The sequence below is a fragment of the Bos indicus genome, chromosome 5, assembly GCF_029378745.1.
Source record: "Bos indicus isolate NIAB-ARS_2022 breed Sahiwal x Tharparkar chromosome 5, NIAB-ARS_B.indTharparkar_mat_pri_1.0, whole genome shotgun sequence".
Taxonomy (NCBI): Eukaryota; Metazoa; Chordata; class Mammalia; order Artiodactyla; family Bovidae; genus Bos; species Bos indicus.
Genome location: NC_091764.1, coordinates 55,838,554 through 55,910,642, shown reverse-complemented (window position 1 = coordinate 55,910,642; position 72,089 = coordinate 55,838,554). Strand labels below are relative to the sequence as shown.

Sequence of the window (72,089 nt, the reverse complement as noted above, 5' to 3'; positions counted from 1 at the left end):
ATGAAATTAAAAGACGCTTGCTCTTTGGAAGAAAAGCTATAACCAATCTAGATAGCATATTAAAAAGCAGAGACATTACTTTGCCAACAAAGGTCCATCTAGTCAAAGCTATGATTTTTCCAGTAATCATATATGGATGTGGGGGTTGGATCATAAAGAAAGCTGATCGCTAAAGAATTGATGCTTTTGAACTGTGGTGTTGGAGAAGACTCTTTAGAGTTCCTTGGACTGCAAGGAGATCAAAACAATCCATCCTAAAGGAAATCAACCTTGAATATTCATTGGAAGGACTGATGTTGAAGCTGAAACTCCAATACTTTGGCCACCTGATGCGAAGAACCAACTCATCGGAAAAGACCCTGATGGTGGGAAAGATTGAAGGCAGGAGGAGAAGGGGACGACAGAGGATGAGATGATTGGATGACATCACTGATGCAATGGACATGAGTTTGACTGGCTCTGGGGGTTGATGATGGACAGGGAAGCCTGGCATGCTGCAGTCCATGGGGTCGCAGAGTTGAACATGACTGAGCGACTGAATTGAACTGATTATTAACTATAGTCACCATACTGCACATTATATCCCCATGATTTATTTATTTTATAACTGGAAGTTTATATCTTTTGACCCCCTTCACCTATTCTGCTATCTCTCATCTCCCACCTCTGGTAACCACCTATCTGTTCTCTGTATCTATGAACTCAGTTGTTGTGTTTAGTTTTTAGATTCCAGGTATGAGTGAGTATTTGTATGAGTATTTGTCTTTCTCTGTCTGACTTATTTTGGGCTCCCCTGTTGGCTCAGAAAGTAAAGAATCTGTCTGCCAATGCAGGAAACCCAGTTTTATCCCTGGATTGGAAAGATCCCCTGGAGAAGGGAATGGCTACTCACTCCAGTATTCTTGCCTGGAAAATCCCACAGACAGAGGAGCCTGGTGGGCTACAGTCCATGGGGTCACAAAGAGTCAGACATGACTTAACACTTTCACTTTTCACAATGCATTCAAGTTCCATCTATGTTGTCACAAGTGGCAAGATTTCATTCTCTTTTATAGCTGAATGATATTCTATTGTGTATATATATATACACACACACACATACATATATGTGTGTATATATATACCACATTTTCTTTATCCATTCATCCATTGATGAACAACTTAGGTTGTTTCCATCCCTCACTGTTGTAAATAATACTGCAATGAACATTAGGATGAATATACTTTTGAGTTAATGCTTTCATTTTCTTCTGATAGATAACCAGAAGTGAAATTGATAGATCATATTGTTTCTGTTCAGTCACTCAGTCGTGTCCGACTCTTTGCCACCCCATGGACTGCAGCATGCCAGGCTTCCTTGCCTTTCATCATCCTGGATGGACCATATTCTAGTTCTATTTTTAGATTTTTGAGAATCTTCCATATTGTTTTCCATAGTGACTGCAAACTTTATGGTTCTGCCAATAGTGCAGAAGAGTTCCCTTTTCTCCACATCCTCTTCTTCCTGTTCAACATTTGTTATTTCTTGGCTGCAAGGCATGTAGAATCTTAGTTCCCCAACCAGGGATGAACCTGTGCCTCCTGCAATGAAAGTCCAGAGCCTTAACCACTGGACTGCCAGGGAAGTCCCATTGTCTTTTTGATAATAACCATTCTAGAGGTGTGACACGACTGAGCGACTTCACTTTCAATTTTCACTTTCATGCATTGGATAAGGAAATGGCAACCCACTCCAGTGTTCTTGCCTGGAGAATCCCAGGGATGGGGGAGCCTGGTGGGCTGCCGACTCTGGGGTCGCACAGAGTCAGACACGACTGAAGTGACTTAGCAGCAGCAGAGGTGTGAGGTGACATCTGTCTGTGGTTTAGATTGCATTTCCCTGAAGATTTTGATGCTGCGCACCTGATTTTCATGTGCCTGCTCGTCCTGTCTTCTTTGTAAATATATGTATTCAGATCTTCTGCATATTTTAAAATCAGACTGTATGTTTTTTTTCTATTGAGTTATATAAGTTCTTTATAGATATTGACTATTAACCCTTTATCAGATATTGTTTGCAAATATCTTCTCCCATTCAGTAGGTTGCATTTTCATTTTGTTGATGTGAAACTCCCTTTGCTGCGTGGGAGTTTTTTAGTTTGATGTAGTCCGACTTGTTTATTTTACTTTTATTGCCTTGGTTTGGTGTCAAATCCAAAAACTCATCCCCAGGACCAATGGCAAGGAGCCTACCACCTATGTTTTCTAGTTTGTTAATTGTTTAACACACTGATCCTGAGACATAATGATTTGGGGTTTTTCCTCCTAGTTCTTTTCCTGTCTTTCTCATGTTTTGGTAACAAGGGTATACTAGCCTCAAAAAATAAGTTCAAAATGTTCTCTCTTTTTCTTCCTACTCAAAGGAGTATGTAAGATTGTAATAGTCTTTTATTCAATTTTTTCTTAATAGAATTCACTCATAAAACCATCTTGGCCTAAGTTTTTTTTGTAGAAAGATTTTAGACTAGGATTCATTTTCTTTAGTAGTTTTAGGACTATTTAAAGCTTTCAATTTCTGGTTGGATCAGTTTTAGCAAGTTATATTTTTTAGAAATTTATCTAGTTTATGTGATTTTTCATATTTATCATCATCAAGGTGTTCATGATATCCTTCTATTGTCTTTCTAATCTCTGTAGCATCTGTAATTTGGCTCCTCTTTTCATTTTTCATGGATTATTTTTTCCTCATTCTTGTTATTGGTCAGTCTCTCCAGAGGTTGTTTGGTTTTGTTAGTTTTTTAAAAGAACCCATTTTTGGCTCTGTTGAGCTTCTGTATTATATTTATTCTCTATTTTATTAATTTCTACTCACTTTATTTTCCTTCTGCTTAGGAGGGCTTAATTTGCTGTTCATTTTTTCAACTGCTTTTTTAAAATATTGAGATAATTTTGTCTTACAACATTATATTATTTTCAAGTGTCCAACATAATGATTTGTATACATTGCTATTTGTATACATTGCAAAATGATAAGCCTGGTTAACATCCATAACCACACATAGTTATAATGTTTTTTCTTGTGACTAGAACTTGTAGGATCCAATCTCTTCATAACTTTCAAATATATAGTGCAGCATTATTAACTATGTTCATCGTGCATATCCCCAGCACTTGAACTGTGTTCATGGATCAGAAGATTCAATATAGTGAAAATGAGTATATTACCCAAAGCAATCTATAGATTCAGTGCAATCCCTATCAAGCTAGAACTGGACATGGAACAACAGACTGGTTCCAAATAGGAAAAGGAGTACGTCAAGGCTGTATATTGTCACCCTGCTTATTTAACTTCTATGCAGAGTACATCATGAGAAATGCTGGGCTGGAAGAAGCACAAGCTGGAATCAAGATTGCCGGGAGAAATATCAATCACCTCAGATATGCAGATGACACCACCCTTATGGCAGAAAGTGAGGAGGAACTAAAAAGCCTCTTGATGAGAGTGAAAGAGGAGAGTGAAAAAGTTGGCTTAAAGCTCAACATTCAGAAAACAAAGATCATGGCATGTGGTCCCATCACTTCATTGGAAATAGATGGGGAAACAGTGGAAACAGTGTCAGACTCTATTTTTTGGGGCTCCAAAATCACTGCAGATGGTGACTGCAGCCATGAAATTAAAAGATGCTTATTCCTTGGAAGGAAAGTTATGACCAGTATAGATAGCATATTCAAAAGCAGAAACATTACTTTGCCAACAAAGTTCCATCTAGTCAAGGCTATAGTTTTTCCAGTAGTCATGTATGGATGTGAGAGTTGGACTGTGAAGAAGGCTGAGTGCCGAAGAATTGATGATTTTGAACTGTGGTGTTGGAGAAGATTCTTGAGAGTCCCTTGGACTGCAAGGAGATCCAACCAGTCCATTCTAAAGGAGATCAGTCCTGGGTGTTCTTTGGAAGGACTGATGCTAAAGCTGAAACTCCAGTACTTTGGCCACCTCATGCGAAGAGTTGACTCATTGGAAAAGACTCTGATGCTGGGAGGGATTGGGGGCAGGAGGAGAAGGGGACGACAGAGGATGAGATGGCTGGATGGCATCACCGACTCGATGGACGTGAGTCTGAGTGAACTCTGGGAGTTGGTGATGGACAGGGATGCCTGGCATACTGTAACTCATGGGGTCACAAAGAGTCAGACATGACTGAGCAACTGAACTGAACTGAACTGAACTGAACTGAACTGAATGACAGATCCCTAGGAGGAAGGGTGTCTGGCACTCAGAGAATGATGTTCATACAGAAAGAGAACTGGGTCTGAACTGAACTGAACTATCAAGCTACCAATGGTATTTTTCACAGAGCTAGAACAAATAATTTCACAATTTGTATGGAAATACAAAAAAACCTCGAATAGCTAAAGCAATCTTGAGAAAGAAGAATGGAACTGGAGGAATCAACCTGCCTGACTTCAGGCTCTACTACAAAGCCACAGTCATCAAGATAGTATGGTACTGGCACAAAGACAGAAATGTAGATCAATGGAACAAAATAGAAAGCCCAGAGATAAATCCACACACCTTATCTTTGACAAAGGAGGCAAGAATATACAATGGATTAAAGACAATCTCTTTAACAAGTGGTGCTGGGAAAACTGGTCAACTGCTTGTAAAAGAATGAAACTAGAACACTTTCTAACACCATACACAAACATAAACTCAAAATGGATTAAAGATCTAAATGTAAGACGAGAAACTATAAAACTCCTAGAGGAGAACAAACACTAGGCAAAACACTCTCCGACATAAATCACAGCAGGATCCTCTATGACCCAACTCCCAGAATATTGGCAAAAAAAGCAAAAATAAACAAATGGGACCTAATTAAAATTAAAGGCTTCTGCACAACAAAGGAAACTATAAGCAAGGTGAAAAGACAGCCTTCAGAATGGGAGAAAATAATAGCAAATGAAGAAACTGGCAAAGAATTAATCTCAAAAATATACAAGCAACTCCTGCAGCTCAATTCCAGAAAAATAAATGACCCAATCAAAAAATGGGCCAAAGAACTAAACAGACATTTCTCCAAAGAAGACATACAGATGGCTAACAAACATGAAAAGATGCTCAGCATCACTCATTATCAGAGAAGTGCAAATCAAAACCACAATGAGGTACCATTTCACGCCAGTCAGAATGGCTGTGATCCAAAAATCTACAAGCAATAAATGCTGGAGAGGGTGTGGAGAAAAGGGAACCCTCTTACACTGTTGGTGGGAATGCAAACTAGTACAGCCACTATAGAGAACAGTGTGGAGATTCCTTAAAAAACTGCCATACAATAGACCCAGCAATCCCACTGCTGGGCATACACACTGAGGAAACCAGAATTGAAAGAGACACATGTACCCCAATGTTCACTGAAGCACTGTTTATAATAGCCAGGACATGGAAGCAACCTAGATATCCATCAGCAGACGAATGGATCAGAAAGCTGTGGTACATATACACAATGGAGTATTACTCAGCCATTCAAAAGAATACATTTGAATCAGTTCTAATGAGGTGGATGAAACTGGAGCCTATTATACAGAGTGAAGTAAGCCAGAAAGAAAAACACCAATACAGTATACTAATGCATATATATGGAATTTAGAAAGATGGTAATGATAACCCTGTATGCGAGACAGCAAAAGAGACACAGATGTATAATAGAACAGTCTTTTGGACTCTGTAGGAGAGGGTGAAGGTGGGATGATTTGGGAGAATGGCATTGAAACATGTATATTATCATAAGTGAAATGAATCGCCAGTCCAGGTTTGATGCATGATACAGGATGCTCGGGGCTGGTGCACTGGGACGACCCAGAGGGATGGGATGGGGAGGGATGTGGGAGGGGGGTTCAGGATGGGGAACACATGTACACCTGTGGCAGATTCATGTCAATGTATGGCAAAACTAATACAATATTGTAATTCAGTTCAGTTCAATTCAGTTCAGTTCAGTCGCTCAGTTGTGTCTGACTCTTTGCGGCCCCATGAATCGCAGCACGCCAGGCCTCCCTGTCCATCACCAACTCCCAGAGTTCACTCAGACTCACGTCCATCGAGTTGGTGATGCCATCCAGCCATCTCATCCTCTGTCGTCCCCTTCTCCTCCTGCCCCCAATCCCTCCCAGCATCAGAGTCTTTTCCAATGAGTCAATTCTTCGCATGAGGTGGCCAAAGTACTGGAGTTTCAGCTTTAGCATCATTTCTTCCAAAGAAATCCCAGGGCTGATCTCCTTCAGAATGGACTGGTTGGATCTCCTTGCAGTCCAAGGGACTCTCGAGTCTTCTCCAACACCACAGTTCAAAAGCATCAATTCTTTGGCACTCAGCCTTCTTCACAGCCCACCTCTCACATCCATACATGACCACAGGAAAAACCATAGCCTTGAATAGACGGACCTTTGTTGGCAAAGTAATGTCTCTGCTTTTGAATATGCAGTCGAGACTGGTCATAACTTTCCTTCCAAGGAGTAAGCATCTTTTAATTTCATGGCTGCAGTCACCATCTGCAGTGATTTTGGAGCCCCCCAAAATAGAGTCTGACACTGTTTCCACTGTTTCCCCATCTATTTCCCATGAAGTGATGGGACCACATGCCATGATCTTCGTCTTCTGAATGTTGAGCTTTAAGCCAACTTTTTCACTCTCCACTTTCACTTTCATCAAGAGGCTTTTGAGTTCCTCTTCACTTTCTGCCATAAGGGTGGTGTCATCTGCATATCTGAGGTGATTTATATTTCTCCCGGCAATCTTGATTCCAGCTTGTTTCTTCCAGTCCAGCGTTCTTCATGATGTACTCTGCATATAAGTTAAATAAGTGGGGTGACAATATACAGCCTTGATGTACTCCTTTTCCTATTTGGAACCAGTCTGTTGTTCCATGTCCAGTTCTGACTGTTGCTTCCTGACCTGCATACAGATTTCTTGAGGGGCAGGTCAGGTGGTCTGGTATTCCCATCTCTTTCAGAATTTTCCACAGTTCATTGTGATCCACACAGTCAAAGGCTTTGGCATAGTCAATAAAGCAGAAATAGATGCTTTTCTGGAACTCTCTTGCTTTTTCCATGATCCAGCAGATGTTGGCAATTTGATCTCTGGTTTCTCTGCCTTTTCTAAAACCAGCTTGAATATCAGGAAGTTCACGGTTCACATATCGCTGAAGCCTGGCTTGGAGAATTTTGCATATTACTTTACTAGCGTGTGAGATGAGTGCAATTGTGCGGTAGTGTGAGCATTCTTTGGCATTGCCTTTCTTTGGGATTGGAATGAAAACTGACCTTTTCCAGTCCTGTGGCCACTGCTGAGTTTTCTAAATTTGCTGGCATATTGAGTGCAGCACTTTCACAGCATCATCTTTCAGGATTTGAAAGAGCTCAACTGGAATTGCATCACCTCCACTAGCTTTGTTTGTAGTGATGCTTTCTATGGCCCACTTGACTTCACATTCCAGGATGTTTGGTTCTAGGTGAGCGATCACACCATCGTGATTATCTGGGTCGTGAAGATTTTTTTTGTACAGTTCTTCTGTATATTCTTGCCACCTCTTCTTAATATCTTCTGCTTCTGTTAGGTCCATACCATTTCTGTCCTTTATCGAGCCCATCTTTCCATGAAATGTTCCCTTGGTATCTCTGATTTTCTTGAAGAGATCTCTAGTCTTTCCCATTCTATTGTTTTCCTCTATTTCTTCTTTTTTTATTTTTATTTTTAAACTTTACATAATTGTATTAGTTTTGCCAAATATCAAAATGAATCCGCCACAGGTATACATGTGTTCCCCATCCCGAACCCTCCTCCCTCCTCCCTCCCCATACCATCCCTCTGGGCCGTCCTAGTGCACCAGCCCCAAGCATCCAGCATCGTGCATCGAACCTGGACTGGCAACTCGTTTCCTACATGATATTTTACATGTTTCATTGCCATTCTCCCAAATCTTCCCACCCTCACCCTCTCCCACAGAGTCCATAAGACTGTTCTATACATCAGTGTCTCTTTTGCTGTCTCGTACACCGAGTTATTGTTACCCTCTTTCTAAATTCCATATATATGCGTTAGTATACTGTATTTATGTTTTTCCTTCTGGCTTACTTCACTCTGTATAATAGGCTCCAGTTTCATCCACCTCATTAGAACTGATTCAAATGTATTCTTTTTAATGGCTGAGTAATACTCCATTGTGTATATGTACCACAGCTTTCTGATCCATTCATCTGCTGATGGACATCTAGGTTGCTTCCATGTCCTGGCTATTATAAACAGTGCTGCAATGAACATTGGGGTACACGTGTCTCTTTCCCTTCTGGTTTCCTCAGTGTGTATGCCCAGCAGTGGGGTTGCTGGATCATAAGGCAGTTCTATTTCCAGTTTTTTAAGGAATCTCCACACTGTTCTCCATAGTGGCTGTACTAGTTTGCATTCCCACCAACAGTGTAAGAGGGTTCCCTTTTCTCCACACCCTCTCCAGCATTTATTATTTGTAGACTTTTGGATCGCAGCCATTCTGACTGGTGTAAAATGGTACCTCATAGTGGTTTTGATTTGCATTTCTCTGATAATGAGTGATGTTGAGCATCTTTTCATGTGTTTGTTAGCCATCTGCATGTCTTCTTTGGAGAAATGTCTATTTAGTTCTTTGGCCCATTTTTTGATTGGGTCATTTATTTTTCTGGAGTTGAGCTGTAGGAGTTGCTTGTATATTTTTGAGATTAGTTGTTTGTCAGTTGCTTCATTTGCTATTATTTTCTCCCATTCTGAAGGCTGTCTGTTTTCCTCTATTTCTTTGCATTGATCGCTGAGGAAGGCTTTCTTATGTCTTCTTGCTATTCTTTGGAACTCTCCATTCAGATGCTTATGTCTTTCCTTTTCTCCTTTGCTTTTTGCTTCTCTTCTTTTCACAGCTATTTGTAAGGCCTCCCCAGACAGCCATTTTGCTTTTTTGCATTTCTTTTCCATGGGGATGGTCTTGATCCCTGTCTCCTGTACAATGTCACGAACCTCCGCCCATAGTTCATCAGGCATTCTATCAGATCTAGGCCCTTAAATCTATTTCTCACTTCCACTGTATAATCATAAGGGATTTGATTTAGGTCATACCTGAATGGTCTAGTGGTTTTCCCTACTTTCTTCAATTTCAGTCTGAATTTGGCAATAAGGAGTTCATGGTCTGAGCCACAGTCAGCTCCTGGTCTTGTTTTTGTTGACTGTATACAGCTTCTCTATCTTTGGCTGCAAGGAATATAATCAATCTGATTTCGGTGTTGACCATCTGGTGATGTCCATGTGTAAAGTCTTCTCTTGTGTTGTTGGAAGAGGGTGTTTGCTATGACCAGTGCATTTTCTTGGCAAAACTCTATTAGTCTTTGCCCTGCTAACATTGTAATTAGCCTCCAATTAAAATAAATAAATTTATATTAAAAAAATAAAAATAAATAGATAATATTTTAAAAGTGAAAAAAAAAATAAAATTGGAATCAACTTCTTGAATGCTTAACTCATTCATTTCCAGCTTCTCCTCTTTCATAATAGGAACATCTCATAAATTTCTTATCAAGGACTACTTTAAGTATCTCTCACAAGATTTTTTATTGCTATTTTAACTTCCTTATATAATTTAAAAATGAATAATACTTTCCTATGATTAAACCCAGAAATTTTAAAATTATGAAAATTTTAAGATTATAGAAAAGTGTATAAAAAAGAAATTATAGAAAAATGTACAGTAAAAATCTACCTCCAAACTTCTCTCCCATAGCTCAGTTTTTATTGTGCCCTCCCCCCACCACCAGGGTAACCGTACTGTTAGTTTTTCATGCGTCCTTTCAGTCTTTGTGCATTTACGAGTAATTATGACTAGGGATTCTTTTTTCCTGGTCCCTTTGTTCACACACAGATATAGGATATTAAATGCATGGCTCCGCAGCTTATTTTTATTCCCTCGAATAAAAATTGTGTTCCTCTTAGAGTTAATTGCATTCCCCCTTAGAGTCTTTTCAGCAACAATACGTATAGAGCAGCCTCCTTTGTTTTTATGGTTGTATAGTATTTCATTTAGGAATGTTCCATCATTTTGTTCCTATTACTATCCTAATTGAAATGGTTCCCCCAATCATTTGTTATTCCAAAAGTTTATCACATTGTAAATACATAAATATAACATGTTTTTGTGTTTAGTCACTCAAAAGAGTCATGTCTGACTCTTTATGTCCCCTTGGACTGTAGCCTGCCAGGTTCCTCAGTCCATGGAATTCTCACGGCAAGAATACTGGAGTGGGCAGCCATGCCCTCCTCCAGGGGATCTTTCCAACTCAGGGATCGAACCCAGGTCTCCCACATTGCAGGAAGATTCTTCAATGTCTGAGCTACCAGGGAAGCCCAAGAATACTGGAGAGGGTAGCCTATCCCTTCTCCAGGGGATCTTCCCGACCCAGGAATCAAACTGGGGTCTCCTGCATTGCAGGCAGATTCTTTACCATATGGACATATAAATACATCCATAAATGTATAGTTACTTTGCAAAGAGTCAGACATGACTGAACGACTAACACTGGGGGAAAGGTATGTTTATTTAAAGACTTCATTAAAAAAAAATTTTATTATGGAAAATTCAAAACAAATATAAAATTAGAAATATTATAATGACTCCCTATGTATCACCTGGCTTCAATAATTATGGCCAAACTCATTTCATTTATCCCCTGCCCACCTCCCTGCACTATCCCCTACCACTCACAGATAATTGTGAAACAAATCCCAGACATCATATTGTGTCATCCATATGTGAAACATATTTCTGTTTTTACCTCTAAAAGATAAAGCCTCTTTTAAAAATATAACCACATACCATATCACACTAAAAAATTAACAGTGATTCTTTAACAGAATCAAATATTTGGTATTTCCAATTTTTCTAAAAATTTATTTTTTAATTGTATGATAGCTTTACAATCTTGTGTTGTACAACAACATGTGTTCTGCTGTACAACAATGTGAATCAGCTAGGAAAGTGTTAGTTGCTTAGTCATGTCTGGCTCTTTGCCACCCCACGGACTGTATCCCACCAGGCTCCTCTGTCCATGGAATTCTCCAGGCAAGAATACTGGAGTGGGTAGCCAATCCCTTCTCCAGAGGATCTTCCCAACCCAGGGATCAAACCTGGTCTCCTGCATTGCAAGTAGATTCTTTACCATGTGAGCCACCAGGGAAGCCCAAAAGAACTTATAGTGCAGGTCACAGGGATTAAACCTGTGACCTGGTGTCACTAGCACCAAGCTTATATGTATACATATGTCTGCTCCCTCTTCAACCCGCCTCTCACCTCCCCATCCCACTCATCTAGGTCATCACAGAGCACTGCCTTAAGTTCCCCGTGCTCTACAGCAGCTTCCCACTGGCTATCTATTTCACACATGGTAGTGTACATATGTCAATGCTACTCTCTCAATTTGTCCCACCCGCTCCTCCACCCATCCCACATTCACGTCCTCTGCACCAGATTTTTCTAATTATCTCAATCTTTTTAAATAAGAAAACTATACTTGGCTTGGTTGAATCACAATCTAATAAGGCCTATATACTCCATTAGGTTGTTATAGCTCTTAAAATTTCCTTTAATCTGTGGAAAATTCCACCATCATTTTTTATTTCCTGTCCATCGTTTGTTAAAGAAACTAAATATTTGCCTCCTTGTTTTCCATAGTCTTCTTTTGCTGATTGCATCCCCAGGGGTCTTTTGATGTTTTCCTCAGTCCCCCTGTGTTCTCTGTAAATTGGTAAATACTGGTCACATTCAAATTTCTTTTTTCTCTCTTTTGTTGATTCTACAAGTTTTGCTATAATGATATTTTCATTACCAATTAATTACAAATGTTTTCTAGTTACATGCTGATTTCTACTTTGAACCATCAACAAATAACAGGAAGAACATGATGATCACACAGGATATTTACAGGGCCAGGCCTGAAGGTAGTGGACATCACTTCATGCACCACTGGACAAAACTCAGTTACACAGTTCCATCTGACTACAGCAGAGACTAGGAAATGTAATTTAGCTGTAGGATAAGTAAGAAAATTAAACAGGTTTGGTGAACACAGAATGTGGCCTTTACCTGAGTCCATCCTTTTAGTCACCAAATATGCATTTTATTTTTACTCACACACGTATATTACACACTTGCCTCAAGTTTTGAGAGAACCCAAATTCCCAACTAGTACTTGCATCAAGTTCAGCCCAAAATCTCAGAATGAAGTCTTCTTCCTCAGTTCCAGGTGTGGCTCCTCTCTGCCTCCACCCCCTCCTACCCCTGGCATAGGTACAGAAGAGCTGCAAATAAACACCCAGATAATCACGATGGTGTGATCACTCACCTAGAGCCAGATATCCTGGAATGTGAAGCCAAGTGGGCCTTAGGAAGCATCACTATGAACAAAGCTAGTGGAGGTGATGGAATTCCAGTTGAGCTATTTCAAATACTGAAAGATGATGCTATGAAAGTGCTGCACTCAGTTCAGTTCAGTTCAGTCACTCAATTGTGTCCGACTCTTTGTGACCCCATGAACCTCAGCACGCCAGGCCTCCCTGTCCAGCACCAACTCCCAGAGTTTACCCAAACTCAAATCCATTGAGTCGGTGATGCCATCTAACCATCTCATCCTCTGTTGTTACCTTCTCCTCCTGCCTTCAGTCTTTCCCAACATCAGGGTCTTTTCAAATGAATCAGCTCTTTGCATCAGGTGGCCAAAGTATTGGAGTTTCAGCTTCAACATCAGTCCTTCCAATGAACACCCAGGACCAATCTCTTTTAGGATGGAGTAGTTGGATCTCCTTGCAGTCCAAGGGACTCTCAAGAGTCTTCTCCAACACCACCGTTCAAAAGCATCAATTCTTCGGCACTCATCTTTCTTTATAGTCCAACTCTCACATCCATACATGACTACTGGAAAAACCATAGCCTTGACTAGATGGACCTTTGTTAACAAAGTAATGTCTCTGCTTTTTAATACGCTGTCTAGGTTTGTCATAACTTTCCTTCCAAGGAGTAAGCGTCTTTTAATTTCATGGCTGAAATCACCATCTGCAGTGATTTTGGAGCCCCAAAAAACAAAGTCAGCCACTGTTTCCACTGTTTCCCCATCTGTTTGCCATGAAGTGATGGGACCAGATGCCATGATCTTCATTTTCTGAATGTTGAGTTTTAAGCCAACTTTTTCACTCTCCTCTTTCACTTTCATCAAGAGACTCTTTAGTTCTTCTTTGCTTTCTGCCAAAGGGTGGTGTCTTCTGCATATCTGAGGTTATTGATATTTCTCCCGACAATCTTGATTCTAAGTTGTGCTTCATCCAGCCCAGCATTTCTCATGATGTACTCTGCATATAAGTTAAATAAGCAGGGTGACAATAAAAGCCTTGACATACTCCTTTTCCTATTTGGAACCAGTCTATTGTTGCATGTACAGTTCTAACTATTGCTTCCTGACCTGCAAACAGGTTTCTCAAGAGGCAGGTCGGGTGGTCTGGTATTCCCATATCTTTCAGAATTTTCCACAGTTTACTGTGACCCACACAAAGGCTTTGGCATAGTCAATAAAGGAGAAATAGGTGTTTTTCTGGAACTCTCTTGCTTTTTCGATGATCCAGTGAATGTTGGCAGTTTGATCTCTGGCTCCTCTGCCTTTTCTAAAACCAGCTTGAAATTCTGGAATTTCATGGTTCACGTATTGCTGAAACCTGGTTTGGAGAATTCTGAGCATTACTTTACTAGCATGTGAGATAAGTGCAATTGTGTGGTAGTTTGAGCACTCAGTATATGCAAGCAAATTTGGAAAACTCAGCAGTGGCCACAGGACTGGAAAAGGTCAGTTTTCATTCCAATCCCAAAGAAAGGCAATGTCGAAGAATGCTCAAACTACCGCACAATTGCACTCATCTCACATGCTAGTAAAGTAATGCTCAGAATTCTCCAAACCAGGCTTCAACAGTATATGAACCATGAACTTCCAGATGTACAAGCTGGATTTAGAAAAGGCAGAAGAACCAGAGATCAAATTGCCAATATCCGTTGGGTCATCAAAAAAGCAAGAGAGTTCCAGAAAAATATCTACTTCTGCTTTATTGACTATGCCAAAGCCTTTGACTGTGTGGATCACAACAAACTGTGGAAAATTCTTCAAGAGATGGGAATACCAGACCACCTGGCCTGCCTCTTGAGAAATCTATATGCAGGTTCAGGAAGCAACAGTTAGAACTGGACATGGAACAACAGACTGGTTCCAAATAGGAAAAGGAGTATTTCAAGGCTGTATATTGTCACGCTGCTTATTTAACTTATATGCAGAGTACATCATGAGAAACACTGGGCTGGATGAAGCACAACTTGGAATCAAGATTGCCGGGAGAAATATCAGTAAGATATTTCTCAGATATTATCTGATATTTCTGATAATATTATCTGATATTTCTCAGATACTATCTCAGATATGCAGATGAAGCCACCCTAATGGCAGAAAGTGAAGAAGAACTAAAAAGCCTCTTGATGAAAGTGAAAGAGGAGAGTGAAAAAGTTGGCTTAAAACTCAACATTCAGAAAATGAAGATCATGGCATCTGGTCCCATCACTTCATGGCAAATAGATGGGGAAGCAATGGAGACAGTGAGAGACTTTATTTTTGGGGGCTCCAAACTCACTGCAGATGGTGACTGTGGCCATGAAATTAAAAGACACTTGTTCCTTGGAAGAAAAGTTATGACAAACCTAGATAGCATATTAAAAAGCAGAGACATTACTTTGCTGTCAAAGGTCTGTCTTGTCAAAGCTGTAGTTTTTCCAGTGGTCATGTATGGATGTGAGAGTTGGACTATAAAGAAAGCTGAGCACCGAGGAATTGATGCTTTTGAACTGCAGTGTTGGAGAACACTTTTTAAAAAGAATTAATTAATTTATTTTAATTGGAGGCTATTTACTTTACAATGTTGTAGTGGTTTTTGCCATACACTGACATGAATCAGCCATGGGTGTACATGTGCCCCCCATCCTGAACCCCCCTCCTACCTCCCTCCCCATCCCATCCCTCAGGGTCATCCCAGTGCACCAGCCCTGAGCACTCTGTCTCCTGCATCGAACCTGGATCCTGGACTCTTGAGAGTCTCTTGGACTGCAAGGAAATCCAACCAGTCCATCCTAAAGGAAATCAGTCCTGAATCTTCATTGGAAAGACTGATGCTGAAGCTAAAACTCTAATACTTCGGCCACCTGATGCGAAGAATTGACTCATTTGAAAAGACCCTAATCCTGGGGAAGATTGAAGGCAGGAGGAAAAAGGGACAACAGAGGATGAGATGGTTAGATGGCATCACCTAGTCAATGGACATGAGTCTGAGTAAACTCTGGGAGTTAGCAATGCACAGGGAGGCCTGGCGTGCTATATTCCTTGGGGTCACAAAGAGTTGGACATGACTGAGTGACTGAACTGAACTGAAACACTCACACTCAGAAAAGGAAAGAATGGAAGGAAGACCAGCTGTGGTCAATGGTGCTTAGTGACCTGGGCATCTGGCAGGGCAGGCCGACAATTTCTCTGATTATATTCTGGTTCTGTAATTTGAATAAATGTTGTCATCTTTTATTCTCCATGACTCATGGATCCGCCTTTGGCATGGGTGGGAGCTTACCTTATTTCCCTATCCTCATGATTGCATCTCAAGTGCTTTGGAGAATACTTTCTCCTTGAGGCTATAGAAGTTTTATATCCAACTTCCTATATGTAGAAATTTGGATGCCTTATAGTGGTTTTACATTTGCACCATCAGAGACAGTTTGTAGTTTCTATGCAGTACAATGAGGCAAAAACTTAGAGGAGATTTTTATGCCCTCTTAATTCAAGACAGAACACATTTTAAATTTGTGTTTTGCCACAAGGCAGGATACTCATGAGACTTTTTGGTCAAGGGCTTCTCAATTTTGTTTCCCACTGTTTTAAGTCTGGAAGCAATAGATTTTTCCAACACTTTAAGACCTAATGTTTCTGAACATGTAATTCCCTTTAATATTTGCTTGCAAAAAAAAGGCCAGTTCTCCCCTGAACTCATCTCTTTTTTTGGTAATGCATCCAAAATTTTCCAGTACACGCTGGCCATTTGATTCTTCTTAATGCTTTCTTTTGAGCTCAGTAGCATGTAGTATATTTTCCCGATTATTTCAGGCATCATTTTACCAAGGACTTTGTCACCATGTAACATGATGTTCCAGATAGTGTCTTTGGTCTCTCAGCTTCATACTTATCCTTTTAGAACATCTTTTCTAATGTCAAGTAAGACTACTTTCCTCATCATGTGGTTTCCTGTTTCTGACAGCAGTGAAGGGATGATGACATCCACCGCACTGCAGTGATGACAGTGGAGGCAATGGGGTCCTGAGTTCCTGTTCAGGCAGCTGGATTTCAAGAGCAGCAGCCTCAGTGCTCAGCAATGGTAGCTTTTAGGGAACACCATTTCCCCTTTTGCTCCTCTGGGAATTCGTGACTTCCTGCACTTACTAATGATGGAATAGTTTTATCTTCCCCTTTTTTGCTACGCCATCCCTTGTGACAGTTTGTAAACAATTTTCTGTATTAAATTCTCTCTATTTGATACCCAGAATTGTTTCCGTTTTCTTAACTGAACGGTGTTTACCATCTTGCTTGCTAACACAAATAAATCTCCATCCTTTGAGCCTCCAGTATAATTTTCTCATTGGCAGCCACCTGGTTGCTATGTTAGTTTCATATATTTTGGTTTTAATTATAGCATCACTTCACTTCCACTACTGTAACCCTGGTACTTAACCCAGACAAAGAACTACAATAAAACTACAGACAAGTATCCTTTATGAATGAACATAATGCAAAAATCTTCAATAAAGATTTATATTCTTTCTATTCTAGCAAATAGAATTCAGCAAGAACAGAAGGGATTTCCCTGGTGGTCCAGTGGTTAAGACTCCACTCTTCCATGGCAGGGGGCATGAGTTCTACCCCTGGTCAGGGAACTAAGATCCCACATCTTAGTTCAGTGCAGCCAAAAAGGAAAAAATAAAAGCAGTCACATACCCAAAAGCAAAGTTGGATTAGAAAAAGAAAATAATTCAGCAGCTTATTAAAAGGATCATACACTATGACTAAGTGGGATTCATTCCTGGAATGTAAGAATGATTAAGTATAAAAAGATTGATCAATGTAATATCCCACATTAACAAAATGAAGGGAAGGGATCACATAATCATCTCAGTTGATATAGAGTAAGCATCTGATTGCTGGACAGGGTATGGAGAAAAGGGAACCCTCCTACAACTGATGGGAATATAAGTTGGTTAAGCCACTGTAGAATGGAGGTTCTATGGAAGTTCCTCAGAAAACTGAAAATAGACGATCATATGACCCAGCAATCCCACTTCTGGGCATATACCCAGACAAAACTGTAGTTCAAAATGATACCTGCACCCCTGTGTTTATAGCAGTACTAATTACAATAGCCAAGACATGGAAGGAAACTAAATGTCCATCAACAGATGAATGGATAAAGAAGACGTGGTACATGTATGCAATGTAATACTACTCTGCCATGAAAAGAACAAAATAATGCCATTTGCAGCAACATGGATGCAACTAGAGATTATCATAGTAAGTGAACTAAGTCAGAAAGAAAAAGACAAGTAATATATGGTATCACTTATCTGTGGAGTCTAAACTATGACAAATGAATCTGTGAAACAATATGTATCTGTGAAACAATAGAATCATGGACAGAGAGAACAGACCGGTGGTTGCCAAGGGGGAGGGGTTTGGGGAAGGGATGAGGGGGAGTTTGGGATTAGCAGATGTGAACTATTATATATATAATGAATACACAACAAGGTCCTACTGTATAGCACAGGGAACTATATTCAATATTCTATGATAAACCATAAGGAAAAAGAATATCTTAAAAAAAAGCAGAGTCTCAAAGAGATTTTTAAATATTTATCTTTATTCATTTATTTGGCTGTGCCAGGTCTTAGTTGTAGCCCACGGAATCCTCGATCTGTGTTACCACATGCAGGATCTTGAGTTGCAGCATGCGAAGGCTCAGTGGCAGCACGTGGAATGTAGCTTCCTGACAAGGGATTTATCCAGGCCCCCTGCGTTGGACATGCAGAGTCTTAGCCACTGGACCAACAAAAAAGAGATATTTGTACACTCATGTTCACAGCAGCATTATTCCCAATAGCTAAAATATGTAACCAACCCAAGTGTTCATCAAGACAAGACTGGATAAGCAAAATGTGGCATATATATGCAATGAACTATTATTCTGTAATATGTAATATGCTTCCATGTAGATGAAACTTGAGGCCTTTATACTGAGTGAAATGTCAGTCACCAAAGTACAAATACTATATGACTTTGCTTTTATGAGGTACTTAGTGTAATCTAAATGGTAAAGACAAAAAATACTTGGTGGTTGCCAGGGGCTGGGGTAGGGGATCAGTTCAATTCAGTTCAGTTTCTCAGTCGTGTCCAACTCTTTGTGACCCCATGAATCGCAGCACGCCAGGCCTCCCTGTCCATCACCAACTCCCAGAGTTCACTCACACTCACGTCCATCGAGTTGGTGATGCCATCAAGCCATCTCATCCTCTGTCGTCCCCTTCTCCTCCTGCCCCCAACCCCTCCCAGCATCAGGGTCTTTTCCAATGAGTCAACTCTTTGCATGAGGTGGCCAAAGTATTGGAGTTTCAGCTTTAGCATCAGTCCTTCCAAAGAACACCCAGGACTGATCTTTAGAATGGACTGGTTGGATCTCCTTGCAGTCCAAGGGACTCTCAAGAGTCTTCTCCAACACCACAGTTCAAAAGCATCAATTCTTCGGCACTCAGCTTTCTTTTCGGAGAAGGCAATGGCACCTCACTCCAGTACTCTTACTTGGAAAATCCCATGGATGGAGGAGGCTGGTAGACTGCAGTCCATGGGGTCGCTGAGGGTTGGACACGACTGAGCGACTTCACTTTCACTTTTCACTTTCCTGCATTGTAGAAGGAAATGGCAACCCACTCCAGTGTTCTTGCTTGGAGAATCCCAGGGACGGGGAAGCCTGGTAGGCTCCCGTCTATGGGGTCGCACAGAGTTGGACACGACTGAAGTGACTTAGCAGCAGCTTTCTTTATGATCCAACTCACACATCTATACTTGACTACTAGGAAAACCATAGCTTTGGCTAGATGGATCTTTGTTGGTAAAGTAATGTCTCTGCTTTATAATATGCTGTCTAGGTTGGTCATAGCTTTTCTTCCAAGGAGCAATCATCTTTTAATTTCATGGCCGCAGTCACCATCTGCAGTGATTTTGGAGCCCAAGAAAGTAAAGTTTCTCACTGTTTCCATTGTTTCCCCATCTATTAGCCATGAAGTGATGGGACCAGATGCCATGATCTTCATTTTCTGAATGTTGAGTTTTAAGCCAACTTTTTCACTCTCCTCTTTCACTTTCATCAAGAGGCTCTTTAGTTCTTCTTTGCTTTCTGCCAAAGGGTGGTGTCATCTGCATATCTGAGGTTATTGATATTTCTCCCAGCAATCTTGATTCCAGTGTAATAGCCACAGAGTTTCAATTTTACAAGATGAAAAGTGTTTATAAGATGGATGGTGATGATGGCTGCACAATGTGAATGTACTTTATATCACAGAACTGTACACTTAAAAATGGCTATGATGGCACATTTTATGTTACGTATATTTCAACACAATAAAAAAAAAATCTTTTAAAACAATTGTTTGCCTATATACCAGTAATGAACAAGGGAAATTTGAAATTAAACTCACAATATCATTTACTTTAGCATTTCTCCAAATGAAATAATTAGATATAAATTTAACAAAATGTGTATTGTATCTTTATGAGGAAAACTAAAATTCTGATGAAGGGAATCAATGAAAAATTAAATAAATAGAGAGTATTCATGTTCATGGATAAAAGGCCTCAATATTGTCAAGATGTCAGGTCTTCCCAACTTGATCTATAGATTCAACACAATTCTAATCAAAACACCAGCAAGTTATTTTGTGGTTATTGACAAACTGGTAACTAAAGTTTATATGGAGATGGCAAAAGACCCAGAAGAGTCAACACAATATCAGAGGAAAATAACTAAATTGGAGATTGACACTGCTTGACTTCATGACTTTCTATAAAGCCACAGTAATCAAAATACAGTGGTACTGATGAAAGAAGAGACAAATCAATGAAGCAGAATAGAAATCTCAAAGATAGACCCACATAAATATAGTCAACTGATCTTTGAGAAAGGAGCGAAGTCTGAGAATTTCCTGGTGGTCCAGTGATTAGGACTCTGTGCTTTCACTGCTGAAGGCTTGAGTTCAATTCCTCATGGGAGAATTAAGGTCCCAGAAGCATCACGGCATGGCCAAAAAGAGAGAGAGAGAGAAAGAAAGAAGCAAAGGCAATATAATGGAGAAATCGCAGTCTTTCCACAAATGGTTCTGGAACAACTGGACATCCATACACTGAAAGAGAGAGAGAGAATCCAGACATGGACCTTACACCTTTCACAAATATGAAAATTATACAAATTCAAATGGACCATAGGCCTAGGTATAAAATGCAAAACTATAAAACTTCTAAAAAATTAGTGGAAATCTAAATGATCCTGGGTATGGCAATAACATTTTAGATACATCTAAAGATACCATCTATGAAAGAAATTATTGATAAGCTGAACTTCCTTAAAATTAAAAATTTCTGCTCTGTGAAATATGCTGTCAAGAGGCTGAGAAGCAAGCCACAGATTGGGAGAAAATTTTTCAAAATACATATCTGATAAAGGAATGTTATCTAAGATATACCCTGAAACTCTCAATTTCAACAGTAAGAAAACAAACAAGCCAATTAAAAATGGGGGAAAACACCTGAACAGAAACCTTACCAAAGAAGATATACAGATGGCAAATAAGCATATGAAAAATGTTCCACAACCTATGTCACTATGTCACTGCTAAGTTGATTCAGTCATGTCCGACTCTGTGCGACCCCATAGACCGCAGCCCACCAGGCTCCCCAGTCCCTGGGATTCTCCAGGCAAGAACACTGGAATGGGTTGCCATTTCCTTCTCCAATGCATGAAAGTGAAAAGTGAAAAGTGAAAGGGAAGTTGCTCAGTCGTGTCCGACTCTTAGCGACACCATGGACTGCAGCCTAACAGGCTCCTCCGTCCATGGGATTTTCCAGGCAAGAGTACTGGAGTGGGGTGCCATCACCTTCTCCACACTATGTCACTAGGGAACTATAAATGAAAACAACAATAAGATAGCACTAGCACATTGCTGTGTGGATCACAACAAACTGTGGGGAATTCTTCAAGAGATAGGAATACCAAATTACTTGACCTGCCTCCTGAGAAATCTGTATGCAGGTCAGGAAGCAACAGTTAGAACTGGACATGGAACAACAGACTGGTTCCAAACAGGAAAAGGAGTACGTCAAGGTTGTATATTGTCACCCTGCTTATTTAACTTATATGCAGAGTACATCATGAGAAATGCTGGACTGGATGAAGCACAAACTGGAATCAAGATTGCTGGGAGAAATATCAATAACCTCAGATATGCAGATGACACCACCCTTTGGCAGAAAGCAAAGAAGAACCAAAGAGCCTCTTGATGAAAGTGAAAGAGGAGAGTGAAAAAGTTGGCTTAAAACTCAACATTCAGAAAATGAAGATCATGGCATCTGGTCCCATCACTTCATGGCTAATAGATGGGGAAACAATAGAAACAGTGAGAGACTTTACTTTCTTGGGCTCCAAAATCACTGCAGATGGTGACTGTAGCCATGAAATTAAAAGATGCTTGCCCCTTGGAAGAAAAGCTATGACCAACCTAGACAGCATATTATAAAGCAGAGACATTACTTTGCCAACAAAGGTCTGTCTAGTCAAAGCTATAGTTTCTCCAGGAGTCATGTATGGATATGACAGTTGGACTATAAAGAAAGCTGAGCACTGAAGAATTGATGCTTTTAAACTGTTGTGTTGGAGGAGACTCTTGAGAGATCCAACTAGTCCATCCTAAAGGAAATCAGTATATTCCAATATTCATTGGAAGGACTGATGCTGAAGCTGAAACTCCAGTACTTTGGCCACCTGACGCAAAGAACTGACTCATTTGAAAAGACCCTGATGCTGGGAAAGATTGAAGGCAGGAGGAGAAGGGGACAACAGAGGATGAGATGGTTGGATGGCATCACCGACTCAATGGACACGAGTCTGAGTAAACTCCGGAAATTGGCGATGGACAGAGAGACCTGGCATGCTGCAGTCCGTGGGGTCTCAAAGAGTTGGACATGACTGAGCAACTGAACTGTAGCACACACCTATTAGAATGGCCAAAATCTAGAACCCTGACAACCGAAGGGCAATGTGGGTCAGAAGAAACTCTCATTCATGGCTGGAGGGAATACAAAATGGCACAGCCACTTCAAAAGACAGTTTGGAAGATTCTAACAAAGCTGAACATACTCTTAGTATACAATCTAGCAAAGTGGGCCTTGGTATTTATGCAGATGAATCAGAAACTTACATGCACACAAAAACTTGCACACGAATGTAGTAGTGGCTTTATTTGTAATAGTGCTAATACCTGGATGAAGGACAAAGATGTCCTTAAGTAACAGAATGGATAAATAAACTGGGGTACATTCAGACAATAGAATATTATTGAGCAGTTAAAAAAAAAAAAGCTATCTAAGCCATGAAGAGACATGGAGGAAACTTAAGTGCTTATTACTAGATGAAAGAAGCCAATCTGAAAAGGCTGCAGACTGGATGATTCCAACTATATGACACTGTGGAAAAGATAAAGCTATGGAAACAAAACAATCAGTGTTTTCCAGGACTAGTGGAGAAGGGATGAATAAACAGGTCACAGAGGATCTTGAGGGCACTGAATCTATTCTGATGATACCATTAATGGTAGATGTCATTACAACATTTGTTAAAACTCAAGGGAAACAAGGGCTTCCCTGGTGGCTCAGTGGTAAAGAATCCACCAGCAATGCAGGAGACACAGGAGACAGGGGTTCGATCCCTGGGCTGGGAAGATCCCTTAGAGGAGGACATGGCAACTCACTTCAGTATTTTTGCTTGGACAGAGGAGCCTGGTTGGCTACAGACCCTGGGGTTGCAAAGAGCCAGACACAACCTAAGTGACTGGGCACGCATGCCTGGGATCCAGAGGCCCGGGCTGGGAAGGGAGCACAGGCAGCTGGTTTCAGGAGGAGCAGGAGCAGTTGGCCACAGTAGAGACCTCCCAGCCAATCACAGGAGAGGAACGTTGAAGGACACCAAGATGCCTGGTGAACAGCAGATTGAGGAGTGTGGGGAAAGGAGGAGGAGGAAGAGATGCAAGACGAGATGGTGCTGCCAGTGAAGAGGGAGGAGGATGAGGGTGAGAAGTATGATGTGGTGGCACTCAAGATCCCCATGGACCACAAGGAGGTCTCCAGCAAGGTGCCAGCGCGATTGGCCAACATGGCAGGTTCACACTTGGGTTGACCTGCAGCCACACCCTCGCTGGCCTCCCACACTGGCCAAGTACCCACTGACATGGGTGAGAGGCCCTTCCTGTGCACTTAGTGCAGCCAGGGCTTCTTGGTGAGATGGGTGCACACCAAATATAGCCAGAAGAAAAAAAGAAAGAAAAAACCCTCGTAGAATGTATCACTATAGCACCAAGAGTGAATGAACCCTAGTGTAATCTGTGAGCTTGGATGATGTGTCATTGTAGGCTCATTAATTATAAGGGATGGGTCACTCTTGTGTGGGATGTTGAGAGCAGGGGAGACTCTGTGCGTGTGAAGACAGGGGATACATGGGAACTCTCTGTACTTGATACTCAATTTTTCTGTGAACCTGAAATTGCTGTAAAAAATAGAGTCTGTTTACAAGGGAAAAAAATGAAACATAATTTTCAAAATACAAGCCGCAGGACCACAGTGGTATATAGAAGGGTGAATTTGAAGTGGAAAGACATATTTGATAATCAGCACACTCTCCTTGCAGATAATATAAGAAACCTTGAAAAATTTAATTTGGTTCATCAAGTTCCCAATGTATGTTATTGCTTTGGTGTGTTTTAATTCCTCCCTCTTAAGAGTTAAACCCTAGAAAAAGTTTTTTTTTTCAACTGTCAATAGTCACGTAGGATTTTTACCTATTTCTCCACTTCATTCCTTCTTATACCTCAGACCTTTCATTTAGTATCCCTGCCTTTCCCCTGAAGTATATCTTTTAGACTTTCCTTAGTGACAGCCTTCTGGTTGCAAACCCTCCTGGGGGAGTTGTTTTTGTTTGGTCTGAAATTTTGCCCTCATTATTGAAAGATATTTTCAGTAGCCATAAAATTACCAGTGGAGATTATTTTGTTTCATCACATTGAAGATATCATCTATTGTCTTCTGGCTTCCATTGCTGTCATTCAAGAAGTCAGCTCTCAGTTTAACTGCTACTCCTTTGAAGATAATCTGGTTTTCTGGCTGCTTTAATTTTTTTTTTTTTTTTTTTTTTATCTGCACTGGGTCTTTGGTGCTCGCCTGGGCTTTCTCTCGTTGGCGGGGAGTGGGGCTACTTTAGTTGTGGTGTGTACTCTTCCTGTTGCTGTGGGTTCTCTTGTTGCAGAACACAGACTCTAGGGCGTGTGGGCTCAGTAGCTGTGGTGCACAAGCTTAGTTGCTCCGCAGCATGTAGGATCTTCCCAAACCAGGGATGGAAACCGTGTCGACTGCATTGGCAGGAGGATTCTTAACCACTGGACCACCAGGGAAGTCCCTCTGGCTGCTTTTAACCACTTTTGTTGTGGTTAAATGTACATGTAGTGAAATGCACAGGACTTACACGTTGTAGGTCAATGAGTTCTGAAGAATGTGTCCATTCATCCAACTCACACTCTGGGTGCTTTTAGTATCTGTTTTTCTTCAGTGTCACTCAGTTTTATAGTGATATACCTATGAACAGACTTCTTTTCATCCATTCTGCTTTAAAATTTTGGTGGGGGACATCTTGAATCAGTGGATTTTGTATCTTTCATTAGTTCTAGAATATGCTAAACCATTATCTTTGCTTCATTCTTTCCTGAACTTTAATCGGTTTTCTCACTTTACTCTTTATATATCCTACTTTCTCTTTCATATTTCTCCCTTTGTTGTTCTGTGTTTCATTCTGGGTAACATCTTCCAGTGTATTTTCTACTTCACTAATTGTATCTTCAGCAGAGACATTACTTTGCCAACAAAGGTCCGTCTAGTCAGGGCTATGGTTTTTCCAGTGGTCATGTATGGATGTGAGACTTGGACTGTGAAGAAAGCTGAGCACCGAAGAATCGATGCTTTTGAACGGTGGTGTTGGAGAAGACTCTTGAGAGTCCCTTGGACTGCAAGGAGATCCAACCAGTCCATCCTAAAGGAGATCAGCCCTGGGTGTTCTTTGGAAGGACTGATGCTGAAGCTGAAACTCCAGTACTTTGGCCACTTGATGCAAAGAACTGACTCATTTGAAAAGACTCTGATGCTGGGATGGATTGGGGGCAGGAGGAGAAGGGGACGGCAGAAGATGAGATGGTTGGATGGCATCACCGACTCGATGGACATGAGTCTGAGTGAACTCCAGGAGTTGGTGATGGACAGGGAGGCCTGGCGTGCTGCGATTCATGGGATCACAAAGAGTCGGACAAGACTGAGCGACTGAACTGAACTGAACTGTATCTTCAGCTAAGTTTAAACTGCTCTTTGAGAGTTTAAAAAGAAAATTTAAATGAAAAATTTTCAAATACAATTCAAAGTTAAGAATAATGAATCTGTATGTATTACACGCTGCTTCAACTAAAAATATGATCAATTTTGTTTCATCTATGCTCTCACCACTTCTCCTAGACTCCCACAGAATTATTTTAAGGCAAATGGCAGTCATTACACTCTTTCATTGGTGAATACTTGAGTATGCAATCCCTAAGAGATAAGAACTATCTTTTCAACATAACCATAATGCCATTATTATATCAGCAAAATTAAAAATGGTATTTTAATATCGTATAATATCTACTCAGGGTCTGAATCTCCCTAACTGACTCATAAAGGTCTTTTTATAATAGTTTGATTCAAGATCCAAACAAGAGTTATATGTTGCATTTGACAGGTTTCTCAAACCTCTTTTAAACTATAACAATTATTTCCCCCCGCTTTTTCCTTGCAATGTATTTGTTGAAGAAACTTGAGCACTGATCCTGTTTTATTCTTGATTACATTCTGATGGTGTTTAACATATTGTCCCGTTTCTAATATTTCCTGTAAAACCAGTATTATATTTATAGTCTTGTGTGTTTTTTTTTGGCAAGAATCCTTTGTAGAAAACGCTCTGTGCTTCCTACTGTATGCCATCAAGAAGCACATACTATCCGGATTCTCCTCTTTTCGTAATGTTAAGTTTTATCGGTATATGCACGTGGTGTCAGTTTGATTCATGTGTCAGCCTCTTACTTAATATTTCTGATAGTCATTGATGACTATTGCCTAGATCATTTCATTGGGATTGTAAAATGATGATGGTATATAATTCCTTCTGCTCTTATTAGCTAGAATTTTCCCATGAAGACTAATTGCTTCTTAGACTACTTAGTTACTTTATTCAGTTTTTAGTTTAAAACTTTATAATTTTATTTCTAGAATCTCTACTTTAAATGTTAGATCATTTTTATAGCTTCCTGTTTTCTGATATATTTTCAATTTTGTCTTATATTTCTTTAAGTATAGTAAGCATAATTACTTTATAATCTATGTCAGATAATTACAATATCTGAAGTCTTTGAAGCTCAGTTTCTGCTGTTGTTTCTTCTGGTTCTCATTCACAATGTCTTACCTCCTTTGGGGTTTAGTTATTTTTCATTACGAGTCACTAACTTCCCTAGGAAAATGGTCTGTAGGCGTTCTTTGGGGCCTGGGATGAAGAGGACATTTTTCCAGAGTGAATTTGTGTTTACTTCAGCTAAGTGCCTACAGCATTATTTTCTCGTCCTTGGAACCACTTAAATCTAAATTTACAGCTTGAATTAAAAAAAAAAAAAACATTTAAACATTGTGAAATTGTTCTGTAAAATTTTTTAAAGTCCTACTTGTAATCACACATTCTTCATCTTTGTTTGGCACTGAGGCTACCTTCCTTGCAGGTCTCTGGAGCTGCAGAGCTGGGGGCAGGTCCACCAGCAGGAGAATCTTTCCTCAAACTCTCCACCCCGGATGGATCTTCTTTCCCATTCCCTAGAGAGCAAAGCTCACATCTGCACACTGTTGGTGGGAATGTAAATTGGTGCAATCACTGTGGAAAACAATATGGTTTCTCAAAAAACTAAAACTAGAGCTACAATATGATCCAGCAATATGTATATACATACAGTGGAATACTACTTGGCCATAAAAAATAACGAAAACCTGCCTTTGCAGCAAATGGATGGACTCGGAAGATATCATGCTAAGTAAAATGTCAGACAAAGAAAGACAAATACTGTATAATATCACGTATATCAGATCTAAAAAATACAACAAGCTAGAGAATATAACAACAAAAAGAAGGGCAAACTCACAGATATAGAGAAAAAAGCTAGTGATTACCTGCGCAGAGAGAGAAGGGAGGAGAGGCAATAGAGAGTAGTGGATTAAGAAGTACAAACTGTTAGGCATAAAATAAGCTACAGGGATATATTGTACAGCACAGGGCAGATGACCAATATTTTATAATAACTATAAATGGAGTATAACCTTTAAAAATTATGAGTCAATACACTGTACGCCTGTAACTTACATAATTTAGTGTATCACCTATGAAGTGAAGTGAAGTGGCTCAGCCATGTCCGACTCTTTGTGACCCCGTGGACTGTAGCCTACCAGGCTCCTCCTCCAATATAGGTGAAGTATATCACCTATACTTCAATTTAAAAAAGAGTTCAAAACATACATTAAAAAAACAAAGCTTAATTCTGCAAATTTGGCAAATGCCCTCCAAGCAAATGTGACTACAGGGTTTTGAATACCTCTCTAGGTTTCTGACTTAATTTAGGTTTTAGCCTGTTAATTCTTTACTGTTTTGTTGGCTTTATCCATGCTTTAAGAAGGAAGATAATTATATTTCACTCAGCATTTTAAATCATCTTTAGTGTAAGGTTAACAAACTGTGTTGAAGAAAACAGAAGTCCGGTTAGCTTTTCTAGCACAACTTTTTATCTTCATAAGAATTAATGTGTTTTTTTCCCCTTAACTTTCTACATGTGTGTGCGTGGGTTCATTCAGTAATGTCTGACTCTTTGACGTGCCACGAATTGTAGTCCCACTAGGCTCCTCTATGTACCTATCATTAATATATCCCCAGGTTCTCCTCTGGTTAAGCAAATGTCTCTTCAGTAAGTTCCATTGTCTTAGGTAGTCTATCAATTTTATTTCTTAAAAAAATCACTCCTGAATCCTGAATTTTCTCTAATCTTGATGAATTGATCTCTGGTCTTGCCCTACAACTTGAAATCTCCCTTTAACATCACCTTGGGGATTCCTTTTTCTCTTTTGTGCTGGATACTGTTTCATGGATTTCATACCTTTCTCTCTTTTGACTAATTTATTTGTCTTGGTGTAATAAACCCTCTCCTAACTTTCCGAAGAACAACGCATGGAATATCTGTATTTTGAATTGCATGTCTGAAATTGTCTTTATTCTGGACTCATAGTTAGATCATAGTTTGGCTGTGTGTATTAATAGAATTCTAGGTTGGAAACAGTTTCCTTCAAAATTTTGAAGCCATTCTCTACTGTCTTCTATCTTACAGAGTTTTGATAAGCCAAATGCTATTCTGATTCTTGAGCTTTGTATGCAACTTGTCCTTTTCTCTGGAAGCTCTTAGAATTGTTTGTCTGTGTCCAGTGTTCTGAAATTCTTTGATGAAGGATTTGGTGTGGGTTTGCTATCAGTGTGCCCTTCCAATTTAGAGACTTTCTTCATTTTAGGATAACACAATACTTTAAAATACTTTTGGTGATTGTTTCTTCCCTTCTGAGTCTCTGTTCTTTTTGTGAAACCCTTGCTATTCAGAGAGGCTTCCCTGGCGGTTCGATGGAAAAGAATCCACCTGTGACGCAGGAGACCCAGATTCAATCTCTGGGTTGGGAAGATCCCCTGGACAAGGGAATGGCAACCCGCTCTAGTATTCTTGCCTGGAGAATTCCTTGGACAGAGGAGCTGATTGGGCTGTGGTCCATGGGAGTCACAAAGAGTTGGATACAACTGAAGCAACTGAGCACGCACGTATGCTTTATTCAGATGCTGGACCTGCTGGACTGATCCTTTACTTTTTATTAATTTTCTCCTAAAGTAGGCCAAATTTCATTTTCTTTCTTTCTTTCAAAGACTTACTTGTTTATTTATGGCTGCACTGGGTCTTCACTTTTGCATGCATGACCTTTCTCTAGCTGTGAAGAGAGGGATCACTTCACTGTGATGCTCAGGCTTCTCACTGGAGTGCCTTCTCCTGTTGCAGACCCCAGGGTCTAGAGCACTGGATCAGGAGTTGTGGTGCACAGGCTTAGTTGCTCTGAGGCTTGTGGGATCTTCCCGGATCAGGGATTGAAGCCATGTCTCCTGCATCCGCAGACAGATTCCCAACCATTAATGTTCAACTGTATCCTCTAGTCTTTCTATTGAATTTTTATTTTTATTGGTTTTGATTTCCAAGAGCTCTTTTTTCTTATCTGAATAGTAGCTGCTTTTAAAAATTGCTTCCTTAAAAAAATAGCTTTCTGTTGTAAATTTTTTAAGTAAAAAATTTTATTTCTAAAATATAATCCAATGACTTCACAATCTTTCATGAACAAACATACTACCAATTCTCTAAAGGATAAAGAAAATTGAACCTGTCTTTAACTACATATCTTGCCTGGATAGTCACAGAATATTTCATTCAATAATCAAAGAAAGTGATTTTTCCAATGAGGAGTCAAGAGATCTATATTACAGTTCAAACTCTTTAAAATTAAAATACATAATATACTGCAATATAAAACAAGATTTGTAGGAGGGATAAGCAAGATAGTAGTCCAGTTTCCTTTTTGTAAATAAGGTGAGTTGGTCTATTTAATTTATAATCCTTATTGCACTTAATACCTGAAAATTCTAATTTAGGGCTCAGACTTATCATCCAAAATAGCAACCAAATTAAAAATGCAGTAATTCTTCTACTTGAGCTTACTATATATTAAAAACTCAAAAGACAAAAAATTCTATAATACATATTACCAATGAACAAAAATCTAAAAAGTTTATGGCAATGCATCACATAGAATTACCTTGCAATATTTTTGTTTAAAGTAGACTTTTTAAATAGAGTACTTACATATTTCTTTCATACATTCATACTTACCTTGGCAATTTCACATCTATAAAAATCTTATAATCATTCTTTAATAAATACAAAAGAATAAAAACACCTATGAAATTTGGACAAACAACATTAGCACTAAGTATAACCCATCCAGATTCTTAGGTTAACTCATTCAATTACTACAAAGATCTTTATAGAGTTGAATCTAATACTGTATATTGTACATCACTGCCCTCTGATGGCATCACCAATATATAATTTTAAATTAAGCAAGCTAAAGAAAAACTTTATTATAATGTAAAACAGAGTGTGTCAATTTTATAAGCTACAGAGGTAGAAAATAAATTATAAGAAGTTTAATGTTTTCCAGAAATATCAATTTCTTAGTAAGTTTAAAAATTTACAGTGTTCCTTCATATATGCCCTTCAAATAATTTTTCAAGATTTCCCCTGACGATCAGTTCAAAAGGCACTGAGTCTCTCAGTTAGTCAGTTCAGTCGCTCAGTCGTGTCCGACTCTTTGCGACCCCATGAATCGAAGCATACCAGGCCTCCCTGGCCATCACCAACTCCCGGAGTTCACTCAGACTCATGTCCATCGAGTCGGTGATGCCATCCAGCCATCCCATCCTCTGTCGTCCCCTTCTCCTCCTGCCCCCAATCCCTCCCAGCATCAGGGTCTTTTCCAGTGAGTCAACTCTTCGCATGAGGTAGCCAAAGTATTGGAGTTTCAGCTTTAGCATCAGTCCTTCCAAAGAACACCCAGGACTGATCTCCTTCAGAATGGACTGGTTGGATCTCCTTGCAGTCCAAGGGACTCTCAAGAGTCTTCTCCAACACCGCAGTTCAAAAGCATTAATTCTTCAGTGCTCAGCTTTCTCACAGTCCAACTCTCACATCCCTACATGACCACTGGAAAAACCATAGCCTTGACTAGATGGACCTTTGTTGACAAAGTAATGTCTCTGCTTTTCAATATGCTATCTAGGTTGGTCATAACTGTCCTTCCAAGAAGTAAGCATCTTTTAATTTCATGGCTGCAATCACCATCTGCAGTGATTTTGGAGCCCAAAAATATAAAGTCTGACACTGTTTCCACTGTTTCCCCATCTATTTCCCATGTAGTGATGGGACCAGATGCCATGATCTTCGTTTTCTGAATGTTGAGCTTTAAGCCAACTTTTCACTCTCCACTTTTACTTTCATCAAGAGGCTTTTTAGTTCCTCTTCACTTTCTGCCATAAGGGTGGTGTCATCGGCATATCTGAGGTTACTGATATTTCTCCCAGCAATCTTGATTCCAGCTTGTGCTTCTTCCAGCCCAGCGTTTCTCATGATGTACTCTGCATAGAAGTTAAATAAGCAGGGTGACAATATACAGCCTTGACGTACTCCTTTCCTATTTGGAATCAGTCTGTTGTTCCATGTCCAGTTCTAACTGTTGCTTCCTGACCTGCATATAGGTTTCTCAAGAGGTAGGTCAGGTGGTCTGGTATTCCCATCTCTTTCAGAATTTTCCACAGTTTAGTGTGATCCACACAGTCAAAGGCTTTGGCATAGTCAATAAAGCAGAAATAGATGTTTTTCTGGAACTCTCTTGCTTTTTCGATGATCCAGCGGATGTTGGCAATTTGATCTCTGGTTTCTCTGCCTTTTCTAAAACCAGCTTGAACATCTGGAAGTTTAAGCAAAAATCTTCACATATAATGAAATAATGAGATATAAGGTTAAGTGGCAAATTAAAAATAGCTAGATCACTTTATAAAGGAGGGGAAATACAAGTGAAAATTTGAATATTTGAGATGTATGCAAAATTTTTCCATGCAATATAAATATATATTCACAATTTAGGTCCATGTTCTAACTACTGAAAAATGGCAAATCACCCACTGTCTGCAGAAGAGCACATGTAGGGAAAATAAGTATTTAATGAAAGTTCTGGCCATTTTCTAAGTCTGACAATCAAAAGAATTTTCAATATTCAGTTTTGAAAAAGCACTGCACTTAAGAGCACTAAAATTACAAAGTCTGAATCTTCATTTGTTCAGAGAAGAAGTTAAATTGAGGATGTCCACTTGATTGCAGGTATAGTAATTGGCAGTAGACTCTTACACTCATGCTTTATAAAACTATCCATCTAAGTCCACCTTCTGGTGGGGGTTCAGATGTAGCCATTTCTTTTTCTATTTTTTCCTTTTTCTTTCTCTTTTCTTCTACAGACTGAACATTTAGAATACTCCGAGATGCAGCCTCCTTCTGTCTTCTCTCTGCAGCCTCTGCAAGCTTTGCTCTTTTCTCTCTCAGGTCCGGCGAGGGAGGCGCGGTCTCCATGGGACAGGGAAAACACACTCCCACGGGGATCGCGGTTGGAGGTCCCCTCCTCGGCCCGCCCAAACTAGGCGGTGAGAACTGCGCGATCAAAGGCTGGTCCCAGGTCTGCGATGCTCGCTCCGCCCTGCTCCTGCTATAATTTTATGCACACAATATATTATTTCTCTGAGGCTCTTACTGATGGGTTTTTGTTTGTTTAATTTTCGGTTGCTTTTTCTCCCTTGCAATTTGTTTCCTCTGAGTTGCTGCTCTTCTTCTTCTTCTTGCTTTTTTTGTTTTCTTCTTTTTATATTAAAGACATTCCTTAAATGTTTTATGATCCTTGACCGTCGGCTTATATTTTGGAGTGAGGCTATCAAAAAACTGTTTGGAAAGATTGTGTGCCGGCTCAGATAGAGAAGAATCTCCCTGCAATGCAGGATTCTCGGCCAAGGACTTAAATGTAGGATTCCCTCATCTTATTTCTTTAAGAGAACCCTGATGAAAATATCTTTGGGATTTCTCTGTTGGGCGGGACAGAGTCTCCAGATAAGTTTTTCCAAAGATATAGTCATGCTCTTGTTTATGTTTGTTTAGGAATCAATTTCTCAGGATTGCTTCATCAGTTCCCATTCCTCCATTTGCTTTCTAGCTTCTGAAATGCTGCTGTCTCCTTTCCCTTTGTTCCTACGTGGCCTGGAAGACAATACCTACGTTTGTCACTCGCAGCTCTCCAGCTCCCAGTTTTCAACTGGAAGTTCCCATTATTTCTTTAGGATAATTTTTATTGGAAGACAACTGCAGGATCGTCCAGAAAGGTTTTGACACAAATTACCAGATCACCCTAAAGTTGTATGTATCTATGAAAAGAGGAATGCTACTATACAATAATTGTTTGTTTTGTAACAAGTATTAAGTAGCTTTCAAGAGTATTGTGTGCACGCACCCATCCACCTCAAACATCCGCTTGGCGGCGGCCAGACACAATATAAAAAATGACTTAAAAAGCAATCAGAAATGCGTACAACAGCTGGGCTAAAACAGAGAAAAACAAAACAAAACAACTGCTTAACTGGGCCCGGCGTGTAGACCGCGCCTCCCTGAAACTGGGAGAGGGGAGGAGGGGATCCGATATCATTGGTGATTGGTTGGCCTCTTCAACCAATCACGCGTAGCGAGTGATTTTGCTAATTGTCGTGATACACCTCCTCGTGGGCTTTAGAGCTACGTTGACAAATGGGAATAGGGCACGTGAGAGGGACAGAAAGTTTCGCCAATAAGACCTTGGGACGTTATGGGCGGGATGAGGCCGCCGCCAGGTTTAGGGCGGAAGGAATTGATCTGGATTAGAAGGGGAACGAAAGATGGCGGCGGAAACGCTGCTGTCCAGTCTGTTGGGGCTGCTACTTCTGGGGCTCCTGTTACCCGCAACCCTGACCGGCGGGGTCGGGAGCCTGAACCTGGAGGAGCTGAGTGAGATGCGTTATGGGATCGAGATACTGCCGTTGCCTGTCATGGGAGGCCAGGTGAGGAGGCGTAGAGGGGCGAGGGTCCTGGGCAGAAAGGGAAGGAGAAGAAGGTAGAGGAAGAAGGGCAGCTGTGGAGTCTGTGGCGGAAGCCTAAGGAGAATCGGGAAGAGTAAGCAGTGGTTTTATGAGGACTCCTGAGGATCGTAGTCAAAGACCCATTCCCTTGGGGCCAGGGACTGGGAGGGGTGGGGCTTCCCTCTGTCAACTTCAGGTTCCAGTTCCCTATTGAAACACCCAGACTCCTCCCCTGTGAAAAAGTGGGAGTGCCCTCTCCCCTCACCCGCTGAACACCGCTGGAGGACTTGTGGCTCACTCTGTCTTGACTGGACTCTTCCCCATTATGTGAAGAGGGATCTCGTTGTTCTCCCTGATCCCAAACCTCTCTTTGCCTCCCTGTCCCCCGACCCTCACTTTTTTCCCAGAGCCAAGCTTCGGACGTGGTGATTGTCTCCTCTAAGTACAAGCAGCGCTATGAATGTCGCCTGCCAGCTGGAGCTATTCACTTCCAGCGTGAAAGGGAGGAGGAGACACCTGCTTACCAAGGGCCTGGGATCCCTGAGTTGTTGAGCCCGATGAAAGATGCTCCCTGCCTGCTGAAGGTGAAAGGAACTGGGATAGAGGGAAGGAGGGCATGGAAACTAGTTATCTATTTGGGAACTAGTTATCTATTCACAATGTGTCTGTGAATGAGGAGTGATCAGAGTATCTGTAGGAGTTAAGAAGGCCACTGAAGGAGCAGGCATATTGCACAGACAGGAAAGAAGCAAAGAATCCTGTAACCGATGATGATACTTTGCTGATTATAGAGGAGTGTTAGGATAGAAAATCTCAGAATAAAGATTAAACCAATATTGAGGTGCTTAAAGAGGGTCAGGCTGGGGCAGTAGGGGTACTCCCCGAGAGAAACTTTCCTGGTTAAGTCACTCCTTTCCCTGTCACTCTCTGCCCAGTGTCCTGTTTTTTTTTCATCATGGCACTTTTCATGACCTGAAATTATTAACTGAATTATCAGTTTATTTTTGGTCTGAATCCTAGTACTAGAACGTAAGTCTGTGAAATCAGAGAATTTATCTTGTTCACAGCTGTATCCACAGTAGCTAAAACAGTACAAGGAAGTTCAATTAATACTTTGATATTCCATGTTTCCCTGGTCTGAGTGCTTCAGGATATCATGATTTTTTATCTTTATGGACAACAAAGAAGGATTAAAAAAATATTTACAAAGAAAAAAATTTTTTTAAATATTTAGAAAGAGAAGAGTAGTAAACCAACTAGGCTGTAGAGGTCTCTCTCCAATTTATAGAAGAAAAACAGCCCTCCTCACCAAGAATCTGGAGGATTAAGAATAAGGAGGAGATGAGAAGTAAATCAGTGGTTATGTGTTTTGGGGCCAGGAGAGATTTTGGTTCCAAGAAGAGATGTCTGCATTCCATCCCCCTGACAGTTCTTTTTTCTTTTATTGTCAGACCAAGGACTGGTGGACATATGAATTCTGTTATGGACGCCACATCCAGCAGTACCATATGGAAGGTGAGTTCCACCTATGTTTTCCCTAAGCCCTCAGAAACCTGTCATGGAAGGTGACCTGCCTCCCCAGTTCCCTTCCCTCCTAGTCCTCTGAGAACAGGGTAACCATGCTTCACTGTTCTCTTTCTTGCAGATTCAGAGATCAAAGGTGAAGTCCTCTATCTCGGCTACTACCAATCGGCCTTCGACTGGGATGATGAAACAGCAAAGGTGGCAGGAGTGTGGGACCAGGAGAGAAAGGGGTCTGGGCTGCAGACTGAGAGCCCTGTCGAGAAGGGGAGGGTCAGGATTAACTGGCGTGTTTCTCTGGGCTTCGTCTTAGGAGAGAGTGCTCTTTTTTTTCCTCCTTGCTGTCTTTCTCACACCCCTCCCTCATGCCTGATGTCCTCCCCAGGCCTCCAAGCAGCATCGCCTGAAACGCTACCACAGCCAGACCTATGGCAATGGGTCCAAGTGCGACCTCAATGGGAGGCCCCGGGAGGCTGAAGTTCGGGTGAGTCTTGGGAGAGGGAAGTTGACACTCCGACAGTGGCAACTCAGAGTCTAAGGGAAGAGGGCAGGATTGTGTGGTATCGTCAAGAGTGTCTCTACCAGGCCCTAGACCCTAAGTTTAAGACTCATATTTCCAGCTTTGTGTCACTGCCTCAATTTTCACAGGCACTTCTGTTTTTTTTTTTAATAGGTGTATAATTGCTTTACAATGTTGTATTAGGTTCTGCTCTACAACAGCATGAATCAGCTATATGTGTACATACATGCCCCCACTCTTGAACCTCCTGTGTCCCGCCCCACATCCCACTCCTCTAGATAATCACAGCCCTGAACTGAGCTCCCTGTGCTATACAGGAGCTTCCTACTAGCTACCTGTTTGACACATGGAAGTGTATACCTGTCAGTGCTACTCGGTTAACTCATCCCACCTACTGCTTACCCCACTGTGCCCGGAAGTGCACTCTCTGTGTCTGCATCTCTATTTCTGCCTTGCAAATAGGTTCATCAGTACCATTTTTCTAGATTCCATATATACACATTAATATATGATAATTGTTTTTCTCTTTCTGACTTCACTCTATATAACAGAATCTAGGTTCATCCACATCACTACAAATGACCCAGTTTTGTTCCTCTTTATGGCTAATGTTCCATCGTGTATATGTACCGCATCTTCTTTATCTCTTCTTCTGTTGATGAACGTTTAGGTTGCTTCCATGTCCTGGCTGTTGTAAATAGTGCTGCACTGAACACTGGGGTACATATGTCTTTTTGAATTGTGGTTTTCTCAGGGTGTATACCCAGTGGTGGGATTGCTGCATCATATGGTAGTTTGAGTTTTTTAAGGAAGCTCTGTACTGTTCTCCGGGCTTCCCAGGTGGCGCTAGTGGTAAAGAACCTGTCTGCCGATGAAGGAGATATAAGAGACTTGGATTCCATCCCTGGGTTGGGAAGATCCCCTGGAGGAGGACATGGCAACCCAGTCCAGTATTCTTGCCTGGAGAATTCCATAGATAGAGGAGCCTGGCGGGCTACAGTCCATGGGGTCACAGAGTCGGACATGACTGAAGCGATTTAACACACACGTACACTGTTCTCCAGAGTGGTTATATCAATTTCCATTCCCACCAACCAACCACACTTTTATCTGTGTTTCTCTTTTCTGTCACCTAAGCTGAACGAGTTTCATTACTAACTCTTACTCTTCACTTTGTCCTCCTTTCTTCACTTACTGACTCTGCAGTGAGGTCGTGCTGGTGTCGGTATGGGGCTCCGCTCTGGAGATGCAGTGGGGCAGACATGCAGCCCCTACCCTCCTGGACTGCAGGCGGGAGAGGAAGGCAGAGGTTAAAGGATCACAAAAATGAGCCTGTGATTACAAGCTGAGAAGTGATGTAGAGGGAAGGAATCAGAGCTGATAACGAAGCTCCTTCATTCTACTTCTGTATTTCTCTCACAGCTGTCCTCTCCTATGCTTCATACCTTCATTTCTCACCTGCATCATCTCCAACAGCCTCTTAACAAAGTTTCCTTATGTTGTGGTACTTAAAGGAATTCAGGCAGGCAGCTGTCTGGTAGGCCAAGTTCCTCAGGTGATTCTAATGTGTATTCACAAACATATACACCAGGACACAAGAGTTCTCTTTCTGCAATACAGATTTGCACATGCAGTTGTGTGGTGGTAAGTGTGGGACACTAGGATCGCCCGGGTAGGGTGGGGTGGTGGAGGGGGGAGCCCAGGTGTAATGTCTGCCAATATCCATGGTATAAATATCCCCACCATGGCCAAATTCATGCTATCACTGTGACGTCAGTCATCGTGCAACATTTCTGAAAACTTACCAGTTGGCTTTTGTGAACTGGCCTGAGTTGGCTCTAACACACCACTCTGAGCAGGTGTCACTTCTCTACCAAGTTCTGGCAAGCCTTCAATAATTCTGCCTGACACAAAGGATAAGACCCAAATACTTCAGAGCAGACTGGGGTGGTAGCAGCAGAGAAGGGGGAAGCAGCCAGATTCTGCATAGATTTTGAAGATAGAGCCAATAAAAGTTGTTGAAGGATTGGATGTGACAGGGAGTCTATGATGATTCCAGGGCCTTTAGCTTGAGCAGCTGGAAAAATGGAATTGTCATTTAGTTAAGTGGGAGGGAACGGGTGTGGAGGAGGAAAGTAGGCTGGTGTTGGACATATGAAGGTCAAAATGTCTAGTAGATATCCCAGTGGTGATGGGCAGTTGGTAGTTTGCTCTCTTAATTCTGGAATTCCAGGACAGGGTCTGGGTTAGAGATATAAAATCTTACTGCGTTTCTGTCCCATTGCTGTTCTTCCTGCCCTTTGATTTTTTGTTGTTGTTTGTTTTTTAAAAACTATTTTTTTATTTGGCTGCACTGGATCTTAGTTGACATGTGGGATCTAGTTTTCCCAACCAGGGACTGAACCCAGGCCCCCAGCATCGGGAGCACAGAGTCTTGTCACTGGACCACCAGGGAAGTCCCTCTTCCTGTCTTTTGAACCATTGGGTCTATTTCCTCTGCCTAGAGATCTCTGAATGGCTGTCTCCATCCTCTCATTCAGATTATATATCCCTGTGACACCTCCACAGGGAGATCTGACATAGGCACACAGACACACACACCCTTCTGCCTTCATCCTGATAAACTCCTATGGTGTTTTACATTCTTCAAAGCATGTGTCATTTCCTGAAATTAGCTTATTTTTGGGGTTTAATTTCTTTGTGTATCCCCACTAAAATAAGCTCCAGGAAGTCAGGGACAATATCTGACTGTCTTATTTTCTGCTGTATCCTCAGTGTCTTCCACAGTGCCTGGCACCAAGTAGATGCCCAGAGATTATTCACTGAATGAATGGAATGAATGATGAACCATTTCAAATGTCACTGTATTTTCTGTGACCTTTCTTGGTTAGCCCAGAAAGTTCATTGTGTTCTTTCAGTGCTCCATATATCAGTACATCCGTGTCCACATATATCCACATCTTAGCCTGTTTGGGCTGCTATAACAAACTACCACAGGCTAGGTAGCTTATAAACAACAGAAATTTATTTCTCAAGTACTGGAAGCTGGAAGTCTGGGACTGGGGTGCCAGTGAGGTTGGGTGAGGACCCTCTTCCAGTCACAGACTTCTTGTATCCTCACAAAGGAGCTCTGTGGGGTCTCTTTCATAAGAGTATTAATCCCATTTATGAGGGCTCCAACCTCATGAGCTAAGCATCTCTGACAGGACCCTCTCCTGATACCGTCACAGTGGGCATGAGGATTTCAACCTACAAATTTTAGGGAGACACAGACATTCAGACGACAGCAATCCACAGCACCCACACACATATCTAATCTATTATAGCACTTACTTCATTGTATTCTGTATATTTCTTTACTTGTTTGTATGTTCAGTGACACTGAGAACTGAAGGCAAAGACTTCATTTTCCTCATAGCTACTGACAATGTGCCCTGTGCCAAGCACTATGATAGACAGCTGGAGAGGAAATGCTGACTGAGAGGCCTAGTCCTGCTGTCAGGAGACAGACATACAAACAGCCACAGCACATAGGCAGACTCTCCGATGGGTGAGGTACTTTTCATAGGGGAACATACAATGAAAGAACTAACCCAGGTCAAGGGGAGACCTCTGGGGAAGGTGACCTTTGAACTGGCAGTAGAAGGATGAGGACTTAGTCCAGCCACTGTAGAGGAGTGGGAAGGAGAGGGTGTTCCAGGTGGAAGGCACATGGAATTCAAAAGGCCTGGAGATGGGAGGGATTGATAGCTGTGCACTGACTGGAGGGAACTACGAGAGGTGAGGCTGGGCAGTCGCTAGGGGACAAGTCACACATCACGCTAAGCTCTGCAGCTGTGTTGAGGAGTTTGGACAATCTGAGAAATGAGGGGAAACCAATGAAGTATTGGGTTGGCCAAAAAGTTCATTCAGGTTTTCCCATAAGCTGTCCTAGGAAAAACCCAAATGAACTTTTTGCCAGCCCGATCTTTTGAGCAGATGCTGACAAATTCAGTGTTGGTTTTGAAGGCTCGCTCTGGCACAGTTCACTTCAGTCGCTCAGTCATGTCAGACTCTTTGCAACCTCATGAACCGCAGCATGCCAGGCCTCCCTGTCCATCACCAACTCCTGGAGTCTACCCAAACCCATGTCCACTGACTCAGTGATGCCATCCAACCATCTCATCCTCTGTTGTCCCCTTCTCCTCCTGCCCTCAATCTTTCCCAACATCAGGGTCTTTTCAAATGAGTCAGCTCTTCACATGAGGTGGCCAAAGTAGTGGAGTTTCAGCTTCAACAGTCCCTCCAATGAACACCCAGGACTGATCTTCTTTAGAATGGATTGGTTGGATCTCCTTGCAGTCCAAGGGACTCTCAAGAGTTTTCTCTAACACCATAGTTCAAAAGCATCAATTCTTCGACGCTCAGCTTTCTTTATAGTCCAACTCTCACATCCATACATGACCACTGGAAAAACCATAACCTTGACTAGACGGACCTTTGTTGACAAAGTGATGTCTCTGCTTTTTAATATGCTGTCTAGGTTGGTCATAACTTTCCTTCCAAGGAGCAAGTGTCTTAATTTCATGGCTGCAGTCACCATCTGCAGTGATTTTGGAGCCCCAAAAAATAAAGTCAGCCACTGTTTCCCCATCTATTTGCCATGAAGTGATGGGACTGGATGCCATGATCAGAGTTTTCTGAACGTTGAGCTTTAAGCCAACTTTTTCACTTTCCTCTTTCACTTTCATCAAGAGGCTCTTTAGTTCTTCTTTGCTTTCTACCATAAGGGTGGTGTCATCTGCATATCTGAGGTTATTGATATTTCTCCTGGCAGTCTTGATTCCATCTTGTGCTTCATCCAGCCCAGCGTTTCTCATGATGTACTCTGCATATAAGTTAAATAAGCAGGATGACAATATACAGCCTTGAGGTACTCCTTTTCCTATTTGGAACCAGTCTGTTGTTCCATGTCCAGTTCTAACTGTTGCTTCCTGAACCTGCATATAGGTTTCTCAAGAGGCAGGTCAGGTGTCTGGTATTCCCATCTCTTTCAGAATTTTCCAGTTTATTGTGATCCAAACAGTCAAAGGCTTTGGCATAATCAATAAAGCAGAAGTAGATGTTTTTCTAGAACTCTCTTGCTTTTTCGATGATCCAGCGGATGTTGACAATTTGATCTCTGGTTTCTCTGCCTTTTCTAAAACCAGCTTGAACATCTGGAAGTTCACGGTTCACATATTGCTAAAGCCTGGGTTGGAGAATTTTGAGCATTACTTTACTAGCGTGTGAGATGAGTGCAATTGTGTGGTAGTTTAAACATTCTTTGGCATTGCCTTTCTTTGGGATTGGAATGAAAACTGACCTTTTCCAGTCCTGTGGCCACTGCTGAGTTTTCCAAATTTGCTGACATACTGAATGCAGCATGTTCACAGCATCATCTTTTAGGATTTGAAATAGCTCAACTGGAATTCCATCACCTCCACTAGCTTTGTTCGTGGTGATGCTTCCTAAGACCCACTTGACTTCACATTCCAGGATGTCTGGCTCTAGGTGAGTGTGAGTGATCACACCATCATGATTATCTCAGTCATGAAGATCTTTTTTGTACAGTTCTTCTGTGTATTCTTGCCACCTCTTCTTAATATCTTCTGCTTCTGTTAGGTCCATACCATTTCTGTCCTTTATTATTATTCTGTTAGGTCCATACCATTTCTGTGCCTACCTTTGCATGAAATGTTCCCTTGGTATCTCTAATTTTCTTGAGTTCTCTAGTCTTTCCCATTCTATTGTTTTCCTCTATTTCTTTGTATTGATTGCTGAGGAAGGCTTTCTTATCTCTCCTTGCTATTCTTTGGAACTCTGCATTCAGATGTTTATATCTTTCCTTTTCTCCTTTGCTTTTGGCTTCTTTTCTTTTCACAGCTATTTGTAAGGCTTCTTCAGACAGCCATTTTGCTTTTTTGCATTTCATTTTCTTGGGATGGTCTTGATCCCTGTCTCCTGTACAATGTCATGAACCTCCATCCATAGTTCATCAGACACTCTGTCTATCAGATCTAGACCTTTAAATCTATTTCTCACTTCCACTGTGTAGTCATAAGGGATTTGATTTAGGTCATACCTGAATGGTCTAGTGGTTTTCCCTACTTTCTTCAATTTAAGTCTGAATTTGGCAATAAGGAGTTCTTGATCTGAGCCACAGTCTGCTCCCAGTCTTGTTTTTGCTAACTGTATAGAGCTTCTCCATCTTTGGCTACAAAGAATATAATCAGTCTGATTTCGGTGTTGACCATCTGGTGATGTCCGTGTGTAGAGTCTTCTCTTGTGTTGTTGGAAGAGGGTGTTTGCTATGACCCGTGCGTTCTCTTGGCAGAACTCTACTAGCCTTTCCCCTTCTTCATTCTGTACTCCAAGGACAAATTTGCCTGTTACTCCTTTCTTGACTTCCTACTTTTGCATTCCAGTCCCCTATATGAAAAGGACATTCTTTTTGGGGTGTTAGTTCTAGAAGGTCTTGTAGTTCTTCATAGAACCATTCGACTTCAGCATTACTGGTTGTAGCATAGACTTGGATTACTATGATATTGAATGGTTTGCCTTGGAAACGAACAGAGATCATTCTGTTGTTTTTGAGATTGCATTCAAGTACTGAATTTCGGACTCTTTTGTTAACTACGATGGCTACTCCATTTTTTCTAAGGGATTCCTGTCCACAGTAGTAGATATAATGGTCATCTGAGTTAAATTCACCCATTCCAGTCCATCTTAGTTTGCTGATTCCTAGAATATCGATGTTCTCTGGCTGGAGCGAATCAAATGATTGGGAGACCAGTGAGGAGGTGGTCGCGGTGATCCAGGTGAGAAAACAAGGTGGCCCAGGGATGAAGACATTTGAATTATTGGAGAGATTCAAGGGGCAAAATGAACAGAGTGAGATTCCCAGGTCTCTGGCTTGAGCAACTAGATAGATGGTGGTTTCCGTTCCCAAGATGGGTATAGTGGGAAGAGCAGTAGGTTTGGTAAAGGAAAATGTTGGTTTGGGTTTTGAATAGGATGATTGTAGTGGCTATAGGCATCCATGTATATATATGAGGAGGCTCTGGGATCTCTGGGTTCACAGCTCAGGAGAAAGATCTAAATTGAACCCAGAGTGTTCGGAGCCATCAACCTACTGGTTATAATTGAAGCTGTGGTATGGATGAAATCCCACCCAAAGAGACAGAATATAGTCAGAAAAGTGGAACAGAGCTCAAGGAAGCCATCATTGAAGGCCTGGGCAGAAGGGGTCTCTGCCAAGAAGGGGCCAGAAAGGAGACTGTGGTGACATAGAATATAGAAAGGACATGTCTTGAGAAGGAACTGGCCTGTGGTGTTGGTTGCGTCTGAACCTTCAAGGAAGTGGAGAATTAAAAACTGCTTGTGAGCGATCATAGGAATTGTTATTTTAATAAAGCAACACACAAACATGGAAATAAAAATTCAGATGGTAGGGAGGGGAGCCAGATGAAGATTGGTAAGTGCTCTGTTCGCAGCCTCCCCTGGCCAGTCCTTGGTTGGACTCCATGCCAGAGGTCGTTGGCGGTTTCCTGCAGAGCAGTTTCAGGGGGCTGGTGAAGCTGAGGTGTTGAGCACCGTGGTGAGGAAGTGGAAGTCTTTGAAGAAGTCTGGACTTGAAGGGGACGGGTGTGGGCTTGGGAAGGTGGGACTTTGTGCTTGTTGTTTCACGTGTTAAGGTAGGAGCAGGTTTACATGCTGGGTGGACTTAGTAGAAAGGAGAGTAGGTTGAGGTATAGGAGAAGGAATGAGAGCAGAACGTGGGCAGGGCTGGGATCTGAGTAGGGAACTGTTACTGTAACTAGAACAAAAAGCATATTTTCTGGGGAGTCTGGAGGTTTTGGTGGCAGAAAATTGATGGTATTCCTATCTGCCTGCTTCTCATTTTCAGCTTTTGGTGGGCCCCCAAGTTAATAGGTTTAGTGACTGAGTGAATCCCCCACTCCAGGGCTGGCCTGGTGATGTTCCATCTTCCAGGTGCCTCCTTGGTGGGAGCAGTGTGCACAGAATTTGGTAAAAGTGCATTTTCCATGGAGTTTAGAAACAGTAGGTTAGCCATCTGGAATTAAATAAATTTGGATCCCTATCTCAATTCTTATATTAAATAGGATTTCAGAGAGACCTAAGATTTTTTTCCACTAAAATGTTTAATTATGAAACATTTCAGACATACAGGAAATAATGTCATAGACAAGTTAAACAGATGTTTAACATTTCACCATATTTGCTTCGGATCTGTTCTTTGTTTTTTAAATAAAAGGAATAAAATGCTAATGATATAGTTAAAGCCCACCATCTCATTTCTTCGTCTTGTCTCCAGAAACAACCAGAACCATCTCTGTGGTTGCTTTGTACTTTTATTAGTGCTATACACATCCCAGGCAACATGTATAGTTTTGTGTTTTAAAATTATGCATCAGCATAGTTCTGCTTTTTCACTAATGGAGGTATTTATCATTCTGTGGCATGACGTGGAGATCCAGTTCAGTTATTTTAATGGCTGCATTGTGTTTCATTGTTTACTTATCCATTCCTCTATTGAGGAACAGTTGGATTTCAACTCTACTGCCCTTACACACACTGCTGCTATGTAGACCACATTGTGAATGGGGAAGAGTTCCTCCAGGGAAATATCTAGTAGAATCACTGGGTTATAGGGAATGCAGATGTTATTGGTGAATTTGGTGCATTGCCCATTTTTTCAATGTCTTTTTAACATAAAGTCATTCTTCATTTATTTTTAATTATTGTTTTTTAAGTTATAGTAAAACAGACATTAAAAGTTGCCATTTTAACTATTTTAAGTGTACAATGCAGTAGCAGTAAGCACATTAACAATGTTGAATAACTGTTACCACTAATTACTATTTCATTAACACCTTCATTTTGTTGTTGTTTTTCTTCACTAAGTCGTGTCTGACTCTTTGAGACCCCATGGACTGTAGCACGCCAAGCTTCTCTGTCTTCCACTATCTCCCAGAATTTGCTCAAATTCATGTCCATTGAGTCAGTGTTGCCATCCAACCACTTCATTCTCTGTCGCCCACTTCTCCTGCCCTCAATCTTTACCAGCATTAGGGTCTTTTCCAGTGAGTCAGCTCTCCTCATCAGGTGGCCAAAGAATTGGAGCTTCACTTTCAGCAACAGTCATCCCAATGAATATTCAGGGTTGATTTCCTTTAGGACTGACTGGTTTGATCTCCTTGCAGTCCAAGAGATTCTCAAGAGTCTTCTCCAGCACCACAATTTGGAAGCATCGATTCTTTGGCATTGAGCCTTCTTTATGGTCCAACTCTCACATCCATACATGACTGCTGGAAAAAACCATAGCTTTGACTATCCAGGCCTTTGTTGGCAAAGTGATGTCTCTGCTTTTTAAGACACTGTCTAGGTTTGTCATAGCTTTTCTTCCAAGGAGCAAATGTCTTTTAATTTCATGGCTGCAGTCACTTGTCTGCGGTGATTTTGGAGCCCAGGAAAGTAAAATCTGTCACTGCTTCCATTTTCTCCCCCATCTGTTTGCCATGAAGCGATGGGACTGGATGCCATGGTCTTAGTTTTTTTTAATGTTGAGTTTCAAGCCAGCTTTTTCACTGTCCTATTTCACCCTTGGTTGCTGTTCACTTTCTGCTGTTAGAATGGTGTCATCTGCGTCTGACATTGTTGATATTTCTCCCAGCAATCTTGATTCTAGCTTATGATTCATCCAACCCAGCATTTTGCATGATGTACTCTGCATATAAGTTAAATAAGCAAGGTGACAATATACAGCCTTGTACTCCTTTCCCAGTTAAGACCCAGTCAGTTGTTCTATGTCTGGTTCTAACTCTTGCTTCTTGACCCACATACAGGTTTCTCAGGAGACAGGCAAGGGGGTTCCCATCTCTTTAAGAGTTTTCCACACTTTGTTGTGATCCATGCAGTGAAAGGCTTTAGTGTAGTCATTGAAGCAGAGCAGATATTTTTATGGAACTCCCTTGTTTTCTCCATGACCCAGCAAATGTTGGTGATTTGATCTCTGGTTCCCCTGCCTCTTCAAAACCCAGCTTATACTTCTGTAAACTCTTGGTTCACATACTGCTGAAGCCTAGATTGAAGAATTTTGAGCATATGCCAGCATATGAAATGAGCACAATTGTATGGTAGTTAGAACATTCTTTGGCATTGCCCTTCTTTAGGATTGGAATGAAAACTGACCTTTTCCAGTCCTGTGGCCACTGCTGAGTTTTCCAAATTTGCTGACATACTGAGTGCAGCACTTCAACAGCATCATCTTTTAGGATTTGAAATAGCTCAACTGAAATGCTGTCACCTCCACTAGCTTTGTTCATAGTCATGCTTCCTAAGGCCCTCTTGACTTTGCAGTCTGGGATGTCTGGCTTTAGGTAAGTGACCATACCATCGTGGTTAACTGTGGGTCATTAATATCTTTTTCATATAGTTCTTCTGTGTATTCTTGCCACATCTTCTTAATCTCTTCTGCTTCTATTAGGTCCTTACCATTTCTGTCTTTTATTGTGCCTGTCCTTGCATAAAATGTTCCCTTGATATCTACAATTTTCTTGAAGAGATCTCTAGTTATTCCCATTCTATTTCTATTTCTATATTTTTCCTCTGTTTCTTTCAACTGTTCATTTAAGAAGGCCTTCTTATGTCTCCTTGCTATTCTCTGGAAGTCTGCATTCAGTTCATTTCAGTTCAGTCACTCAGTCATGTCCAACTCTTTGCAACCCCATGGACTGCAGCACCCCAGGCTTCCCTGTCCATCACCAGCTCCTAGAGTTTACCCAAACTCATGTCCATCGAGTTGGTGATGCCATCTAACCATCTCATCCTCTGTCGACCCCTTCTCCTCCTGCCCTCAATCTTTCCCAGCATCAGGGTCTTTTCAAATGAGTCAGTTCTTTGCATCAAGTGGCCAAAGTATTGGAGTTTCAGCTTCAGCATCAGTTCTTCTAATGAACACTCAGGACTGATCTCCTTTAGGATGTACTGATTGAATCTCCTTGCTTTCCAAGGGACTCTCAAGAGTCTTCTCCAACACCACAGTTCAAAAGCATCAATTCTTTGGCGCTCAGCTTTCTTTATAGTCCAACTCTCACATCCATACATGACTACTGGAAAAACCATAGCCTTGACTAGATGGACCTTTGTTGGCAAAGTAATGTCTCTGCTTTTGAATATCCTCTCTAGATTGGTCATAACTGTCCTTCCAAGGAGTAAGCGTCTTTTAATTTCATGGCTGCAGTCACCATCTGCAGTGATTTTGGAGCCCCAAAAAATAAAGTCAGCCACTGTTTCCACTGTTTCCCCATCTATTTTCCATGAAGTGACGGGACCGGATGCCATGGTCTTTGTTTTCTGAATGTTGAGCTTTAAGCCAACTTTTTCACTCTCCCTCTTTCACTTTCATCATGAGGCTCTTTAGTTCTTCTTTACTTTCTGCCCTAAGGGTGGTGTCATCTGCGTATCTGAGATTATTGATATTTCCCCCAGCAATCTTGATTCCAGCTTGTGCTTCATCCAGCCCAGCATTTCTCATGATATACTCTGCATATAAGTTAAATAAGCAGGATGACAATATACAGCCTTGAGGTACTCCTTTTCCTATTTGGAACCAGTCTGTTGTTCCATGTCCAGTTCTAAGTGTTGTTTCCTGACCTGCATACAGATTTCTCAAGAGGCTGGTCAGGTGATCTGGTATTCCCTTCTCTTGAAGAATTTTCCACAGTTTATTGTGATCCACACAGTCAAAGGCTTTGCCATAGTCAATAAAGCAGAAATAGATGTTTTTCTGGAACTCTCTTGCTTTTTCAATGATCCAACGGATGTTGGCAATTTGATCTCTCATTCCTCTGCCTTTTCTAAAACTTTTCTTGAACATCTGGAAGTTCACAGTTCACGTATTGCTGAAGCCTGGCTTGGAGGATTTTGACCATTACTTTACTAGTGTGTGAGATGAGTACAACTGTGTGGTAGTTTGAACATTCTTTGGCATTGCCTTTCTTTGGGATTGGAATGAAAACTGACCTTTTCCAGTCCTGTGGCCACTGCTGAGTTTTCCAAATTTGCTGACATATTGAGTGCAGCACTTTCACAGCATCATCTTTCAGGATTTCAAATAGCTCAACTGGAATTGCATCACCTCCACTAGCTTTGTTCATAGTGATGTTTCCTAATGCCCTCTTGACTTCACATTCTAGGATGTCTGGCTCTAGGTGAGTGATCACAGCATTGTGGTTATCTGGGTCATTAAGATATTTTTTGTACAGTTCTTCTGTGTATTCTTGCCACCTCTTCTTAATATCTTCTGCTTCTGTTAGGTCCATACCATTTCTGTCCTTTATTGTGCCCATCTTTGCATGAAATGCTCCCTTGGTATCTCTCTAATTTTCTCGAAGAGATCTCTAGTCTTTCCCATTCTATTGTTTTCCTCTATTCTTTGCACTGATCGTTGAGACTATCATCTCACCTTGATAGTCTTTGTTTTTTTTTTTTAATATAAATTTATTTGTTTTAATTGGAGGCTAATTTCTTTACAATATTGTATTGGTTAGTCTTTGGAACTCTACATTCAAATGGGTATATCTTTCCTTTTCTGTTTTGTTTTTTGCTTCTCTTCTTTTCACAGCTATTTATCTGCATTCAGTTGGGTATAAATTTCCCTTTCTCCCTTACCTTTTGCTTTTCTTCTTTCCTCAGCTGTTTGTAAAGCCTCCTCAGACAACCACTTTGCTTTCTTGCATTTCTTTTTCTTTGGGATGGTTTTGGTCACCACCTCCTGTACAATGTTGCAAACCTCTGTCCATAGTTCTTCAGGCACTCTATCAGGTGTAATCCCTTGAATCTATTTGTCACTTCCACTGTAAAATCATAAGGGATTTGATTTAGGTCATACCTCAATGGCCTAGTGGTTTTCCCTATTTTCTTTAATTTAAGCCTGAATTTTGCAATAAGGAGCTCATGATCTGAGCCACAGTCAGCTCCAGGTTTTGTTTTTGCTGACCGTATAGAGCTTCTCCGTCTTTGGCTGCAAAGAACATAATCAGTCTGATTTCAGTATTGACTATCTGGTGATGTCCATGTGTCAAGTCTTCTTTTGTGTTGTTGGAAAAGGGTATTTGCTGTGACCAGCATGTTCTCTTGACAAAACGCTGTTAGCTTTAACCCTGATTCACTTTGTACTCCAAGGCCAAACTTGCCTGTTATTTTGGGTATCTCTTAACTTCCTTTTGCATTCCAATCCCCTATGATGAAAAAGACCTTTTTTGGTGTTGGTTCTAGAAGGTGTGGTAGGTCTTAGAACCAGTCATCTTCAGTTTCTTTTGCATCAGTGGTTGGTGCATAGGCTTGAATTACTGTGATGTTGAATGGTTTGCCTTGGAAATGAACCGAGATTATTCTGTTGTATTTAAGACCACACCCAAGTACTGCATTTCGGACCCTTGTTGATTATGAGGACTACTCCAGTTCTTCTAAGGAATTCCTCCCCACAGTAGTTAGTAGATACAGTGGTCCTCTGTATCATCAGAATTAAATTCTCCCATTCCTGTCCATTTTAGTTCACTGGTACCTAAGACATCAATGCTCAATTTTGCTATCTCCTGCTAGACCACTTCCAGTTTACCTTGATTCATGAACCTAACATTCCAGATTGCTATGCACTATTGTTATTTACAGCATCAGATTTGACTCTCACCACCAGACACATCCACAGCTGAATGTCATTCCCACTTTGGTCCAGCTGCTTCATTCTTTCTGGAGCTATTGGTAATTGCCCTCTGCTCTTCCCCAGTAGCATATTGGATACCTTCCAGCCTAAGGGAGGGCTCTTCTTCCGATGTTATATCTTTCTGCATTTTCATACTGTCCATGAGGTTCTCCAGGCAAGAATACTGGAATGAGTTGCCATTTCCTTCTCTAGTGGACCACATTTTGTCAGAACTCTTCACTACGACCTGTGCCCTTGGGTGGCCCTGCATGGATTGGCTCATGGCGTCTCCAAGTTACACAGGCCCCTTTGCTATGACAAGGCAGTGATCTGTGAAGGGGAACATCATTATTTTACCATTTATTTCCTTCTGTTCTCTTTCTGACTTCTTGGATTTTTTTCACACTTAGAAAATTTTATATTTAATTTTTGAATAGGTATGAATTTTCATAGCTCTAATATAGAAATGCTTTACAAAGTATACAGAGAAAAGTCTTAACACACTTTCCCCTCATCACTCTATTTCTATCCCTGTAGAAAGGTTAACCATGGTTAGCTTCTTTTTTTACACTCAGAGATATTTTTTTTGCTCTTATTTTTAAAAAATTAAAAAAAATTTTAATTGGAGTATAATTGCTTTATAATGTTGTGTTAGTTCTGCTGTGAAACAAAGTGAATCAGCTATATGTGCATATACATCCCCTCCCTCTTAAGCCTCCCTCGCAACCCCCCCAAATTTTTTAATTAAAATATAGTTGATGATGAATTATGTAAATTATAATGAACAGTATAATCATTCACAATTTTTAAAGGTTATACTCCATTTATGGTTATTATAAAATATTGGCTGTCTTCCCTGTGTTGTTCAGTATATCCTTGTGCTTTATTTTATACATTATAGTTTGTACCTCTTAATCCTCTGCCCCTGTCTTGCTCACCCTTTCATCTCCTCGCTGATAACCACCGGTTTGTTCTCTGTACCTGTGATTTGACATTATGTATCGATTTTCTAATGTTAAACCAATTTTGCTTTCCTGAGATGCATCTAGTTTTTAAAATGTCTTTTTAAAAATACTATTAGTTATTTATTTTTGGGTGCACTGGGTCTTCGTTGCTGCATGCTGGCTTTTTTCTAGTTTCAACGAGCTGGGGCTACGCTCTAGTTGTGGTACAGGCCCCATGGCCCCAAGGCAGCTGGAATCTTCCCGGACCAGAATCAAACCCCTGTCCTGTGTTGGTAGGTGGATTCTCCACCACTGGCCCACTGGGGAAGTTCATATGTATTATCTTTGAGTATCCTTTTTTTATCTTGTTAGACTCAGTTTGTGATGTTTTTAAGGATCTTGTATATATCTCCTGAGAGAGACTGACCTTAGTTTTTCCTTCTAGTACTGTCCTTATGCTTTAGACAAGGTTATGCTAGCTTCAAAAAATCAGTTTAAAAATGTTCACTTTTTTTATATTCTGAAGATTGTGTAAGATTGTAATATTTTATTCTTACATGTTTGCTTAAATTCCCCTGGAAAACCATCTTGGTCTAGGTTTTCTTTGTAGGAAGATTTTTACTTATTTATTTTAGTAGTTTTAGGAATATTCAAAGTTTTTTTATTTCTACTTGGGTCAGTTTTAGTATATTTTCTAGGAATCTGTCTAGTTTGTCTCATTTTTCCCATTTCTTGGTATAAAGGTGCTTATTTCCTTCTAAGCTCTGTCAGTTCAGTTCAGTTCAGTCACTCAGTTGTGTCCAACTCTTTGTGACCCCATGAACCGCAGCACGCCAGGCCTCCCTGTCTATCACCAACTCCCAGAGTCTACCCAAACCCATGTCCACTGAGTTGGTGATGCCATCCAACTATCTCATGCTCCGTTGTCCCCTTCTCCTCCTGCCCTCAATTTTTCCCAGCATCAGGGTCTTTTCAAATAAGTCAGCTCTTCGCATCAGGTGGCCAAAGTATTGGAGTTTCAGCCTCAGCATCAGTCCTTCCAATGAACACCCAGGACTGATCTCCTTTAGGATGGACTGGTTGGATCTCCTTGCTTTCCAAGGGACTCAAGAGTTTTCTCCAACACCACAGTTCAAAAGCATCAATTCTTTGGCACTCAGCTTTCTTTATAGTCCAACTCTCACATCCATACATAACCACTGGAAAAACCATAGCCTTGACTAGATGGACCTTTGTTGACAAAGTAATGTCTCTGCTTTTTAATATGCTATCTAGGTTTGTCATAACTTTCCTTCCAAGGAGCAAGCGTCTTTTAATTACATGGCTGCAGTCACCATCTGCAGTGATTTTGGAGCCCCAAAAAATAAAGTCAGCCACTGTTTCCACTGTTTCCCCATCTATTTGCCATGAAGTGACAGGACCTGATGCCATGATCTTAGTTTTCTGAATGTTGAGCTTTAAGCCAACTTTTTCACTCTCCTCTTTCACTTTCATCAAGAGGCTCTTTAGTTCTTCACTTTCTGCCATAAGGGTGGTGTCATCTGCATATCTGAGGTGATTGATATTTCTCCTGGCAATCTTGATTCCAACTTGTGCTTCCTTCAGCCCAGCATTTCTCATGATGTACTCTGCATATCAGTTAAATAAGTAGGGTGACAATATACAGCCTTGATGTACTCCTTTTCCTATTTGGAACCAGTCTGTTGTTCCATGTCCAGTTCTAACTGTTGTAGCATCTGTAATTAGATTCCTCTTTTCAGGTTATTCTTCTTGCATGTAATTCCGTCCTCAGAGTACATCAGAGAATTCACACAGGTGTAAAATCCTAAAAATGCAGTGAGGGTGGGAAGACCTTCTCCCCAGAAGTCACATCTTAGTGCACACCAGAGAGTTCACACAGGAGAGAAACCCTATGAGTATGGTGAATGTGGGAAGGCTTTTACTCAAAATTCAGCTCTTGGAGTACACCTGAGAATTCACACATAGAAGAAACCTCATGAATGCATGAATGTGGAAAACCTTTGTCCATAAAACAGCTATATTAGAGTATATCACACCACAATGCATAAAACATAGGGAAAACCCTAGAGTGTAATGAGTTTGGAAAATGCTAAAGGAAGTATGGGGCTTCCCAAGTGGCTCAGTGGTAAAGAATCCACCTGCTAAGCAGGAGATGCAGATTCAGTCCCTAGGTGGGGAAGAGCCCCTGGAAAAGTAAGTGGCAGAATCCCATGGACAGAGGAGCCTGGCAGGCAACAGTCCATAGGGTCTCAAAGAGTTGGACATGACTAAGTGACTAAACAGCACCCACAGGTTTTGTTACTGGTCAGTCTCGAGAGGCTGGTCAGTTTTATTAGTCTTATTTTCCAAGAACTAATTTCAGCTCTGTTGAGCTTCTGTATCATATTTGTTTTCCATTGTATTTATTTCCAGGCTAATCGTTCTTTTCCTTCCACTTTTTTCAGCTTTAATTTGCTTTTTTCCCCCCTAATTTCTTGAGTATTTAACTCATTTCCAGCTTTTCCTCTTTTACATCTCTTATAAATTTCTCTCCAGTTACTACTACAAATATGTCACGGTTTTCTGAGACTATTTTTTTTTTAATCTAATTTTCAAATTGATAATACTCTTCCATAACTCAAAACCCAGAAAGTATAAAGGTGTGTGATAAAAATTTTCCCTCCCAAACTTATCTCCCACCTGCTTATTTCCCATCATGCCCTCCCCAACTGCCCAGTAACCCTGCTCTTATTATTCTGTCGCCTTCCAGCCTTTGTGTGTTTAAAAGCAGTTGTGATTAGAGATTCTTATTTCCTGTTCCCCCTTTTTTTTTAAACATACAATGCACAGTACATTAAACATACTTTGTACCACCTTATTTTTATACATCTTGACAATAATTCTTAGCGCTCTTTCAGGGGCAGTACATCTAGAACTTTATTCTTTGTTTTCATGTTTACATAGTATTCCATTGTATGAATGTTCTATCACTTTGTCACCATTACTGTATGCTTAAAATCATTTCCCTCCTACTTTTTGTCATTACAGAAGATAATTCTATACATATGTATACGTGTAACTATATCTTGAAAGTATAATTGCTGGGTGCAGGTGATATATATTTAAAGATTGTCTGTAAAAACTTTCTGTTACAGAAAATGAAAAACATACAAACAGAATTATCCAGTGACCTCCCTGTGTATCATTTGGCTTCAACCAATATGGCCAGTCTCATTTCATCTATCCCCTTGCCCACCTCCATGCACTGTACTTCCACTCCCAGTTTATTTGGAAGCAGATTACAAGCATTTCATCTCATTTCATCCTTAAATATTTCTGTGTTATCCCTAAAAGACTAGAGCTCTTTTAAAAATATAACCACAGTACTATATCACACTAGAAAAATTAACCACAATTTCTTATCACCAAATATTCAACCATTTCAAGTTTCCCTGATTATCTTTTATATATATATATATATATATCTCATAGTTACATAGACTTTCCTGGTTATACCATTAAATTTTAGTCCTTTCAAATCTGGTTAGGCTGGTACAGTACAGTGTATGTCAGAGTCTATGAATGATTCTTTGTGTTTGAAAAGAACATGTCCTCTACTGTGAGGCACGATGTTTTCTGTATGTCTTTTAGGTCATGCTGTTCAAATCTTTTGTATCCTTACTGATCTGTCTCCCACTATGATTATGGATTTGTCTGTTTTTACTTATTATTCTTTCAATTTGTTCGTTATTATTCTGTAAGCTGTTGCTTTTTGTATCTTGGGGCTACGTATCAATGTATTCAGCAAATGTTTATTAAGTGCTTCTGTGTGCCAGGAACTGTTCTAGTTGCTAGAGATATTTCAAGAGAACACGAGACAAAAATGCCTCATCTCACTGGGAAAGACAGACAAGGAAGATAAAGAATTACATACAATTTAAATTATTATTCCTCATAAATTGAATGTTTTAACATTATGAATTGACCTTTATCTTAGTAATTTTTTGACTTTAAGTCTCTGGTGTGATGCTAATACAGCTGTAATGGCTTTCACTGAGTTATGTTTACTGATTTTTTTCATCCTTTTGTTTTTACCTTTTCTATATTCTTATGTTTTAAGTGTGTCTCCAAATAGCACATACTTGTATTTAAAACATTTTTAGCCATTTATATGTGTGTGTGTGTATATATTTGGACTTATGTCTAACATTTTATTTTATGCTTTCCTTTGTCCCACTTTTTCTCTCCTTCCTTGCTTTTGGTTTGTTTTATCTTAATGATGCCATTTTTCTCTCATCTCAGTGGGAAGTTTTGCTCTCTTTATTTTTTAAAATAACACATTTATGGAGATATAAGTCACATAGCACACAATTCAGGGTGTATTTCAGTGGTTTTTTCATGTATTCAGAGGTGTGCAGCCATCAGCACAATCAATTGTAGACCATTGTCATCACCCTGAAAGAAATCCTCTACCCTTGAGCAGTTACTTTCTATTCTACCTCCACTCCCCACCCCATCCACCTCTCCAGACAACCTCTCATCTTCACCCTGTGGATGTAATGTGTATAATGTGTGACCTTTTGTGTCTGGCTTTGTTCATTTATCATGTGTTCAAGAGCCATCTGCGTGTAGCATGTACCAGTACTGCTTTACATTTTATTACCAAATAATATTCCACATTCTATCTATTCTTTCATCAGTTGGTGAACACTTGGGTTGTTTGCACTTTTTGGCTATTATGAAGAATGGTGCTTTTAACATATGTGAACAGGTTTTTGTGTGTTTTTTTTTCTTTTGGTATATACCAAGGAATAGAATTGCTGGATCATATGGTAATTCTATATTAAATTGCCAGACTTTAATATTTTTAGATTGCCAGACTTTCATTAAATTCTATATTTAATTGCCAGACTTTTTCTGAAACAGTCCCGTTGTTTTATTATATAATCCCACAAGTGGTGGGTGAGAGTTTGAATTTCTCCACATCCTCATCAGCACTTGTTTTTCATCTTTTTAAAAATTAATTAATTAATTTTGTTTTATTTTGGGCCACCCCGGGTCTTCGTAGCAGTGTGCGGTCTCCTCATTGAGGTGGCTTCTCTTGTAGCGGGCTTCAGGAGTTGCAGGACGTGGGCTCAGTTATTGTGGCTGTTGGATTCTAGATTGCTGGGTCAGTAGTTGTGGCTTACTTGCTCCTCGGCATGTGGGATCTTCCCAGACCAGGGACTGAACCTATGTCCTCTGCATTGGCAGGTGGATTCTTAACCACTAGACCACCAGTGAAGCCCTGTTTTTCATCTTTTTGACTGTAACCTTCCTAGTGAGTATAAGTGGCATCTCATTGTAGTTTTGATTTGCATTTCCTGATGGTTACAGTGTGGAGCAACTTTTCATAGGCGTATTAGCAATTTGTCTTTTTTCTTTAGAGAAATGTCTATTCAGATCTTTTGCCCATTTGAAAATTGCATTGTCATTTTATTATTGAGTTGTAAAATTTCTTTATATATTCTAGATACAAGTTCCTTTTCAGATATATGATTTGCAAATATTTTCTCCCATTCTGTGAATTGTCATTTCACATCCTTGATGGTGTCCTTTACAACACAAAGGCCTTTAATTTTGATGGATTCCAATTAATCTTTTTTTTCCTTGTTACTTGTGCTCTTGATATTGTACCTAACAAATCATTGCCTCATTTAAGGCCAAGAAGACTTACACTTATGTTTCCTTCTAAGAGTTTTATAATTTTACCTTTAGGTCTTTGATCCAATGGGAGTTAATTTTTATGTATGGTATGAAGTAGGAATCAAACTTCGTTGTTTTGCTTGTAGATATCCTTTCGACTTAGCGTCATTTGTTGAAAAGACACTTCCCGTTGGCTGATCTTGGTAACCTTATTGAAAGATGATAATAGTAAGGTTAACTTCTGGACTCAACCCTGTTTCATTGGTCTGTACACTTATGTTAGTGCTACAGTGTCTTGGTACTGCAGCTCTGTAGAAGCTTTGAAATCTAGAAGTACGATTTGAAATCCAGTCCTGTTCTTCAAGATTGTTTTCGCTTTGTGTAGTTCCTTGAATTTCCATGTGAATTTTAGGAACATAACTTCTGCAAAGAAGGCACCTGAAATTTTGATGGCGATTGCAATTAAATCTATTGCCATCTTCACAATATTAAGTCTTATAATCTGTGAACTTGGATATCTTTCCATTTAAGTCTTTAATTTCTTTCAGCAATGTTTTGTAGTTTTGGGGTTTTTTGTTTTTTTTTGCCTTTGAAATAATGGATGTTAAAGAATAGTTAGCTATTGTTTTTATATTACATTTAAAATTTATTTTTTAAATGGAAGCATTGTTGGTTTATGGAATTCCCTGGTCTCATAGAATGAGTTGGGAGGTGTTCCCTCTTCTATTTTTTGTGTTTTGGGTTTTTTAAAATATTTATTTATTTTAAAAAATTATTTATCTTTGGCTGCACTGAGTGTTTGTTGCTGTGCATGGACTTTCTCTAGTTGCGGAGAGCAGGAGCTCCCCTCTAGTTTCAGTGCCCGGACTTCTCTTGTTGCAGAACATCAGCTCTAGAGCTCAGTCTCAGGAGTTGAGTCACACAGGCTTAGTTGCCCCACGGCATGTGGAATTTTCCTGGACCAGGAATCGAACCCATGTCCCCATTTGCAGGCAGATTCTTAACCACTGGACCACCAGGGAAGGCATTATTTATCTGTTTGTCTGTCTGTGCCAGGCATGCAGGATCTTCTAGTTGCAGCATACAGGATGTTTAGTTGTGGCAAGCGGACTCTTACTTGTGGCATGTGGGGTCTATTTCCTTGACCAGAGATCAAGCCTGTGCCCCCTGCATTGGAAGAACAAGTCACTGGATCACCAGGGAAGCCCCTCCTCTTCTATTTTTTTTGAAGAGTTTGAGACCAGTTGGAATTTTTATGTTTTAAATGTTTGGTAAAATTCATCAGTAGACCCACTTGACCCAAGCTTCCCTGTGTGGGTAGTTGTTTTTAATTACTAACCTCTTTAATTGTTACTGGTCTATTTGAATAGATTTTTTCTTCTTGAGTCAGTTTTGGTATTTTGTGTCCTTCTAGAAATCTGTCCTGATTTCATCTGAGTTATCTGATTGGTTGGCATATAGGTGACCATAGTATTCCTTTACAATCCTTTTTACATCTGTAAGGTTGGTAGTAATGTTCCTTCTTTCATTTTGAATTGTACCAACTTGAGTCTTCTCTTTTTCCCTTGATCAGTCTAACTAAAATTTTGTCACTTTTATCGATCTTTTCAAAAATCAACTTTTAGTTTATTTTCTCTATTATTTTTCTGTTCTCTATTTCATTCATTTCTGTTCTAATCTGTATTATTTATTTCCCTCTGCTTACTTTGGGTTTAGTTTGCTTTTCCTTTTCTAGTTTCAAAGTGGAAGTTCAGGTTATGGATTTGATCTGTTTCTTCTTTTTTATACTTTACAGGTAAAAATTTTCTTCTAAAAGCACTGCTTTAGCTGCATCCATAAGTTCTGATATATTATGTCTTCATTGTGTTTTCATTCATCTCAGTATTTTCTAATTTTCTTGTTATTTCTTTGAGCCATTGGTTACTTAGGAGTGTATTGATTTCTATACATTTATGAATTCCCCAGATTTCTTTGTTATTAATTTCTTTTTTAAATATAAATTTAATTGGAGGCTAATTACTTTACAATAGTGTATTGGTTTTGCCACGGGTGTACATGTGTTCCCCATCCTGAACCCCCCTCCCACCTCCCTCCCCATCCCATCCCTCTGGGTCATCCCAGTGCACCAGCCCCGGGCATCCTGTATCCTGCATCGAACCTGGACTGGCGATTCGTTTCTTATATGATATTATACATGTTTTAATGCCATTCTCCCAAATCATCCCCCCCTCCCTCCCACAGAGTCCAAAAGACTGTTCTATACATCTGTGTCTCTTTTGCTGTCTCTCATACAGGGTTATTGTTACCATCTTTCTAAATTCCATATATATGCGTTAGTATACTGTATTGGTGTTTTTCTTTCTGGCTTACTTCACTCTGTATAATAGGCTGTAGTTTCATCCACCTTATTAGAACTGATTCAAACGTATTCTCTTTAATGGCTGAGTAATACTCCATTGTGTATATGTACCACAGCTTTCTTATCCATTCATCTGCTGATGGACATCTAGGTTGCTTCCATGTCCTGGCTATTGTAAACAGTGCTGCGATGAACACTGGGGTACACATGTCTCTTTCAATTCTGGTTTCCTTGGTGTGTATGCCCAGAAGTGGGATTGCTGAGTCATATGGCCGTTCTATTTCCAGTTTTTTAAGGAATTTCCACAGTTTTCCATAGTGGCTGTACTAGTTTGCATTCCCACCAACAGTGTAAGAGGGTTCCCTTTTCTCCACGCCCTTTCCAGCATTTATTGCTTGTAGACTTTTGGATAGCAGCCATTCTGACTGGCGTGAAATGGTACCTCATTGTGGTTTTGATTTGCACTTCTCTGATAATGAGTGATGTTGAGCATCTTTTCATGTGTTTGTTAGCCATCTGTATGTCTTCTTTGGAGAAATGTCTGTTTAGTTCTTTGGCCCATTTTTTGATTGGGTTGTTTATTTTTCTGGAATTGAGCTGCAGAAGTTGCTTGTATACTTTTGAGATTAATTCTTTGTCAGTTGCTTCATTTGCTATTTTCTCCCATTCTGAAGCCTGTCTTTTCACCTTGCTTATAGTTTCCTTTGTTGTGCATAAGCTTTTAATTTTAATTAGGTCCCATTTATTTTTGCTTTTATTTGTTATTAATTTCTAATATCATTACACTGTGGTTAGAGAACATACTTTGTCCCTGTTTTTTTAAAAAATGTATTTTATTGAAATATAATTGATTCACAATGTTGTATTAATTTATGCTATGCAGCAAAGTGATTCAGTTATACATGTATATACATTCTTTTTCATAATTCTTTTCCATTATGGTTTATCACAGGATATTGAATATAGTTCCCTGTGCTGTACAGTAGGACCTTGTTTATCCATTCTGTATATAATAGTTTGCATCTGCTTGGGTTTCCCTGGTGGCTCAGATAGTAAAGAATCCGCCTGAAATGTGGGAAACCTGGGTTCGATCCCTGCATTGGGAAGATCCCCTGGAGAAGGGAATGGCTACCCACTCCAGTATTCTGGCTGGAGAATTCCATTGGCAGAGGAGCCTGGCAGGCTATAGTCCATGGGGTCATGAAGAGTTGGACATGACTGATCGATTTTCACTTTCACATCTGCTAACTTCAAACTTCCAATCCTTCTCTTCTCCACCTCCCCTCCCCCTTGGCAATCACAAGTCTGTTCTCTATGTCTGTGAGTAGATTTCTGTTTCATAGATAAGTTCATTTGCATCATATTTTAGATTCATGTAAGTGCTGTAATAAGGTATTGTCTTTCTCTTTCCGAATTACTTCACTTACTATGATCTCTAGAGGTCCATCCATGTTGCTGCAAATGCCATTATTTTATTCTTGTTCACAGCTGAGTAGTATTCCAGTGTGCATATGCACCACATCTTTATCCATTGATCTGTCAATGGACATTTAGGTTGTTTCCATGTTTTGGTTTTTGTAGTGTTGCTGTGAACATACGGGGTGCATGTATCTTTTTTAATTATAGGAGAACATACTTTATATGATTTAAATTTTTAGCTCTTTGAATTTATCATAATGACTACTTTAAAATGTTTCTCTCTGAAATCTAACATCTGTGTCCTCTCACAGGCATTTTCTGTTGCCTGTGACAAAGTATGGGTCACACTTTGTTTCTTTGCATATATCATAATTTTTTGTTGAAAAGTGAACAAAAATATATTAAAATATACCTAAAATATATTTTAGGTAATATATTGGAGCAAGTCTGGATACTGATTCTTGGCCTCCACCATGAGACTTGTTTTGGTCATTTGCTTGTTTCTTTCGTGACTTGGCTGAGCTATTTTAATGCGGCCTCCTCCTCTTGCAGTATGAAGCCACTGATGTCGCTCCTCTGAGGGCATAGCCGTGGGCATGCTCACAGCCACAGTGGATGATAGTGTGTCAGCAGGGCTCCCTTTGACTGTCTCTCTTGCTGATGTGTTAATCTGTCTGCCTCTGCTGATATCATACCCAGCTGTTCATACTCATTAATTGCTAGCCAGTTGCTCTGTAGTTTTTGACATGTGGGGCGTAAGTTGCTCCATAATCTGATCCAGTTAAATTTGGGCTTCTGTACCAGGGTTGCTTTTGATGATACCAGCCTCTTCTTTAGTGCTTACCACCAATTTTTTTCATTTTTTGGAAAGTGCCCTTAGGCTTAAACTTCCTCATACTGTTTCACAAGAATTCAGTTCATTTGGAAAGAGCTTTGGGGCTTTCTATTCTAATGGATTGCCTCTCCCCCTGGCAGAATCTTTAAGCCCCTGCTCTGGAGCTGATGTCAGAGACACTGACCCAGTTCTGTCAGAGTGACACTCCTGTTTCATGAGCAGAGACCTGGGCAGGGGTGATAGCCTCTGGTCCTCTCAGTTCTCATCTCTGTTGTGAAATCTCTGCCCTTTCAGTGATCTATGGTGAGGGTGATCAAGGCCCAGTATTCCTGTCCTTCTGCACCTGAGGTGCAGCCACTGTCCTGAGTGGGGCTGAGTGGAGGGAGGGAGGGAGTCCTCCGTCTCTTGACCGTATTCAGCAGGTATTCTCTGCAACTTGTAACTAGAGAGGATTGAGGAATATTGGTGGCCTGCCCCTCTGGTGACATACCATATCTCTTGACTGGATGCTGAGGGGATAGAGGCCCCATTTTTTGGACCTTACTCACCTGGAATGGAGCATCTGTCTGAGCTGTGAAGTCAGGGTTGGAGAAAAAGGAGGGTCATGGTCCAAGTACTATAAATTTTCACTATTCAAGATTTAGTGGATTTTCTTGAATAGATGTTTCTTAATTTGTTGTATGTCCTTAGGAAAATTTCCAGAGATTTTAAATGCCTGAGTTAAAAAAAAAAAGTGTTCACCAGTTATGGAATTTCACTAGGGAGTGGATCTGCAGAGCTCCTCAGGCTGCCACTCAGAAGTGGGACCTCTTCTACTTGTAACAGTTACTTTAGAAATTACAGAGTGTGTGTGTGTGCGTGCTCAGTCATGTCCAACTCTTTGCAACTCCATGCAGCCCTGCCAGGCTCCTCTGTCCATGAAATTTCCCATGCAAGAATACTGGAGTGGGTTGCCATTTCCTCTTCCAGGGATCTTCCTGACCCAAAAAATCAAACCCACATCTCTTGCATTGGCAAGTGGATTCTTTACTGCTGATCCACCAGGGAAGCCCCAGAAATTACAGTGGTGAATCCTAACTAATGAAAGGCTAACATTAATTGATATCTTTACTCTCTTTCTGATTAATACAAAGACCTTAGAACTGTTTAAAGTTTTTTAAAATCATACACACATGCACACACACAGAGAATATACGTATTTCAAATACATATAAAAATATATATCAAATATGTATAAGTATGTACATACTGTATTTATATAAAGCAAGAACATGAAACAAATCAGCTGGTTACCTACAGTTAAGTTGCCCAAGTTCAATTCGTATTTTTACCACTTACCAGCTGGTCAGCCTGAACAAGTCCCTCAACTATATCAAACCCCAGTATCTTAAGCCACAGAGTTGAGATACTATTACCTCCCTCCCTGGGTTGTCGTGATAATTAAATGAGCTAATGCATGTAAAGGGCTCCCTTGGTGGCTCGGTGGTAAAGAATCCACCTGCCAATGCAGGAGATGGGGGTTCCATCCCTGGGTCAGAAAGATCCCCTGGAGAAGGAAATGGCAACCCACTCCAGTATTCTTGCCTGGGAAATCCCATGGACGGAGGAGCCTGTCAGGCTACAGTCCATAGGGTTGCAAAAAAGTCAGATACAACGTAGCAACTGAACACTAACAATGCATATATAGCACCATATACACAATGCACAGAGCACAGTGCCTGACAGACTGTCAGTCCTTAATAGCAGACAGCTGTTTTAAGAAATAACGGTAATGGCTGCTGGTGATTACTATTTATTCATCCTCCTGTCCTGGCAGTTCCTCTGTGATGAGGGTGCTGGTATCTCTGGGGACTACATTGATCGAGTAGATGAGCCCTTGTCCTGTTCTTACGTGCTGACCATTCGAACTCCTCGGCTCTGCCCTCACCCACTCCTTCGGCCCCCACCCAGCGCTGCTCCCCAGGCCATTCTCTGCCACCCCGCCCTGCAGCCTGAGGAGTACATGGCCTACGTTCAGAGGCAAGCTGGTGAGTAATTAAAAGAGGACAGGGAGGAAGGAGACACATAGGGAGGGACAGGCAGAAGATCAAGTATCAAAGAGCTGAGAATGTATCCCCGTCCTGCTGACACGCTATCTTCCTGTAGACTCAAAGCAGTACGGAGACAGGGCCATAGAGGGGCGGCAAGACCCGGACCCTCCAGTGTGGAGTGAGACCAAGCCTGGCGTGGTGCCACCAAAGAAAGCAGGTAGGTCCTTGAGTCACCTGTTCCATGACACATGTCTCCACTTCTTCCTTTCTTCAGTGTTACTGTCCTGTGCACCCAGGGATGTGTTGTCCTCAACAGCCCAACAGCCTGACTTTTGGGGTGGGGGAAGGAGTACTACAGGCCCTAACACCTTACGATAGAAGAGGGAAACATATCCCATCTCTCCTTTCAGGTTTCTCCTTGTTTTCTGTATTCTAGGTGCAAGCCCAGCCAAGGAGAACAGTAAGGAATCAGATTTCTGGAAGATGCTTCACGAGCCAGAGGAACAGCCCCCAGAAAGGGAGGAGACACAGGCCGAGGTGAGAGCCAGCTTCCTAGCCACTTCTCTGAGGAGGCTGAACGTGGGCTTTGGGTTGGAGGGCCACTCAAGCTGAGGTTCATTATGAGATGACCTCTTTTTATCTAGGGATGCAAGGCCATACCCAGAGGCAGTGCCTTAAGAGTGTGATTGGCATGCAGAAGCCCGTGTACTTGACTCTGCCCTTTTCTCCCCATCAGGAGCAGGAACCAAACCTTGAGGCCACAGACCCACCGCCAACCTCTCCCGATGGTGAGTGAACTCTCCACGTCTCCTATACTGCTTGCGTGTGTTTTCAGGTTGGCAAGCATGGCGTGGGTTTAGACCTAGACTCTAGGAGGGAGGCTGGGCAGCCAGGCCAGCAGCAGATTCCTTTTTAGAGACAGAAGTGCTTCTCTAGGGGGGTAGCAGAACATAGTGGTTCCACTGCTTGCCTGACTTTATAGTCCTGGATAATTTCACTCAAGCTCAATTTCCTCACCCATAACATGTGGGCAATAACCCCTAACTTAGAGGGCTGTTACAGGATTAAATGAGAATGAATCTAGTTTACAGTACAATCCCTGGAACTGAGTAGACAAAAAAGGGTTTGTATTTGTGGGGAGAACAGGATTCAGGGAGGGGGAGCCCTTGGCCCCAGAATCTCTTCTGTTGACCTAAAAGCCAGGTTGATTGCCAGGAAGGCCTCAGTGGCGCGTGAAAGAGCAGGTGACTCGGCAGCCTGTTAGCATCCTTCTCTCTTTCACCTGTGAGGCTCCCTTAGGCCCCCTAAGTGCTCTTTGGAGGGGTGTGCTGGCCGCTGTCTCTCAGACCAGACAGGTAGTCCCACCACGTCCTTCCTTGACTTCCTCAACTCCTCTTCTTAGGAAGTAAAAGTAGAATTAATTTACGATCTATTCCTATTCCTTCATCTCAGATTTTCAGAACAACGTACAGGTCAAAGTCATTCGGAGTCCTGCAGACTTGATTCGATTGATAGAGGAGCTGAAGGGTGGAACAAGAAAGGTATGAGCCCTGCTCCCAGGAAGGATGGAACCTTTCTCCCTGCTGGGGGCACCCGGAACACCACCCCTGAACTGGGCCCAAAGAGCTACCTCAACTTCCTTTACTCCTCATGAGTCCCCAACTAAACCACATCCCTGCTATCTGCCCCTACCCACCCCCACTGTCTGTCTCTATGGAAACCCCAACCATCTGCCATCTCTCTCTTTCTCCTGATCCTCACCCATGCAGGGGAAGCCAAACACAGGCCAGGAGCAGCCTGGAGACAGTGCTACAGAAGTCCCTTCCAGGGAACCAGAGGTGAAGGAAAAGGGCGACCCAGAACAGCAGAACGAGGTGGAAGAAGAGGAGGATGATGAGGATGAAGACGAAGATGAGGATGAACGGCAGTTGCTGGGAGAATTTGAGAAGGAACTGGAAGGTATACTGCTCCCATCAGACCGAGAGCGGCTCCGGGCGGAGGTGAAGGCTGGCATGGAGCGGGAGCTGGAGAACATCATCCAGGAGGTGAGCTCTGCTCTCCCGCCTGCAGCTTCCAGCTTCCTCGGCTGCCTGCGCCGGTAGGCAGGACCAGTTGAGGGGCGGGGAGAGAACCCGGGCCACACCTCGCCTGCCTGGGGCATTCAGCCAGGAGCCCTGAACTGCTAGTTGCTTAATTAAAACTGGGACAGTGGGGAAGGGGATCTGTGAGAAGCATGAGACTTAGCCATTACTCCTTTGTAGAGCTTGGACGGCCCCTCACTTCCCAGATCCCTGACTCTCCACCCCCACCTTGGGCCTCCCAGACAGAGAAAGAGCTAGACCCAGACGGGCTGAAGAAGGAGTCAGAGCGCGATCGGGCTATCCTGGCCCTGACATCCACTCTCAACAAACTCATCAAAAGGCTGGAGGAAAAACAGAGCCCAGAGCTGATGAAGAAGCACCGAAAAAGGAGGGTTGTCCCCAAAAAGCCTCCCCCATCCCCTCAATCAACAGGTGAGGGCTGTCAGACAGGAACAAACGGCCAGGTCCGTCACCTTTATCCCTTCTGAGAACGCTCACCCTCTCACTCTTTCTGGAACACCATTCTTGGGCTTCCCAACACCTCTAGCCCTTTGCCTGGTTACTTCCTAGTGAACCATTTGAGAAGCAGCTTTCAGAGCCTGTGTGGCTCGCTGGCATGGCTGTTTACTGGCTTGCTTCTATACATCCAGTGTCTAGCACTTTGCCGACACCTTGTGATTGATAAGTAGATATTAAATGAGTGACCATGAGTGTGCAGGCCAAAGACCACACACCTGTGACAGATGCTCCTGTCACCTAGGACTGCACAGGGAGTGCCCTCAGCTGGCAGAGAGGAACGGGCAGCCCAGCTACTCATAAGCCAATTGCCTAGACAGACTCATTCCCTCCCTGCTGTGTCCCTTGTGTCTGTCCCACGGGTCCTGTGTGTGTGGAGACCAGGCATTCCAGGTCTAATGTCCTAGTTTCAATCCTTCCATCCTACTTTCTCTGTTATAAACACTGAAATGTCGTTCAAGTCCCAACATTGTAGGGTGCCAAACCAAAGTTTTCCAACCTTCTTCTTAAACTTCTCTGCAGGCCCCAACTTCTCTGATTTTTGCTTCAGAAAACAGTTGTTTTCCTGTAGGTGATGGGCAGAATTACTGGGTCCAGAGGGAAGAAAGGAAACTGCAGTCGGTAGAGGGAGATTTATAGGTTGGAATGGGGTAGGGGGTGATGGGTCCTAATTTATTCTGAACCCTGACTCACATACCTGTTTGAGAGGGAATAACTTGCCAAAACCAACTGATGGCTTAGGGAGAGGCAAGCACCCCAGCCCCTAACCCTGGAGTCACGGCTCTGCTTTGTGTCTCCCTGTGTGTCTCCCCCTCTAAGAGGAGGATCCTGAGCACAGAGTCCGGGTCCGGGTCACCAAGCTCCGTCACGGAGGCCCCAATCAGGATCTGACTGTCCTCGAGATGAAACGGGAAAACCCACAGCTGAAACAAATCGAGGGGCTGGTGAAAGACCTGCTGGAGAGGGAGGGACTCACAGCCGAAGGTGGGCCCTGGGGGGCGGGCTGGATTCAGAGCTGTTGGAAGGGCTTGCTGCTGGAAGTGGAGGGGCTGGGGACTTCGGCTGGGGACCCAGGGGGCAGAAGACCTGCACTGGAGCTGCCACCTGGCCTCTCCTCTCACTGCCCATCCCACCCCTTTCCAGGGAAAATTGAGATCAAAATTGTCCGACCAGGGACAGAAGGGACTGAGGAGGATGCACGTTGGCTGACTGATGAGGACACAAAAAACCTCAAGGAGATTTTCTTCAATATCTTGGTGAGAGGCACCCCGCCCCTGAGTCCTGGACTTCCCGCCTTCCCTGTCCCCCAGCAGGCTGAGGGTTGAGGGTGAGGTTCAGAGTCCTCAAGGCACCCCCCAGCCTCACCTCTATTGGAGCCTCAGTTTCCTCATCTGTAAGACGAGGCTATCAGTTCTGGGTGTTGAGCCCTCAGCAAGAGCCCTACAAGTCACCTGTGTGAGTGCTGGCTCCTGCCTCCCCACCTACAACTGCCCACCCGCCCCCTACCCCCACCCTCCAGTGTCTGCTACAGCCTCTGCTTATCCCACCTCCCCACCCCACCGTGTGGCCTTCCCCAGGTGCAGGGAGCTGAAGAGGCGCAGAAAGAGCGGCAGCGGCAGAAAGAGCTGGAGAGCAATTACCGCCGGGTGTGGGGCTCCCCAGGCGGGGAGGGCACTGGGGACCTGGATGAATTTGACTTCTGAGACCACCACCATCAGCTTGCCAAAGAGTCTAGAGTCTTCTAGACTGGCCCTGCCTCTGCCCCCACAACCCCCAGGGCCCTGAAGGCAAAACAGCAGAGAGCTGAGCTGTGAGCTGTGGATCCTGAGACCCTCCTGGGGTGTGGAGGGGCTGTGGGGCAAGTGCTGCTGCTACTGCTGAGACCTGGAGACCTCCCAGGCCTATGTGATCTGCTGTCCCTGGTTCTCCCCACACCCTCTTCCTTCCCTCCTGGCTTCCCCTGCTGTCATCCCCCAGCTTGTGGGTTCCTTTCCCCTCCCTAACGAGCATTTTTGAAATCTTTTGAGTAGAGCAGGCAGAGTGAGAAGAGTGGGGCCAGTCAGCAGGCCCTAAGAGGTAGGCCCCCCACCCCCTGCCCCACTCCTGTTGAGAGTCACCTCCCTGCTTCCCCCAGATCAGCTTGAGATGTCCTGCCCCTTTCCCTTTCCACACTGTTCCCTACAAATCTGTGCTTCTAAGTGGAAGCACCTTCTCTCTGTTGCTGAGAAAATGGGAAGAAAGTTGCCCACCACCTCTGACACAATCCCATGAAAAGGGTAGGCTACAGACCCACCTACCATGTTCTAGAACAATCAGGTTTCTAAATAAAGAACTGGACCATCAAACCATCAATTTTTTTTTCTTTGGGGGTGGGGGGCTCAGTAGAGGAGGCTTGGTGTTCTCCTAGGACGGAGGGCATGTTCCCTGATCCCTTTCTGTGCTTCACAGTCAGGGCAGTGGCAGTGGATCTGGAGTATGCAGGAGAGACCAGGACAGTGAAGCAGAGCCTGCTGGCCTGGCCAGGACTGAAGCAATTGCAGTGCTAGTCGCCCTCCTTTTCCTCATCTGTCCATTTCTGCTCCTTCTCCCCCTTTATATTCCAAAAGCCACAGGGTACATACAGAGTTACCCCACCATGGGGATCCTCCTGCTGCACTCTCCCTACAGTGTGCTGCAGACTCCATCCCCATACCTGCCAGCCATACCACTTCATTTCTCAGAAAAGACTAGCTTTGGTCATGCCCAGAGGGAGGGCTGCCACTCACACAGGCCAGCTCCATAGTATGCCAGTGGTTGGTGGCCTGGTTAGGTGTCTCCATCTGTTCCTCACTACAAAGTGCAAATCTAGGCCCCCTGCTTCCCCTACTTTCTTTCTCTGCATCTCTCAGGTGTGCAGCATTTCTGCTGACAACTTCACTGACTCATGAGATAAGAAATAGAGGGCATGAAACTCCCAGGTCTCCAAAAGTGGACAAAAAGATTCAGCTGGGGAAGGAAGCTGTATGAGGCTGACCCTCTTCTTGCTGAAAGTGGTCTTATACTTGCTGAGCAAGTTATGCTTAAATTGTTTTATTTAAAATTACAAATGGGTAGGCTTCGAGAACCCTGCAACCCCAGATCCACTTGTGCATCTTAAGGAGAGGGATCTAAGACACTAACACAAGTGCAGCTACAGGCAGAATGGTGGATTCAAATTCTCACCCCTCCACTTACTATTAGTAGGGCCTTGAACAAGCTGTTTAATTTTTGCAGTGCTGTTTCCTCCTGGGTAAACTGTGGACAACTATACTGGCCTTGGGTGGTTATGAGAATTGAATGAGATAGTGTGTGTGTTGTGCTCTTAGCACAGTACCTGGCCCATAGGAAGTACTCAATGACATAACCACCTGCTGAGTTCTGAAGAGACTGGAAGGTACTTGGAGACAAGAGTCATAGAAGGAATACCATCAGAAGCTGATCAGAAGCTATAGCAGAATTTTGTAGAATGGGAGCATGGGGATAGGCTGGGGCAGGAGGCTTATCTTTGATTTGATAGGCATAAAGTCTTAAAATCATCAGAAAAAACAGTGCATATAAGTGCACATGGAATATTCTCTAGGATAGACCATATACTAGGACACAAAACAAGCCTCAAAACATTTAATTGGATAGAAATTATTTCAAGTATCTTTTTTGATTATAAAAGCATGAAACTGGAAATCACAAAAAAAGAGAAATGAAAAAAAAAACAATTACACAGAGATTAAACAATATGGTACTAAAAAAAGCAATGGGTCAATGATGAGCTCAAAGAGAAAATTTAAAAATACCTTGAGATGAATGACAATGAAAACATAACCATACAAAATCTAGGAGATGCAGTAAAAGCAGTCTTTAGAAGGAAGTTCATAACCATACAGACCTTGCTCAGAAAACAAGGAAAATCTCAAATAATCAACCTGGAGAAAGAAAAAGAACAAACAATCTAAAACAAGCAGAAGGAAGAAAATAAAGATCAGAGAGTAAATAAAATAGAGATAGAAAAAAAAATAGAAAAAGTCAATGAAACCAAGAGCTGAGTCTTTGAAAGAGTAAACAAAATCAGCAAACCTCTGGCCAGGCTCATCAAAAAGAAAAGAGAAAGGACCCAAATCAAATAAGAAATGAAAGAGGAGAAATAACCAATACTGTAGAAATTTTCAAAATGTAAAAAATACTATAAACAGTGCCGAAAATTGGACAACCTAGATGAAATGGACAAGTTTCTAGAAATATATCCCACAAAAACTGAATCAAAAAGAATTAATTTGAATAACCCAATCATTAGAAGTGAAATAGAATTTGTAATTAAAAAACAACAATAAAATACAACTCCCTGCAAACAAAAGCCCATGACCAGATGGCTTCACTGGGGAATTCTACCAAACTTATAAAAGAAGAAATTATACTGATTGTTTTCAAACTCTTCCAAGAGACTAAAGAGGAGGGAACAGTCCCAAAGTCATTCTATGAAGCCTCCATCATTCTGATACCAAAGCCAGACAAAAACACTACAAAAAAAGAAAGTTACAGGCCAATATCTTGGAATAATATAGACACAGAAATTCTCAACAAAATATTAACAAGCTGAATCCAACATAGATCATGTACCACAGTCAAGTTGGATTCGTCCTTGGGACAAGGATACAAAGATCAATGTGATATACCACATCAACAAAAGACAAAAACCACATGATCATCTCAATAGATGAAAAAAAGCATCTAATAAAATTCAACATCTATCCATTTTAAAGAAAACTCTTACCACAGTGGGTACAGAAGGAACATATCTCAACATAATAAAAGCCATATTTATGACAAACCCACAGATTATATAATACTCAATGGTGAAAAGTGGAAAGCCTCCCTGCTAAAATCTGGAAGAAGACAAGGATGCCCACTCTCACCATAGTATTGGAAGTCCCAGCCATAGCAATCAGACAAAGAAAAGAAATAAAATGTATCCAGATTGAAAAGAAAGAGGTAAAACTGTCATTTATGCAGATAACATTATACTAGGTCAAAAAATTCTAAAGACACTACACAAAAACTACTAGAACTGATAAATTCAGCAAGATACAGGACACAAGATAAACATACAGAAATCTGTTGCATTTCTTTACACTAACAATGAAATGTCAGAAAGGGAAAGTAAAAAAAAAAAAAAAAATCCCTTTTAAAATAACATTATTAAAAAAAAAACTTAGGAATAAACCTGACCAAGAAGGTGAAAGACTTACATGCAACTATAAAACATTGATAAAGGAAATTGAAGATGATTCAAAGAAATGGAAATATAGCCTAAGACCTTGGATTGGAAGAATTAATATTATTAAAATGGCCACACCACCAAAGCAATCTACAGATTTAATACAATTCCTATCAAAACACCCATGACAGTTTTCACAGACCTGGAACGAATACTCCTAAAATGTATATAGAACCATAAAAGATCCAGAATTCCCAAAACAATACTGAGGAAAAAACAAATTTAGAGACATAACCCTACCAGACCTCAGACCATACTACAAAGCTACAGTAATCAAAACAGCATGGCACTGGCAAACCAGAAAAATGAACAAACAAAAAAACAGACATATGGATTAATGCAACAGAATAGAGAGCCCAGAAACAAGCTCATACACCTATGGTCAATTAATCTTTGACAAAGGAGGCAAGAATATTCAATGAAAAAAAAAGGCAGTCTCTTCAGCAAATGGTGTTGGGAAAGTTGGACAGCTGAATGTATATCAATGCAGTTAGAACATTCCCTTACACCACACACAAAAATAAATTCAAAATGGCTTAAAGACTTAAATATAAGATATGACACCATAAAATTCCTAGAACATAAGCAAAACATTTTCTGACAAATTGTATTGTTTTCATAGGTTAGTATCCCAAGGCAATAGAAATAAAAGCAAAAATATGCAAATGGGACCTAATCAAACATAAGCTTTTGCACAGCAAAGGAAACCATAAATGAAATGAAAGGACAACCTATGGACTGGGAGAACATATTTGCAAATGATGCAACTGACAAGGGCTTAATTTCCAAAAATATACAAACAGCTCATACTACTCAATAACAACAATAGAAACCAACTGAAT

At 41.3% G+C, this 72,089-nt stretch overlaps 1 protein-coding gene and 1 pseudogene across 2 annotated transcripts; one reads left to right on the top strand and one right to left on the bottom strand.

Moving 5' to 3' along the window:
* Positions 1-30,490: 30,490 nt before the first annotated feature.
* LOC109575106 (small VCP/p97-interacting protein pseudogene) lies at positions 30,491-33,722 on the bottom strand (annotated as a pseudogene).
* A 370-nt stretch (positions 33,723-34,092) lies between these two features.
* Positions 34,093-68,305, top strand: OS9 (OS9 endoplasmic reticulum lectin). 2 transcript variants are annotated; one of them, XM_019960938.2, is made up of 15 exons: positions 34,094-34,285; positions 34,711-34,887; positions 35,755-35,818; positions 35,949-36,025; positions 36,210-36,308; positions 63,150-63,360; positions 63,479-63,580; positions 63,800-63,900; positions 64,100-64,151; positions 64,816-64,904; positions 65,133-65,408; positions 65,687-65,876; positions 66,780-66,944; positions 67,104-67,216; positions 67,538-68,305. In XM_019960938.2, exons 1-15 carry the CDS (start codon positions 34,124-34,126, stop codon positions 67,661-67,663), a joined length of 2,004 nt encoding a protein of 667 aa, XP_019816497.2. In that variant the 5' UTR covers positions 34,094-34,123; the 3' UTR covers positions 67,664-68,305. The 2 variants fall into 2 exon arrangements, with proteins under 2 accessions (XP_019816499.2, XP_019816497.2); XM_019960940.2 differs by lacking the exon at positions 66,780-66,944 and having other exon boundaries at positions 34,093-34,285.
* The last annotated feature ends 3,784 nt before the right edge of the window (positions 68,306-72,089 follow it).

Coding starts and splice junctions, on each gene's coding strand:
- OS9 (XM_019960938.2), top strand. CDS start 34,124: ATGGCGGCGGAAACGCTGCTGTCCAGTCTGTTGGGGCTGCTACTTCTG. Junction 36,309..63,149: donor CCCGGGAGGCTGAAGTTCGG/GTGAGTCTTGGG, acceptor CTGTCCTGGCAG/TTCCTCTGTGATGAGGGTGC. Junction 63,361..63,478: donor CTACGTTCAGAGGCAAGCTG/GTGAGTAATTAA, acceptor ATCTTCCTGTAG/ACTCAAAGCAGTACGGAGAC.